The 72,089-nt window shown below is 36.0% G+C and overlaps 1 protein-coding gene across 1 annotated transcript; it reads right to left on the bottom strand.

Moving 5' to 3' along the window:
• Positions 1-17,240: 17,240 nt before the first annotated feature.
• GPM6A (glycoprotein M6A) lies at positions 17,241-58,692 on the bottom strand. The gene is made up of 7 exons (XM_009814065.2): positions 58,539-58,692; positions 57,607-57,799; positions 42,637-42,793; positions 28,211-28,364; positions 25,955-26,031; positions 24,605-24,670; positions 17,241-17,393 (listed from the first exon to the last, which is right to left on the bottom strand). The coding sequence occupies exons 1-7, from the start codon at positions 58,690-58,692 to the stop codon at positions 17,241-17,243; spliced, it is 954 nt and encodes a 317-aa protein (XP_009812367.1).
• Positions 58,693-72,089: the final 13,397 nt, after the last annotated feature.

Raw genomic sequence — 72,089 nt, 5'->3', positions numbered from 1 at the left:
AACCAAGTTAGGACTTAACCAAAATGAACAACCAGATGTTCAGTGCTTAAGTTCACCTATCACCTTAATCAGAATGTAATCCTAAGGGAAAAACATATAAACTGGCTTCCTGTGGGATGTTGTAGTTACATTTTCAGACAAGGAAGATAAGTACTTCATTGATGCACAGCTATGAGCTCGACAAAGCATCAGTGTTGGGTGCGGGGCTGGTGGCAGAGGACATTAGAAGCTTGGGGCTTAGGCTTGTAGTAATCCTCCGATGCATCAGAATATCAGTGATCTTCATTTCTTTTGGGTTTTGTTTGGGTTTTTTTATATGTAACCGTGAACACCTAGTTTTTCTTTCCTGTTTTTCTGTGATAAACTTCTAAAAACATATCTTATCTGCCTAAATTTGCAGAAAATCTGAAAGGAGCTCTGAGAGGCCTTTCTCAAACCACCATGACCAGTGATCTAGAGGGAGCCACACTCCAGTCACAAAGTGATTGCCGCTTGGCAGACAGGGAAATGCCGTTGCAACTCTTCTCTGTCTTACAGAGTTATACAGAAGCCTCTTGTTTTTATTCTTCAGTTACTAATTTTACATTTACCCTGTGAGAGATTTGCAGCCTTTTGATATCCTGCTAGGGGGAGGGAGAGATCCCTGCTTCCAACTCTTCTTGGCTGAGGAAGTATGCCATCTTCAGTCTGGTTAAAGCTGCATTGTGACAGCTGCCTTTTTTTTTTTTTTGATGATGCAGCTGTGTGCATGCTTTTATGCGGGTGTGTGAGCAAGAGATTTTAGGAATGGAAGATACATAAGCGTGTGTAGAGAAGAGACCTAAACAAACTTCCAGCTGACATTCTAGCATAGCACCTAACCCCATAAATTTTTTTCTCATGTGAGTATTTGCACAAGTAAAAGGGCAAAACAATTATCATAACATTGCCATTTTTACATCATTATTCAATTAGTCAGAAGGTTAGGGTTTGGAATCCTCTTTCAGTCTTACAAACAAAATCTGTACTTGCTTAAAAAATGTATCATATACTAAATATTTTCTCCTTGTTCAAAGACTGTTTAGAAAGCACAACGTTACAAAACAAATTCAATTCTGCGGGTAACTATTCCAACCACTCTGTGTGACAGCACCAGATGGCAGCAAGAGATCTGGTTTTAGCCTTCAGAAAAAAAAAAGTGGTTACAAAGCATTAACACAGTAGGTAAACAGTTATTTTGTACTGGAGTGACTCCTTTCATTAAAATAGTTTCTTCCAAACGAAACTGTTATTTGGTAAGATATTCTCCAAATGTTTTTGGTTGAAACTGAAATAAAATGGTTTGGTTTGGTTTAGTTCTACCTAACCTGAAGCTACCTGACATGTTTTGTTTCAAATTGATTTTAAAAATCCTAAGACATTATACTGTTTCCTTTGAATAGCACTTTGGGGAAGAAGAAACATGAGCCTTCATAGTCTCCTCAGCTAAACTCCCTAACGCTCTGAAAGCTGTGTGAACATCTGCATTATAGGCCAGCCAGCTTTGATGGCCAATTCTGCATTGCACCATGGCAGTCCTGCGAGGAGTTACTGGAGGCTTGAATTATCATTCATGCAAGGAAAAAGCAAAATAATTTAATGACCAAATAAAATATTTTCATTTCAGTATTTCTGAAATAGAATGCAATAAAAATACCTAAGGACGTGTTCAGAGAATGCAGAAGCCAATGCATTTTTAGAGTTTTTTTCTTTTTTTTTGAAAATTTTTGAAATTTAAACTATTAATTCCATTTGCACACACTGAAACAGTAACATTTCTGAATTTCACTAATTTCTTGCTACCACTTCCCTCTACCTATTTTAGTGTCCTCCAGCTAATCTGAACAGACCCTTACCAGAATAGACCAGAAACACTTGTAAGGCCCTAGGCAATATTTCATAAATTTTGTTTGTTATGTATCTAATATTTGTCATCTCTCATTTTGTCTTGTCTCTTCTTTTTCTTATCATATCCTCTTTGCCTTATTAGCAATACCCATTTACCCATTTTTCCATTGATTGCTTTGCACCTCCATCCGTTTCATTGCCTGCACCAGTTCATTGGAACGGGTTGCTCTCCTCTCTCAACACCAGCTCTGAGATAGGCATACACAAATTAGCAAAATGTTTAACAGCCTATGTGTAGCACAGGTGGCGGTCAAGGAGAGATGCTGTCATCATAAGCATAAGTACTAATATGTGGAAAATGTAGTGCACCAAATAAAATGATGAGATAAGTAGATTTTAAAACTACATGCTGACAGTCCCTTTACCTGCATTTAGCATCAGAAGGCAAGTTCCAGGACTCTTTCCAGACTGCAGAGGCTGCAGAAGTAACGAGAGGAGTGCAGGAAGATACTTCACACATTTGGGGGATGGGAGGAGGGAATGACAGCGAAGTCAGGCTTTGGCAGCTAATGTGCTTTTAAACTCTGCCAACATTTCCACTTGAGGTAGAAATTTAACTACAGATATTCTGTCTTTGAATTTGTCTAGTCACTTATTTTGGTGCCTTATTCTGGACTTAGGGACTAACTTTGCATGCAGCCAGTTTTGAATTACCTTTAAGAGAAAAGGTTTGTGAAGAAGCCGATGTCCATGTAACTTCAGAAAGGAAGTCTAGGGTTCAGGAACACAGTGAGGATCCCTTTTCATCCCAGATTCACTGGTTACCACTCTCTAGCCATTTTTTCTGCTTGCACTGTACAGATCCAAGTCCTGTATTGCAGTCCTCCTGCTCTGCTTCATATGCTCACACCTCAGCAACCTCTTTCCTCTAATAGAGTACAGAGCTTCAGCTCTTTTGCCTCTTCCTTTTCACTTGTAGCCCTTGTTTCTTTGTCATTTACTACACTTCCCTGTGCTCTGTGCTTGAAAAGCTTGTGATAGCATTTGTCTTAAGTTGTGTACATTTCATAGCGTACCTTTAATTTCACCTGTAGCCTTTAGGCTTCATTTGAAAACCTTAAAAATATAGCCCTGTCATATCTGCTAGAGAATGTCTGCCTGAGTCTGCAGGAAGGCAAAACAGGACTTGCAAGATGGAAAACAGCTCCAGGCACTTCAGTAAGAGATTACCTCTGGTATTTAGGATTTGTGTGCAGAAGGAAGCAAACAGTATATCAGACCCAGCTCTGATATCCAAGCAGATACAGCTCAGACATGGAATAATGTCTTCCTGTATATCAAACCTCAAATACAAGGAGAGATGAGACCTGTACTCCAAGCCTTCTTGGTTATTAGGTTTGTATTCTAATTAAACTAGATTGAGTTCATAAGGTTGTACTTCTTGGCCTAGATTGGGCTTATCACAAAAAACCGCTAAAGTACTTATTCCACTCCTTTATTAGTCCTGGGCTTCTGTACATTTTGATCATGTGTGTATTTCTCAAATAACACTCCTACTTCTGGAAATTTCTGAAGTATCAGGATTCTTGAACACCTGAGTTTAGGTGTTTATATGTAAGCAAAATGTGTAAGATCTCATTATAGCCAGTTTAGATCTTAGGTTCAACTCAGCCACCTGAACGCATGTAGTGCCTTCTGAGATGATGCCCTAGCGTACCTGCGATATGTGCATGGAGGTGGCAGTTGTCTTGATGGATCTGGCATAAGAATTACAGGAACACCTTTCTGTACTGCCAACTGGAGCTCAAGTGGAGTAGCCTACACCATCTCAGTAAATACCTATGGTTAGGCAATCGAATCAAGCAATATTGATAGTCAATGGAGCTTGCAGTGATACAGCAGGCAAGTTCCTGGGCATTATCTTTTGCTGGTCTGAATTGTTTTCTAGATTCCATGTGCTAGAAGAGGAGGTTAGACACTAGACTAGTTCACACACTCACCTGATGCATGGGGATGCTTCTAGTCCTCTTATTGTGGAGCTGAATCCCCCTTTATTGTCCCACTCAGTGGCAACACTCATCTGTGACCCCACATGAATCAGAGAAGGATCTTGTATCTTTTTCAGGAGCACAGCAGTCAAATCATACATTCAGCCTGCTAATACATAAAAAAAGAGAACTACAACTTCTTTTCAATCATTACTACTGAAAAATGATTCTACTGTTTTTGAGCCTGTGATGGGAACTTTCCAAGGCCACTTCTCTGAAATAAAACCATATTCCCAAGTGGTCCGAATGACTAATATTCTAAATAGTATTTTTTTTGTGTTCAAAAAACCTTTAACAAATATGCCTTTATGATTTTTCAATAATATTTACAATTACTGTTTTGTATATGATCCCTAAACAGTAATGATCCCCATGACTCCCAAAATAATCATTTTAATGTGAATACTCTTTAAGGAAGACATCTCCTCTTCTTCCTAATAATCCTTAAGAGAATGTTGTCCTTTTGGATTTTGGCAAGAAACATTTGTTAACAGGTAAGTAATTAATGTTTCAGTTGAAATCAATATTTTATACTCAAATCAAATTTTACATTAGTATACATGTCATAATAAGGTTATTCTCTATTATACTGCTGCATTAACCATCTATATTTTCATATAGTAATGGCATCAAATAGTTAATGTTAGAAATTTATATTTGGTACAGCAAGAGTTTGTATTAGCATATTAAATCTTGTTGGAAAATATAATATTAAAAGTGATAAAAATGTCAAATTCTGCATTTTCTTTAATGTTAAATAAATGAATATTTTACAGTAAAATGAAGTAATTTTCAATACCAGTCAGAGCATCTCTGGCAAGAGATTATTGACATTTTTCTCGTGTACATTAGACTGAATAAAAATTGTAGTAACAGTTACTGACCTTTCAGGATGTTGATAAATCATATGCAATACATCTCTTCTTTTTACGAATCTTAAAAAAACAAACAAATAAACAAAAAACCCTGCTCTTTGAAACAACAGTTCCCCTAAAACTCATAGAGAAGCAAGGGCTTAGCTAAAGATTTTTACAGAATACTTCATTAAAGACAAAAGTACAATATCCTAAATTAAAATAAAATTAGTCTGGCTATCTAAAAAGTCTTAATGCAGTGGGCTCTAGAAGTGGTAAATGCATATTTAGGACCAACAAGGAAGTTCTTCATGCTTGTTGTTTTAGGGGAGAAAGTAAGTTTTTCTGAGGAATATCTCCAATTCAGTTCAATCAAACAAGAAACCAACATCTAATTATGCCAGCTACTGTCATCTAGACAAGATCTATATGCAAGTAAACTTAAGTATCTTCTAAAATTAAGCTGTGACAAAGGCACATTTGCCGTACTTAAAAATATCATAATACGTTTTGACAATTGTATTTAGAATACTATTTTAGTACTCGCTTGGAAGTTTCTTCCTGGGAAGGGCCTATTTGTTGTTAAACTGAACTAAGGAAGAACTAAGAAAATTACATGTTTGGCAAGGTGTTTAGCTCAATTATTTTTTTTTCAAAGGTTTTGCTTCTCTTGCTAAAATCTTATTTTGATAATGATTTAATTCCTGATAAGGTTCCCCTCATTTGAAAAAACCACTGAATTGAAACCAGCTGAATTGAATTAATGCATTTTTAAAAATATTTTTCGTAACATTAAAATATATTTATTATTTTCCACTTCAGTCACCAAGTCAGTCTGCTTCATGAAGGCACCAGAATGTGAAGGGTTAAGGTTGTCTCATCTTCCCTAAGGCGTAATCCTTCCTGTTATTTTCCTTATTAAATCAGATCTATATTTTAATTATCTGTTAAGGGGAAATGCTATATCAAGAGCAGGGCTACATGTGTAATGCATGTACACATTGTTCCTCTGCTGGGATCCTGTGAGAGCCGGAAGAGCCACAGATGCATTTGCTGCCGTTGTCCTCTTGCCAAGGATCCCAGACCGGAGGGCTGAGCCAGAGACAGCAGCAGCAGGGTTGGCTCTACTGAATTCCCTGTACTGAGAAGCCCCAACCAAAACACTGGAGATCAAGAGATGTAAGACTCACTTACCTAAGTCTAGTAACTTAGTATCATTTTGCATGTTTTAGGGTGTTTGACACCCTTCACAGGGCTAACAGATGTGAGACATGTCATGTTTGACACCCCTTCTGGAGTAGTAGCTGAAGATCAGGAGAGATACTCCAAGGCATCTAAAATGACCTGAAGTGTCATCCAGTCTATCCCCCTTTACGTTTTAGGCTCTAGCAATAACACAACTTGTTTTTGAACAGCTGTTTGGCTAACTAGCATCAAGGCAGCTTAACATGCATCTTCCATGCCTACAGAGGTAACACCACTTACCGCAATCCTTACCAAGTTGAGTTGTCTTGTGGTTGTCTCATGATCTCATGGCTTTTGAACCAAACACAGCTCTGCTCCAAGTGAATCTAGAACTGTGCTTGTTGCTTTAATGCCAAGTAAGGTTTCGATACAGCTGGAAACTGCTGCTACTACCACTCATTAGTTTAAATAAATGTATGTTTATTCTAGAAAGCGATAAAGTATTTCTAAAAGGCTAGCAGCCCTGTTTTCCCACCAGGTAACATAAGTAAGCATCATAAATAACGTTTTTATAAATTGTACCTGTAATATAAAAAAAAAGCCCCATACTGTACAAATATTTGGGGGCGGGGGGGAGGGTATGTGTTTGATTCAGAGTATTATCTTGCAACAATAATTATATACAAATGCCATTTCTAAAGTAGGTGGTAAAAACTGCTAAAATTTTAAAAATCCTTTTAGAATAATAAGTAATGCTAAGAAGTCAGGTTCACCACTGAAAACCTTTAATTATTCACTTCCTGTCAATTTACCAATTATGACTAAGATTTAAGGGACGGATCTACCTATATATTTATATAAAGGCAGAGCGTTTGGATGTTTTTAAGCTATGTTACAGAATAATTTCTAAATATACAGAACTAGAAAAGAAACAGATTGGAATGAGCTACTGAAAGCGATTATTTAAAATCATACTCTCTCAAAGTGACTAATTAGCCGCATCTTTCTCTTTTAAGTATCTTTACCACCAGATGTCAGGATTCTACATATTTCAGTCTGAGATTTACCACAGTCTTCCTCTTCGACCATTTTCCTCATTGTCGTTAAAAGCTGCAAAACAATACCTTACACGGATAATTTCTTTGCGCTGTGTTTATTTTTTTTTCTATGTAAAGATACTTAAATGGTATGAGGAATAAGCATGAAGATCAACATGCTTTCAATTTACCCACAATAGTGTCTTATACTGCTATGATTAGAACATGTCATATGGGCTGAAGAAAAAAAATTAATTCCGTAATAGTGTCACTTCTGTTAGGGTTTTCACTGATGTTTATTTAACTGACATCAAACAGGTCTGATGGGTCTGGTCATCAAGAACAAACTGCCTGAATTTCATAGGAAGATTGTTTAACCAGCACACCACTCCACAGACTATTTGCAGCACATGCTGACATGTAACTCAGGACAGAAAAATGTGACTAATATCCAATTTCAGTGTCACCACAGCACTTTTACATGATTACATCCAGTTTTTTCGGAATCAAATCATTTAGGTAGAAGAAAGATTCACCTTGAACTTCAGAGACCTTTTGAAAATTATAATGCTTTAAAAAGAAAGGATAAGTACATTTAGTTAGTTTAGTTAGATTTCTCAGTCAGAACAAATTCCTAGAAAGAAATAGAGCTGAGAATATTGCATTTTCAAAAATTTATACAAAAATAATGTATTACAAAAATAATAAAAAATGTTTTTAAAATGACCAAAAACTTCAACATCAAACAAACAGAATGCTATTGACAAAGTCTCTCTACTTACAATACAGAAGAAATTAAATTAGATCAGCTGTAAGTATATGAAGTCAGGACTGCAGCTGCCAAAATGAAAATATAGAAAGAATAAGTAAGGGTACCTTTCTGCAAGCAAATGAGAATTTTGACACCAGATTTTCAAGGCAATGCAGTCTGTTATACTGGTTAACCATGTTCTATGCTTCGTAATGGAGAAGAAAAGAACAATCTCCATAATGTTTATCAGATTGAAGTGTAACACTAGATTATGTATTTGTTGTCCCTGTTTAGCACTGAACCAAAAACTCACAAGCAGTAGCCAAAACAATGTTGGATCAAACACAGATTTGTTTTCACTCCGAAGGCTCTCTATATTGGATAAAAGAAAACAAAACATCAGAATTAGTAGAAGGACTATGACCCTAAAAAGAGTCGCAAATTATGCAGTCTTCTCAGTTAGCCTCCTGGGAAAACCTGTGACACAGAGTTTAACTGTATTCTTCTGGAACATAGTCAAATCGGCTGCATGTCTATTCATACATACCTGTTCCACAGATCTGGCCCATATACTAGCCCAGGAACTGAGTGGATTTTGTTCTCAAGAATTTAATCCAGTTAAAGAGATTAATGCAGATAACAAACTCCTACTGCTCCCCATGGCACACAGGGAAACCTTTGGTAAGAGGAGATGACTTTCACAGTTTGACAGCTCCTTCAATGCACATGGCTCTCTATTATATTCTAATGAAATTAAATACAAATGGATATATGAATCTGTGTATTTGTCGTCAAAATGCAAAAATATCACATTGTACACAAATTACCAAAACATAAAATAGATGTTATTCCTGAATACTCTTAGCTGGTCTTGTATTTTAAATAAGGAGATTTTTAATTCTCTTTTTTAAATGAACTTTTTTCCTTGGGAAAAACAATTATCACCTCCTATAGTTCAATTAAGTATATCATAAAAATTATGATATGAACTCTCATTATTACTTCCAATGTTTTTTCATGAACTTAGTGGATTTGGGTTTTTTTATTATCAGCTGCTTTGTCCCAAATGAACACCCCTCCCCGGATTTAGGAAAATATTCTTTTGTCTAATATTATTTATGCTTTTGTTTGATTTTAGAGAAGAACAGCAATAAATCTTGAATATCAATTGAAAATCAATTGAATATCAATAGCACAAATTTGCATAGGATTTACAGTAACATGATAGGGTATGTATAAAGATTCCCCAGTTCCTGGTTTTCCCTTATTTTTACACTAAGAATATTGAAGGATGATAGAAATTTCTTTAAGGAGCTCAGATATTTCTCCTTAGTTAACACCTTCTCCATAGCCTTCACAGGGTACCTGCATTACCGCTTATTCCTCAAGTTCAGATAATCAGGCTGAGAACGTGCCAGGAGAAGCATGATGAATAACTGTGGCAGGGACTTAACTGGGAACAGCTTCACATTTGCTCAGAGTCAGGTAAGATTAATCCCAATGCCATTCTCAGCCGCCTACTGCCAGAGCAGACCTGACTTGCAGAGATGAAGGTGGAAGCTGGGCCCAGCAATGGTTTGCCCAGGGGCAGAGATGTGTTGGTGAAGGGAATTACCAGGAAAAAGGTTAGGGGAAAGCAGGCATGAAGCTACAGCACCTGCAGTTACACTCCAGAGACTGTACAGGGAGGGGAAGAACATTATTTAGCTCGTTACAGAAAGACAGGGGGAAAAATCTGCTCACACACACGCTTACACACATTAAATTCCAGGAAAAAAACCAAGTACTATGATGCTTAACATTTCTGTCAGGTTGATCAGGAAGATCTGAAGGGGGAAAAAATAACACCATGGAGGCCCAGAGGCCTGTTATTATCAAAAATCAAAACAAGCTGAATAGTCTCATAAAGAAGAGTCAAAGCTGTTATTATTTTCATAGATTATCTTATCATTTGCACAAGTATCTGATGAATATGGTAGAGTAAAATAAACTCCATTTCTTGTAAGAAAAAAAGTTCACCTAATCATTGAATTTCCTATTTTCCTTTAAGGGTGGCATTAATATTAGTGTAGCATGGAGGTTTATCCTCTGACTATACAGCTGTTACATACTTCTAAGGAGGAGGGGATGCATATGGATGTGTTCAGTATGGATGCATATGGGTGTGTTCAGTATAGAGGATGCCAACTGGATAAAGAGAAGTATTGGGACAGTAGAAGTGGCAGCTCGTCAGTGAGGAAACTGGTTGCTGCTCACCACCTACAGCAGAAACATTTTTACCCTGGGTCAAGAATGACTAAGATAAGATGAATTCAAACTAGGAATGAGGAAAAGAGGGCTGTGTGCCCCAAAAGACAGAGAAGTCTAAAACAAGCATCCGTGTAAAACACAGAAATGGCCAGATACTCTGCCTGAGAGGGACGGAGGTGTCCGTACAGAATCAGGACAAACCATCCTCAAATATGAGCTAGTCGAGAACCCAGAGTCCAAAAATTACCTTCCTTCAGTGTAGGAACTGTCTTATTTATTATCTGTTAACCAATTATTTACCTGTACAAGGACTTGCCTATGGCTGATTAGTCTTAAAATACTTTGACAAGAAACTATGTCAAAAGCCTTTTATATCTCTAAATAAATTGGAAAAGAAAGAGACTGCTGATAACCACATGGCTGCTGTCACCCTCAGAAGACTCCAGTAGGTTTGTTAATAAACTTCCATTTATAAAAGCCATGCTGTGTCTTCTCAAGTGTATTTGATTTACCCAGGTACCCATTAGTTGTATTTTTTACTGTAGATTCTAAAAAACCCCTGTTGAATAAAGATAACGGGCTTACAGGCCCACAGGACATCAGAATACTCTAAAAGTCTATAGGCTCTTAGCTGACTCTTCTTCTATAACTGGAATAGTACAATTTGAGACAACAGAGCAGTGATTAACTGTATATTTATAAAAATCTATTCTATCAGACTATATATTGTATGCGTGTGTGTGTATATTTAAAAGATATGAAAAATGCAATCACTTAAGTTTATTACATTGCAAAAAAATCCTAACATGTCTGACTTGCTTTTAAGCAAATGATACAAACACCAGATTTTCCAGACTGCTCAACCTCAAATCCTGACTTTGTTCTCTAGTGTTAGTGAAATGCAGCCTTGCTTCAGTGGGGCCAGGATTATGTCTGCAGTGGTGGTCCTCTTCTGCATCATGCCCTGAGCTGCTTTAAATGACACAAAGTCTACCTGATTGTTCCATGCAGCTGCATATGTGACACATCTGCTCTGCCATCATGTTATTCATGCTGGCAAGGGAAACTGAGAACACATGGCCAGACCACCAGTGACTTGGTCCTACTGTGACAATTAAAGGTGACTTGCAGCTACAGGTTTCTCTCAGCCATCTGCTCCTTTGAGGAGAAATAAGGCTTCAGACTGCCCCAAATCAGTATATTCCAGGCAGTATTTGCCTTTTTTACCTTATCAGAAACTCTCACTACTCCTTGAGCCCATGAGTCCTATGGGACATACCTGTATATAATTCTTTAATTGAGGTACAGGTCCTGAGCCCAGCTTATTAACTTGCAGCTAGGGCTTACTAGGAAGGTAAAATGTTACATTTCCTTGTCCCTGTCTTGCTCTTTTTCACTACTCTCATCCCTCTTTCCAGCCCTGTGGTACACCAATCAGTCGCATTGGTGAGATTTCTCCTTCTCAGTAGCAGCAAGTTTTATATTGCTTCAGTTCCACTTAAAATTACGGCACAAGGAACAGCATGTCAAGGAGAAAAATCAAATCATGAAAGAGGAACACAGACATTAATTAAATACCTTAATGAGGTATTTCTGCCTAACATGTTATTCCGTGTTTTAAAAGATGGCATTGATATGAGGCATTCAACACTGCCTTCTTGAGAAAGGTTTCAGTTTGCTTAATCAGCTCAAACCAGCCAGCTGATGAACCTGATGATTCGCCTCTGTGTCTAACCATGTGTTTTAGCTTTTTATTGCAAAAGACAGAACGTGTGAGGGTGTGGTTGTACATGCAAACTAAACTGGCTGAATTATAAAATTCCAGGAATTGATTTGCATGTTTTAACTTGGACATTAACTTTTTCAGGATAAATTTGTTCCCCAATGAGATTTGTTCTTAAATATTTATCCTTAAGAATAAATACAGATGAGTAAGCCTCTTTAAGAAAATACTAGACTTCTAGTCTCAGAGACCAAAATATTCTCCATTAACTGTAGGAAGCTGATTCATGCATAAGTATCGTTTTTCCTGAACAGCTGAGAAGAAAAAACATTTAGACACTTTGGAAAACCTAGCTCTTATCATCATTTTTCTGGCCTATGCAGCATTTCTGGCTTGAGTAACTCAACATGCAGAACCACAGGATATTCATGCAAGGCTCTTGTTAATATTTTCAAGTCTTTTTTTTAGTACGATTGGGATCTAGCAGCAAAATTTCAGTTGTTGCCATGTTATTGCTACAGCTGTGGCAGCTGCTGTGAAAGGAGCTTCTCTTTGACGTTACCTCACCACTTCTAGAGGAGATATACCTGCCCCCAGATCATCCCGTTCAGCCATGGGAAGTTCAGCAATACAAAAGAAAGCAGGCAAATCAGAACTGCCGATTTAAAGAGCAACTAAAATTATCTTCCCTGGGTGTCGCATTTATCTGGCCAGACTCCACTTGACATGCGGAAAGAGTCCACAACAGCTTGTACAACGTGGGCACAACCATTTTCTCAGGACAAATGTCTCCCTGCAGAATAGCTGCAAGTCTCCTGGCTGATGCTTGGACTACTGTAAACTGGAGGTAATCCACTTCTCTATTAGCAATCAGCTCTCTCCCTGTACCAGCAGAATCACTTACCTGTTGCCATCATTGCTAATAACTGTTAAGTACAGGGGTAACCCTCTAAAGTGTTGGGATCCTCTTCAGATATCTGAAAGAACAAGAAACTATAGTTGAAAATCTCAAAATTCAGGAACTGCTGGAGTTCCTCCCTTGTAAAAAATACAAGTCAGAAGAATACACATGGGACAGAAAGAGGTGTTAAATTTATTAAGTGCTTTGAGCTTGTTCTCTTCAATTGATACCTACCCAAAATGGAGGCAGTGCTGAAATGTGGTATCACCTGGAGACATAAATTAGTTTGCTGCCTAACAATATCTATTTGCAGGGTTTCTGCGCCACCCAATGGAAATAAAATGTTGCTTTTTTTAAGAGAGAGCTTGTATAAACACCACCTTTCCCCTCCTGAGATGAAATGCATTACAGTCTGCTCTTTTATGGCTTAGCTGAATTGAGCTGTGTTCTTCAGAAAACCAGCTATATTAATACTTGCGGTAACCCAGAACTGAGTAGTTGAAAAATACATTGGATCTTAACGATGGAAAGAACTCTATAAACTTTTGTCATTGATTATTATAGGAAGTACAGTACAGAAATGTTCTGTCCTAAAATCTACTATACCAACTGAAAGTGAATTGCAAACATGGTCATGTTCAACAAATACTTACGATCAATGCATACATATTACAATTTAAATAACTGCACTAAGTCAAGATTAATTATTGTATATATTATTAAAACCAATGAATTTATAGATATATTTCCAATTATAGTAGAAATCCTCTTGTTTTATTTTAGCTCCTGTGACAAAAATAATAATATCATTAACTATTTAGAAACATGAAATTAGCAAATCATTTCAGTGTCTCCCACTTTTAACTATACCACCCAACTGTATGATACATTGGCCTCAGGAATGAGGCTGGCTTAAAAATTCCCTTTCTCTCCACCCTTACTGTGGACACTCATCCCCACGTCTGAAGTGGACTTCACTATTACCTAAATCATGCTGATTGAATGGTTCGTGTAGTTGTGCTGAAAAGTTTAAATGCTTGTAAGAACGTTCTAAGGGATAAAATAACCTTGTACAAAAAAAAAAAAAGAGGTGATGTGGGTAGGGGAAAACAGGTGAGAAGGATTTCTAACTCAAGCAATGTTTGGATCTGTTTTGTAACATGCTGTTAGCACTGTTGATGGGGCACAGTAAACTGTGCAGAAAATGCAAAACTGAGGATCTAGGGCTGGAAATTTCTTAAATTGGAAATTTCATTTAACTACACTCTTTTGTGCAGCAAAAAAACCTGCACCAAATGGACTGATCTACAACTGATTTTCTTGTTTCTGAAAAGCACAATAGCCACAGGTTTAGACTAAGCACAGAGAGTCTATAGAAATTAATATCCATGCAACCTACCTCAGGATAAATAAGCTCAGGCTGTCAACAAACTGAGAAGAGTCTGGAATAAACCAAATATGTGCAGATTTTGAAGTGAATCAGTTATGACTGATGTGCTGTGCTGTGGGAAGCTCCTCTACTCCCTTGGCTTGTGTTACTGGTGAAAAATTGTTTGCCATTATGGCACGTGTTCTCATCTAGAGCACACAAAGAGCTATATAACAGCTAGTTAACAGAGAAACAAACATATTGTGGAACTGTATTTTAATTAATTTTGCTTAGTGATATCATGTTAATTGGCACAGCTATAGATTTTTCTTAACCATTTAAATTACTTTACATGCACATAAGTAATGTAGTACTGGTATTAATTTTGTAAAGTATCAGCTACTGTAACATCCAGGTATCAGTATCCTCAGCAACATTCAAACTGATGTCAGACCAGCTTCTGTTGAGCTGTTCCAAATGACACTGCAGTAACGTGAATCTTGCCCAGTTGTTCTCTTGACGGATATGTTAAAAATATAATATGTACGGCTCATGTTACCTTGCTTTTCCTAGATTATGAAAATCTGCTCTTAGAAATTATTTTACTCTCTTATTCTTAGGATATATCATTTCTGATACTAAATGCTGATTAAGAGACATATTTGAAGTAATCTGCGCATGGGCAATAACTGGGAGTTTTAATTCAGTGGAACAAACTACCCATAACTGAGCCACAATTTCTAGCCATGGGAAGGCTGCACACTCTACTTTTACCTATGTGTGATTTGTAAAGGTACAGGCCAGAGGGAATTGTGTCATGAAAGGGGATAAGAAGATCACTCTTCAGAGTTTGGATTTTTTTTTTTTAATTATTCATTGCAATAAGAATTTTTTGTCACAGATTTGACAAAGACATATTCTCTAATTAATGTAACATCTCCAGATTATTATTTTTAAAATTTTACTCTTTGTTCACATAATTTCTCCTAAAGGAATGATCTCCTTGAACATCTAAAAGTAGGTTGTACAAAAAATGCATAATACTGAGAACAGTCCTCCAATAGCAAGAATAATAGAAGGAACAAGCTTATTCCATTTCTGATTACAGTGATTTGTCCAGTATAGGCAAAAAAAAAACGTACGCAACACAAACAGTTAATAAGTACACAAAGTACACAAGTGTGTTTATTACATTTTTGCAAGCACTTTGTTCTACATTTCAAAAACGCCACCATCAAGCTGTTGGCACATTTATGTACAAAACAGATTAATTGTAATGCCTGCTACAAAGCATTCTTTGTGAAAATACAAACTCTAATACCAGAGAAGAGCCAAAAGCATTAACATCATTACATGAGTTTAAAAGACATAGTTTTAAAAATCAGCACAAACGTTTTAAGACACAAAACTGAAACACTACAATATAGAATCCAAAAGAGGTTCCTAATACTTTTTGCAGAACTGCAATACCGGTACTGCACATTATCAGAAAACTGTTGACCCCGTAGGACAGCCTAAGTGTAAAAAAAAGCCCAAAACCCCAAATCAAAAACACAACCAAAAAACCCCCAAAACCAGCAAAAGAAAAGAAAAAGAAAAAAAAAAAAATCAATCAACTAATACTACCTAATGCATTATCATGCCACAAGTACCTATAGTATTACCCTCTACTTACTACAAGAATTGTTAAAAATTACTGATGATGCATGACTAGTAATAGTACAAAGAAGAGTTTTACTCAAGAAGTTTTATTAGAAATGCACTTACACTGAGAGAGAATTCACAATGGTCCAATAAGTGCACAAAACTACCTAAGATTTTTAACACTGACAAAAATGTCTTGTCAGGCTACGTCACTTTAAAAGACACTTTACAGCATTCTTGTAGCATTAGAAATAGGCAAAAAAAAAAAAAAAAATCCACCAAATTTGGTCCAATAATACTGACTTTTCTTAAATAGGGTTTTTTGTTTTGTTTTTGATACAGGTAATTCTTTCAAATTAAGATGACCTATCTTTCTGATAATATTTTCCTATCAAAATAAAGGTTCAAATATATTACTACACTTTCAAATAATAAGCTCTGTAATGGTTTTTCACGTTACTTTAACGTAATACAGGTAAACCAGTATGTGTAGGAAATCTAGAAGCCAAGCTATAACATTTATGGAAGTCTCCTTTAATATATCTTTTACAGTTCAGACAGGTGCAATCCATTTAAATTTTTAAAGCAGGTAAAAAGACATCTGACTCCTAGTCACTGTATTTTTGATATATTACTTTCATAAATGTAGCTAAGCAGTAATTTCTTACATTGTCACATGAACAGCTCCAATTTAGCATAACCATCATTGAATTAAAGAGAGATCATTCTGTAAAAAACTATGGATAACTATATCACTTAATTAACAATTGTCTATATACCATAACTCTTTAACAGGTAGCCGTGATATTGAATTCCTTCAAAAGGCAAGTGGCCATGCATTGTTAGCACCACGGTCTGCATGCTCACAATACAAACAGGAATTATCACCAATGGAACTTGGAACAAGAGAATATTCTTTAAAAACATCAATAATAATACAATTTTAACAAAGATAAGAAGCACTTTTTTCTTTTTTTTCTTTTTTCTTTTTTTCTTTTTTCTCTTTTTTTTTTCTTTTTTTTTACCCACTATTACAAATTTAGAAATTGCACCTTTGATTGTTTAAAACGTTCTTAGGACCTTCATTCAAGTTGATCAGGGTCCATCTGGCAAGTTTTCCAAATATAAAGGAAAGTCATCAGAATGTTTTCTTTATATATTGTACATCATGTACAATGGTCCCTTTGAAGTATACCTGTAGTTAAAGTAGTTATTGAACTCAAAACTAAAAAGTATAAAAAGCTACTTTTTTTCCAAAAACATATAAGAAACGATGCAAAAGGTGTTATGCATAACACATACAAAGTGATTAAAAAAATCAAACACATATTTGTATTTGACAATAGTTTAGTATCCTTGATCTAGAAGAACTAATTATCTTAAAAGGATTCAGGAAAGGCTACTTAGGAGCTTTGTGGTAGAGAATGGTCACACAAAGTAAGAACTAATTAAGAAACCAAGTGCTACACAACCAAGAATTGTACATGGGTGCTATGTAAGTCACCCAAACTATCTTTTGTGAGAAGCACTTTCAATTGTTTTTAAAATGGTTGGATGGCCTTTAGTTAAACAACAAAGCATTCACATGTTAGAAAGTAAGACAAGGTTTCTTTTATGTGTAAGCATTGAGCCGCTCTTTAGAGCGAGTAGAATGAATATCATGAAGCTCTTGTTCCTCCTTTGATTTAATATCCTCATATTTTTGCATTCTGCAAGCATCTTTCACATAGGCCCAGTTGGCAGACAAGACCATGAGATAATGGACCTGGAAGAGAGGTAACATGGAGTTAGGAACCAACAGAGCTAGTCAGAATAGAGCAAGTTCAAACTTGAAAGCTATAGGATAGAGATTGGGTTTTCATCAGAAGGAAGTAAGCGTTGTTAAGTCAAGAAGTAGTACAGCAATACGATGTGAAGTTCAAGCTTGAGCTTCATTAATCCTCAGATTACTCAGCTCACAGCTGCTACTGTTACCGTGAATAGCAGTTGGTAGCAATGGTTATGAAAAAATTAAAAGAACTGAGAAATCAACACATCATCTCTGCTTTACTATTTCAGCTAGTCTGCAAATCTATGTGGAAAAATGCCTTCTGGTTATTTCTTGCAGACCTTTCCCCATTGAATCACTATTTGTTACAGTAGTTGCTTAAGATTGAAATATGCCGTAGACACATCTGCAGTCCTGCAATTACATATCTAATACAATTACAAAAAGATTTGCTTTTTTGTTCTTGTTAAAGTCAGTATTGGCTTTCCATTTAGCCATGATTTCTTTCTTTCATCTACAGCTCTAGCTATTTTGTCAAAACCAGCTAATTTGGGAAAAATTTGTCAAAAATTGAAAAATATGTTCAGCTAGGCAAAATGTGACAAACTATAGGTACAAATAAACTTGAGGTCTTAAAAGGGCACACACCTGTCACTGTTTAATTTAGTAATTTTATTTCACTGTTATATTAGTTATACCACAATTTATTTAAGTAATTCTTTAAAATGCATAGAAAAAAATATTTGTATGTTTTTTAAAAAACAACCTCTGTATACATCTTGAATGGAGCAGAACCAATGTTCATTTTCCATGTAAATTTTTGAACATGTAAAAATACATTTATTTATTTTTTTAAGAAAACAAAATTAAGAGCTTTCCAAGTATTGCATCCCAAAACAAAATAAAAAAATATCTGAAAAGAAGGGAAAAAACCCCACAGCCTGTGAGCATTATACAACTTATTGGTGAGTATTGGAGATTGGACCTGACTCACTTGCAGCCAACACGAATCACTGGATGAGCTATGATGATATACTCCCAAGACCTTCGGAGTAAATAATAAACCAAGAGCTTGGTTTATTTATGTTAGCAAATGGGGAGGACCGAATGTCTATGAATACATCTGAGGATTAAACACCAGTTAAAGAATATTGGCAAAATTGTCACATGAACAAACGTTTTCCACATGGCTTTGAATAAATTTAATCTGAATGTCAGTGAAAGGTATCTTACCAGTAGAAAAATTATATTCTGCAAATGTTTTCCATTATAAATAGAGGATGTAAAACACCCTAATTGCAGTTGAGATGGAGCTTAGTAGTTTATAAAAATCACATGGTATGGCTGCCAGTGACTGAGCTTAACAAACAGCAGATGACCAGTCTTCTGAATGGTGGCAATGAATGATCAAACAAGTGGTAAATTTTAACACAACACCAAGGAACTGCTGCCAAAAATACTTTATGCAAAACTCCTCCTTCAGGGGCAGTCACATGCTATCTGCATTCAGACCCTGTGGCCATCCACAGTGTAAAGTCTACTTCGGCTGCCTGTTAGAGAAATGAGCTGCTCTCCTGTCCACTTCAGCTTCCCAGGTCTGGGCCTTTCAGGACACTTGCAGACTTTGAAAGCTTTCCTTTCAAAGGTGGACCTCAAATGTCCTACCTTCAGTCTGCTGGATCTGCTTGCAAGGAGCCTCTGACCTTCTCAACACTTGTCCCCCTCTCATCTTAGGACGTACTCTGTTGGCTCTGTATTCAGCCAGAAAATAAAAATGTTCAGTAACGGTATTCAACTGGTTTATTCTAGGACTCTCTGGACATTTATTCCTCCCCTAGCAGGCTTTCAGATACTTTCTGATGAGAATATCTCTTACATTTATGTTAATCAACTGCCTCAGAAGCCACAGATACTTTCCTGAAATCAAAAAGATTCCACCTCTCGCTGAGAAATCCAGAAACTAAACTGGGATTCAAGTAGTGGAAAATGGAATAGAGTAATCTTAAAAACACCTTGAAATTATGCAAACTCTCCTGTTCATATTGGACTGTTGTAGATGGATGACCATCTTAGATTCATACTAAACGAACAAAACCAATGTAGTATGTTCTTTCTTTTTTGGAAATGCCAATGTTGGTTTTGTCCACAAATGTCTGGTGGCAGTTGTTGCTGATTAGTGCAGGCTAATGTACATTTCTTAATCTGGATAATTAAGATCAAGGAAAGCATTCTGAAACCCTTCAAAGGACCAAATATATTTGGTGTATCTTTTGTCCTGGTGGTTTATGGCAAGCTTTCATCCAGTTAATACCTATTTGAGGAATACAGTCTGAGCTGAAGAGCCATAAAATAAGAAGTGTTCAGAGAATCTGTCCCCTAGGAAAAAGTCTACAAATAGTAGTATTTCTACATATCTTTACGAGTTTCTTTATGTCTATAGTACATAGCAGCACAACCTGTGATGATAGGCAGCATGTACTGTATTACTCTGGGACACTTTCTGGTAATAATTTAGCACACAAGAAATAGAAACACCTTGTAACTAACTCAGCTGTTCCAAAAGCTTTCACCATGCGTAGTTTCTGGATCAGGCATTTCCAGATCAAATGAGAGACACTAATGCTGAATCGCCGTTCTGCTGAATGAAATGCCTTAAATTTCCTGCACAGTAAAACTCCCGAGAAAAATCAAAAGAAACAGGCTGGTAATCCTAATAATTCTGTCATCTCGGACAATTACAATTTGCATCCAATGAAAACACCAGTGCTGGTCCTTTGAGGGTAAGATTTTAATTAAAAAATACAATCTGAACCTCAAACAGATTGTAGACGTGAGAATCCTAGAAGTGGGGGAGTATCTGAGCAGCGTACTTACATCTTCCTGGTCTTTTAAAACACATCTGCCAGAAAACCTTGTAACTGAAGACTACATGGTGAAAATGGGACCATGTAGGTACATTTCTTATACTCACAAAATACTTGGTAATGACCAATGTAAGAGAAAAATTTAAACCCAATGTCTTGCAGTTTCACTTGGCATTTTTCTTCTACTAAAAAAAATAGACAAACTATTCTGAAGGTACCTTGGCCACAGTCTGACCTTCATTAATCTCCCATTATATACCCATCCCTTCCTTAAAAAGTTACAGAACCAAATTTCTGGAATAACTCTGAAAACTCTTGGAGTTCACATTCACTCTAAGTAGGATGACTTACCTGGAAACAACTACTTTAGCTTATGTAATGAATATAATGACTATAATCACAAATACATATCCCTGTTTTATAATGGCATATACATTTAACAGTTCCACTACCTTTGCTTTTTGTTTAACACCAAGTTCCTAGATAACATTGTCACGCTAAGGTGGTCATCTCTAAGCGGCTATCTAACTGCATTTCACACTTCCATGACCTGAATAGCCTGAAGCCAGTGGGGCCCTGTCAACGCGTATTCAAATTGAAGCAGGGTAGCTTCCACAGACTGCCTCAGGATGTTTCAATTACAGATATATGCAAGACAGCGCAGGGTCTTTCCATACTCTATGAAACATTCCTGCTTAGATTTCTTCATAAGGTGAAAGTACTCTTCAACCTTTCAAAACTGTAGAATTGCATCTAGGCTAGGAAGGGTTTTGGTTCTGTTTTGTTTTTCCTTTCGTTTTGGGACATGTCATTATCTCAGTAGGGCAGAAGTCTAAATAACTTTTTTCCTCCCCTTACATGCATCTAATATCCTGCAGAAGAGCACAATCATACTGGGGGAGAGGAACTAGACCACTTATACACTTCCCTTGTCCTTGTTTCAGAAGAATTGATTGCATCTCCATCTTACAAGACACAACTGTGAAAGTTCGGGCAGAAAGTACTGCACCCATGGTAACTTTTGAGAAGGGAAACTGTGTATCTCATAATTCAGTTTTGCTGTAGTGTTTTTTGGAAAACATCACAGGCAGGATGCTTACTAGCCTTACAATCAACCCTTTGGGATGGTAGAGTTTACACTTAAACTTCATGTCTTCTGTTTCTATCTTCTGACACAACATTGAAAACAGTAAAACTATCATGTATTACTTCAATGATCATTTCTGTATCCATTTATTATCCATTCAGACATAAGAAAGAACAGCAATGTTCAGAATCATACATAGTCCAAATTATGTATGATTCAAAATCCTGGCTATTTTTTCTGTGCTCAAGACTCACAAAAAGCATCTACAACATAAATAATTCTATCAGGTTTTTTTAATCTTGGGTTGAAGTCTAAGAATGATAAACTTTCAAAACAAACTATTTGACATTGTCCTTCTCTGCAAAAAAAAAGCTTTCCTTGACATAGACTCTAAATAAGACATGAGTTTTTCTATACATCAATCCTAACTCGTAGGCTAATTCTCTTTTTGAACCCCAAAACAACATTCTCCTTTGGAGACTAAAGAGGCAGCTAGTGAATTGCAAAAAAATTCTAACATTCATATACAAATCTGAGTCCATGAGAGACATTAAAATAGTAGATATGGGAAAATCATGACTTGTGACCAAATGGTTTTGCAAGTATTAACAAATATTTTTTGTGGGTTTTGCAATAAATGACTACATTTTTCTAAAATATATTTTTAAAATACAGATTAATGAAAAGTATCCTGGTGACAGATGGTCTTAATATTTATGAACAAGCTGATTTCTTTGGTGAATTTCATGACAAATATTGACATTAAAAGAGTTAAAGAAATCTGCACTTCTTAAATAATCTGGCTCTTGCAAAAGTCGAAAAATCCAGAAGTGAGGATACAATGGAGTATATCAATGTCATGAATTAAAATGTAATTTAAAAGTGCATATTTTACCAATTCAGTTTTTCAGCAGTCTCATTGATGAGGCACTGCTATTACTGGTTGCTAATAAATACAAAATACTACTTTAGTCAGATGGACTATTCTAGTTTAAAGTAACTATTTGCAAAAAATGTTTTAAAAGTGCAATAAGTTCATAAGCTTTCTCTTTTGTAAAGGACTGGTATTTTAATTTCATTTTTCTGTTAAGAAGTCTTGTTAAATTTCACAAACATGGAGATCTGCTGTTGTGGATATATACAAGGACTGACTTCATTAAATTGTATTTGTGATTATTCTTGCAACAGCACATATAGGGAAGGGCATTGGTTCTCCAGTCACTTAAACAGCTTCTGCACACTTTGTTCCTCACCCTAGCCCATTGCTGATACCTTACCACCTTCTACCAGTTTGAGTGTAGGATCTGGGGAAAAAAGATGCTTTCTTCTTTCTATATGAGACATTTAGGAACCAAAATTCACTTTCCCTCCCCTAAATTACTTCTTCCTTGGGAAAGCAAACTTCCCTTAAAGAAAGAGAACCTGTTAATATCTGCTTGTCCAACCACAAAATTCTGAACTTTCCCTCATGTTGTGTCCCTGGTCTCTGGGCTACTGTGTCAAGTGTGAAGTAATTGCTCAATCTATAAATGGGGTCTGGTATGTTGGTTTTAAAAATTACCATCAAAGAGTGGAATGTGCTAGTCTTCACCAGGAACCTAACATCACAATGGCAGGTTAAAACCAAACAATTTAATTACAAAATTGAAATATAGACAACACAGTTGCAAACATTTCATAAAGCACACGTTTACCAGCATTTGGACGCTATACAATTTACCAGCACTTAGATGCTTAACTTATTTTTCTGTTGAAACAGTCAGAGTGTTATCATGTGTGCTCTGCGCAGTCACAGAATCCAATAAAAAGCATACTTGGGTATGGGTAAAGCTTCAAAAATATGTGAATTAATGTGAGCCATCAAAGTGAATTCCTAGTGGATTAGTGCTTGGTGTAACACATCTATGGCATCTTTGCTATGGTACTGTGAGCTGTGAACATTTTTTTTTTAATTTCATTGAAAGTATCATGTATTTAAACGATGTGGCTCATTGTACCTACTTAATTTGCTTCCACTGAAGATGTGTTTGTTTTCACTGAAAATCTTTTGGTGTCTATTCTGATTCAAAACTGTTCTTTGAAATGCAGAATTGTTTTTGGAACAAATTAGCATTTGATAACTACTACTGAATATAATTCAAAACAATAATGCACTGGAGAACTAATGGTCTCTTGGATATATTTTCCTAACACTAATAGATATATTATAATAATTACTATTTGGTCACCATTTTTTCAGCTGGAAGCAGAAAAATCTCAGTTTGGAAAATCAATGAAATTATTAATATAAATTATATGCTACTAGTATACTTATTATTTGTCATCTTGAAACAAAAAATAAATTGAAAATGTATTTTTTTCATTTAGCTATGTCTGCTGTGTTGGCAGGGTGTCATGTAATACTAAAAAAATGGCAAAGAAAAACAAAAAAACCCACTAATGCAACAGAAATACTAGCTGCATTGAATATTCTCTGATTGTCCTTTTTTATAAATGTAATTCTAAGGAGAACAAAAAATTTATGGCCCTAGGATTCAATGAAAAATTACTAGTAGCAGTAGCAATAGTAATCACCATCTCTAACACTTTTCTTATGGAATGCACCAGGACCAAGTAACAGTCATTTTTCATTTCCCATTCCAGTGTGTATCATACAAACCTACAGTGGTACAGAATCCCCATTCTAAAAACACCTCTATGTTTAAGCAGACACAGCAGACAAAAGGCAGAAGAACAGGGCACTAGCTCAGACACATTTTTCTCAGTGGAACATTCTCATTGGCAAAATGTCATCGAACTCAAAGTAATCGTCATTATAAAAAAAGCAAAAATTAGTCCTGACAGAAAAACTGAGACATTCACATACATGCACAGAACTGACAAAAAGAGTCTGCTCCTAAAAAGCAGCATTGCAAGCCTGTGAATAGCCAGAAATTCATAAAAGGATACTACTATGGTCATGAGACAGACACGTGAGTTCAGACACTTCTCTGAACACAGTAAGAGAAGAGTAAAAATTCTTCGCTTGTACTCAAAGGTGGTTTTTTATTCAAAAAAAGTAAGCATGACATCCTACTTCAAAGGGAATCCATCAATATATTTTTTAAAAAGATAAGAGAGAGTATTGAATTAGAGAATTATATTTTAATAATAGCATTGAGTGATAGTATGGAAATTAAATAACTGATACTAAGTAACAACCAGAATGTATTAGCAATTCAGACGGCGATGGAAGTACAGAGTGTTGGGTAGCTTACCATAGCGATGACTGCTGCTCCAGCTCCAGCAAGTGCCACAATGAACAAGTGGAATGTCATGTTTAGCTGCAAAGCAGGACAAAGAAAGGGACTTTCATGGTGGTGCACTAAACAGAAACTAAACAAAAAGTCTGAATAACAGAGCAAATAACTACCTTCCTGGTGCCACCCTTCTACAAAAGTAATGATTCCAAAAGATTGATCACTACATGACATTGTACTTCTGCCTGTTTTGTTACAATACTCATATCAGGGATAAAGCATAATTCTTGTTTAAATTATAAAATATTACCCCCCCCCAATTATTTAAAAATAAACAGTCCAACACTTTTTTCTTTTTTTTTTTTTTTTTACAGTTACAATACTACCTTACTAGATCTACAAATGTTTGTGTTGGTTTCTCTAGTGGCAGAGACAGCCTAAGAAAAGCCCATTTCCCTTCATTAGCTGTAGCTTTCCATCCTCATATATTGAATTACTTCCCTCCCAAATTTGCCAATAAAATTTGTTCATAGTGATATAATATAAACCAGCTTACTTAAATAATCCAAGTTAACCACTTTCCTTACCCAACCCCAAACCAAATGTTTAGATTTGTTTTTAATTTCAGTGATCTGGTTTACACAGCAGCCACTGAGCATTGACTGCACAGCAAGGGTTGCATTTTCTTAAATGGTTTTGGTATAAAAGTAGATTGTGTACCTTCACTCTAAGATTTCTTCAAACACAGTAAAACCCAGTGAAACATTTAGCAAAGCACCCTCTGACTTCAGAGGGATCAATAGTTTAGCCTCTCTTTTTGTTTTAGATAGATGTAATTTTGTTTGTCCTGTCTTCATCCCTGATCATTTAAAAACAAAACCAAAAACCTCAGCTGCACTGGAATAGGTAGCCTTTGCCTAAGGGAAAAACTACAAAGAAAAATGTACTAGGAGTTACTATCCTAACACACTGCAAGATCTGGTCAAATCCATTTGAAATCTTTACTTTCCTGTCACAACAGTAATAATAAGATCTTCAAACAGTGATTCATTATATAGACCTATTCATTGTGCAGTAGGTGCATCAGCTTTCAAAAACATCTCATTAAAAATATACATGACAATGGAATTCTTAAAAAAAAAAGCAAGTGTATTTAGAAAACAAATGGCTGAAGAAATTGCACTGACTAAATTTGGTACATGGTAAAAGACTATGAAAAGTACTTGCTGACTGTATTTTCCACTGGAATTTTATTTCATCACCATAGCTAGAATTAGAACATTAAGAGTAACAAGAAAACACACATCAGTTACTTCCTACTATAACATATATTATGGATTTGCCAAAAATATTATCACATTTATTCACCTCATTAGAGTCACACATCTTGATGAAACTTTCTGATGTGGTGCAAACCTTCTTTTCCTCTCCAATTGTTACAATACCTGGAGCAGAATAAATATTCACAGTATTTAGTATTCCTAGTACATAGCAGCTTGCTTGATTCAGAAAAGCTAAGAAATACAAATTCTTGGCTGCTTTGCAGAACTTTTTTTAACAACTAAATCAGTTTTTATTGATGATCAGGGGCTGGAGCACCTCTCCTACGAAGGCAGGCTGAGAGAGTTGGGGTTGTTCAGCCTGGAGGAGAGAAGGCTCCAGGGAGACCTTATAGCAGCCTTCCAGTACCTGAAGGGGCCCTACAAGAAAGCTGGAGAGGGACTTTTTAGAAGGGCACGTAGTGATAGGACAAGGGGTAATGGCTTTAAGCTGAAAGAGGGTAGATTGAGATTAGATACGCTAGGAAGAAATTCTTTACCATGAGGGTGGTGAGGCACTGGAACAGGTTGCCCAGAGAAGTTGTGAATGCCCTAACCCTGGAAGTGTTCAAGGCCAGGTTGAACGGGGCTTTGAGCAACCTGGTCTAGTGGAAGGTGTCCCTGCCCATGGCAGGGGGGTTGGAACTAGATGACCTTTAAGGTCCCTTCCAACATAAACCGTTCTATGATTCTATAATAATTTCAGCCATCACAAAACTAACACATCATCTATTTAGTAAAAGTCCTGGTAGGAAACATAAAGTAATAATTTTTCAGCCATTTTTTGAAAATATCTTAATTCCAGATTTTGATCAGCACAACAATCAAAACACCAGAAAATTATTTACAACCAGTATATACACTTACCACGTTGTTCACCCACATTCTCTACCCTCATGTGGAGAAATGTGCTATATAGTGTTTTCAGACATGTTGATCTGGTACAAAGCTTCTTTCACAGGTTAAAAAAAGCATTACCCAAACGTATACTTTATTATAATAATAGTTTCTCTATCAGCAAGAATAAATAGAATCTGCTATATTGTTTCCTTTACCTAATGTTCCGATACTAAATCAAAGACTAGCTTGAAGAAAACTGCCATAACTCAGTTATCATGAAAAATGGTACTGTTCTTTCCTATTAGTAATCAGTAGTTTTTACATTGTATTTACAGGAGAGAGGTACATTCACAGAATACACATTTTATATGTTAGTGTTCTGTGCATATTTTAACTAAAATTAATAATAAAAATAGGCATGAATATTAGCAAAATAAAAGGTCATAGAAAGAAGAATGAATACTCTTGATGAGATCTTTACAGATAATTGCTTTTTCAACTCACCTGTCATGCTGGGCAGGGGGGAATCAATAAATTTAATTTTTTTTTTTTTTCCCCTCGTGAAAACAATAATGTGAAATATTTTGTTTCAGGTTAAGTGAAATGTTTAATATGAACCAAACTGTTTCATTCCGAAGCAATACAGCAATTTTTTATATCTCTAAGTAGCAATTAAAAATATACTGTGATTTTATATTAGGCCAAGACAACAAAAGAAAGATGCAAGGAAATGCCTGATGAGAGTATGATTACCCAAAGCTCTGGGGGCTGAGAAACCATCGAGGCTAGAACATCTAGATTCAAATCAGTCTTGTGGCAGGAAGGAATTGAATTATCATCACCAACATAAGAATTCTCAGATTTTTTAAGACTCCAAACCCCCTTTTGTCCAAATTTCCCATCCCCCCAAAACACACATATGTGTATATCCCCACTTTATTCTAACCTCCACAGTTCAGGCTTTAGCCCCATGCTTTCTCTGCAGCACCAGCCTCTTAGAGTGTTACTGTTTGCATTGTTGCTCTTCATCAATATTTTGCAAGCAATGAATCTTGTCCTGTCCCGATTCACCTCTAGGCTCTGCAGAGACAGACTATAACCTAGGATCTCCCATCTCCAAACCAGTGTCCTACCACAAGATTAAAGAGTTATTCTCCAGATAAATGACTAATTAAGTATTTTAGACAAGTTCCCGCAATTCTAAAAGAAGAGACAAAACAGAAGCCCCAAGCCAAATTTTCAGTACTCTGGGAAGATGGACAATGTTGATTCAATTTTGTCAGGCCTGGAAGTGCAGTGCATCTCTAATACACTGCTTTGACCAGTGGGTAAAAGGATAGAAAGAGACGATTAACAATTGTTTCAGAAACACTGCAACCGTTCATTTCAGATACACGGAAGAAAAGGAATGTGATGCTTTCTTTTGTGAAATCTTGCTTTGTATTAGTGCTCTTCATTCACATACCATACTGGCGAAGATCCAAGCAGAGATTAGCTCCATCCACTATGGTGGCATTTCGGCAAATGGTCCACAGATTGAAGTACATGTAAACAGGCAGAGAAGTGAAAGCTGTAACGCCAAGCCAGGCCAACATAAAGATGTATGTCAGCATAATAAACTGCAGTAAAAGAGGGAAAAACAAAAGCGGGGTAAGTAAGAACTTCACCGATAGATACTTCATTGCAAAAAAGGAACCACAGAGAAGTAATGAATGCATTTCTGACTGGTTTTGTCTGTTTCTGTCCTTCTTTAAAGTATGGGTTTGATCTGATAATCAGTTAATGATCAGGTCAAAGTGAGTGACAGAGCACTAACATGATGTTTCTGAAAAAAAAGTAGTTATGCTTCCAGAAGTGCAAGCTTACTCCGCATTCATATCACTCTTGGGCCTATGATTGATGCAAAGCACCACATCTGAAGTACAGACAGCTGCATGCTTTGTGAAGCATGTCTCTCCCTCTCTCCCATCACTGTTCTATAGTTAAGACAAGAGGCCACATGGTTGTTTTTTTCACTATCAATCATGATGCAAAAAATTAGAATTAAATACTATAGGCTTTGCTTGCTTTTTCTTTTAAAAATTGGGTCTTAATAAAAATGAGTCATTATCCATCGCTGACACAGAATCTTACTGGCAAATCCATTTTGCATTGAACAAATGAGACAATATATTTGTCATTTTGTTACTGTATTTAGACATATTTGGGGTCTACATACAAGGGAATTCATCATTCAAAACAAACTAGGGTGCTTACTTCTGTTAATAAGAAATGCATTAAATTACATGCTTTGCAACGTGTTCTCCAAAAGCTACGTGTTTTCTTTTTTTAGCCATGAGCCTCAATAGTAGAGCAATCTGCTTGCAGAAGGCATTGAACTCTACTTGCCTCCAGAGATGGTAGTTATGCTGGCACATTCAGCTTCTGTAAATTTGTAAGTATGCTACATTACTACTCTGCTGCTAACCTGAGACGACTAGCAGACACACTCATCAATAACAAATTACCTTTTAATTTTATGCTGTGGAAAGGACATGAAGATGCTACATGGTTAAATGTGGAAGATACGTCAACCTGTAAATGTTGACTCCAAAGATCCCCAAGATTTGATGGCTTCAGAAATGCTGAAGAATCTAAACACATTGCTGAAGCAAAAAAATTCCAGCACACTGACATTTTTGTAGCTGCTTACCACAGAAGAACATTGACTCTGAGAATAAGAAATAAGAGCTATTTTTGAAAGCTGAGTAAGGTGGTCCACAATCTGCTTAAAATTAAACTACAAAGAGTAAATAAGGGGAAAATGAAAGACATTTTCTAGTTCTTTTTTAGTGTAAGACCTCTTACATCAGGTGATAAAAGAAAAAGCTTAATATAAATACAGATTTCAGTTATGGAAACCAAATAAGGTCAGATTCAAAGGGATTGTAAATGGCAGCAAAAATTGTTAGGGGGTGGCTTGTCTGTGTGGACCTGAACAGGAAAAGCAATCCAAAACAACTGAAGGTTTGAATTTTAGGTGAGGTGGTTTTATTACTTTGAAGTTATGGGATGGACATTATCAAGCAATATTAAAGAGACCTTAATTTGATTTACTTTAACTCACTTCCAAAGAACATTAAATAGAAGTAATTTTAATTCTCAGGTAGTGTATTTACATAGGGATTTAATGTATTTTAATTAATCCAGTTTAAAATTCAGTTCAGGTTAATTTTCCTGATTGTCCCTAGGTAGATCAGTCTCTCAGCAGTAGTTTGAAATGCTGGAGAATTTATAGCACTAAAAATAATTTTCAGAAGGATGCAGGAAAGTAAAAGAGGAAGTGGAACAAAGAGTAGTAGTATTCTGTTTATACTTTGGGTATCTGCTTTCTATCATTTTCTTCATTTAGTACTCAACACTTCAGATTTACCTGCCAGTTTGTAAGGTATGAAATATTTTAATTTTTCCCTTAATATCAAACTAGTTTAAAAGGGAAACTGATGTGTCTAATTTATGTTTAAAGACTTTGAAAATGTATTCGTGCAGATAATGGCTGTCTTCCTTTCCAACTTTTCCCAAAAATACACCTACTAGAAAACCAACTGATAAAATAGAGAAGGTAATAGCAAAGTCTATAATAAATATACACCCTTGAATGTTACAGTAGACTTATCTGAGTGTCAGTTGCTTTAGATAATGGAAATTCTATTCCATCTGTTGCAGAGAAAATAGTCAATACAAGTAAATACTGTTCTGTACACACTCCTATTTATTTTTCATTATTGCTCCTTTATTGTTTTCCTTTTTTTTTCTCTCCATATTACAGCATTAAAGCTAATGAGACAACAGCTGGTTCAACCCAAGGTACTCATTTACAAATAATTACTTGGAAAATTACTTGGAAATGCAGATTCACTTCAGGGCTATGAATTCCCAACTAAAATGCTATGTCTGATCTTAATTTATTATCAAGCTAAAGAGTTGTACTCAATTTTTCTAAAGCAGGAGCAAGAAATAAGAAAGAAGGCTCTCTGTGGGTTCTCAGAACAGCCTTTAAATGCTCAGTTTACTATATTCTAGAAATATTTTAAAGGTAAAACCAACCTCCTAGCTTATATTCTGTGAATTTACCAAAAACAGGTAAGTCTGAGGCCTTATTTTTCAGCCTCCTTCTAGAATTTCTGAACTAAATAATATTTCATAAATTTAGTACATCTGTCAGTGTGGTACATGCATAATAATTCAATGGAGAACTAAATCTTTGATATTAGTTATATTACTGAACTGTAGTAACTGTTTTTAAGAGTGGGCTCCACACAGATTTGGGAATCTTCCTATTCTGTGATTACCACCAAATGGAGGAAAAAGATCAGCCTTACTATGAGCATTACAGTTCCTATTTAATACCTTTTTATTTTCTGATCTGTATTAGGGATTAAACTCTCTGTAGCCTTGCTTGCTTAAGAAGCTCACTTAAAAGTCTCTACTGAGATAATATAAAGCATTGGTATAGCAACGAGGGAAAAAAACAGCTTATTAGCCTCTAAAAAAATCTGCCTTGGGCATAGAATAAGAGCAGGAGAAATGTGTCAGATGATGGCTGCTGGAAGTCATAAGAGCTGCCTTCTTAGAGAGAATTGCCTGCATGCTTATGGAAGGGATTCTCTTGTAAAAACATGAATCTGTTTGGTTGAGTATCTCAGAAAAAGTGAATCAAATACTGATTTCATTTTAAAAACTTATTTTAGAAAAGGAAAAACTTTATTTTTCCTCTTTCAGTCACTTTCAACTGAAGAGCCAGTGGCCAATGATATGCCCAAATTAATGTCATAACATCAAGAAGACGGGGGAAAAATAGAGACATTTCCTTTGTTTCATGTAAGAATAACTGAAATACAAAACTTCACATTAAATCACTTGGTAGCTATGAGTTATCCCTAGAAGTTGCTATTGCTGATATCAGTGAAGCAAACCACAAAAATGTGATCTGGGCAATAACACACTTTCCGCTGTAAGGGCAGTAAAAAGCAAAAGGTTAACCTTGCACAACAAGTTATTAGTTTCTAGCAATAGGAGGTGTTAGCTTAAAAATTCTTGTTATAATAGAATGAAATTGAGAATGTATTTTTTTTTAAACCACAGGTGAAGGACTAAAGTATTTTTTTAGATAATTTTCTCTGCTATTAAAATCTTCCATCTTTGCTCTAGAGACCTTACAAGAAATGCTTAAGGAGCCTGTTCACTCCAGGAATTAAATTCAGAACTCAATCTCCTGAGATTCAAAGGGATCTTTCTTCTTTGAAGTAGCATTCTGCTACGTGACAAGCCAAAGATTTATGAAATAGCAGTACAGCTTCTTAAAGAGGTACCACAGTTTGTTCTTTAGTGTGCAATGTATTGTGTTGGTAGCGAAAAATACTTTCTCTGATCAGTTCAGTTTTCACTGCAAGAAGCCAAACACAAAAACCCAAAACAAACTGGAAGAGATAGTGAAATTCATCTACCAAATCATGAAGATAAACCTTCACTAACTGATACTCAGTTCACTTTGAGAAAGAATAGCTAAAGTAGATAATTATTTGAACAAAACAAATCTTTAACCTTTGTAGCAGTTAATTTCTTGTGCCAACACCATGGCTGGTAAAACCCCCTTGCCAGATTTTATAAGCTTTTCACTGCCAGTAATGGCTTTCCTGAATCATAAATTATCTAAGTAAGCAAATCATCAATGCTTCTGGAAAGGTATTTTTATGAAATCTGCGGCACAGATCAATGTCAGGAAGCAGAGATTTCAGAGCACATTCTGAAATGGTATGTATACAGCACAACAGCTTTCATGGTGGTCATAGCTGGTTGAAATCCTGTTTCCACAGAAACCATTACCCAAATCCTATCTATTTTAATAAGATCAAGATTTCAGCTACTGCTTTCTTTTTAGAATTTATGGGTACTGGTCCCATGAAAAGCACATTCATTGAATTTCAAACACTGTTCTTGTTTTAGATTTGTTATAAATATTTTAATACCCCTGAGGAAACTTTGTATGATTGCTTCAGTGACCCTAGGGACAGAGACAGTGAAATCATATCTAAAAGGTACTGTTACTACAGAGAGATGGATTGAAATGGAAACAAAGTAAACTCCAGTTGTTTTATTTTATGAGGACACTGCTGGTTACTACAAAAAATAGTATAGAAACATAGCAACAAATTCAGAAGTGCCTGAATAAAACTTAACTCCAGAAACCTCATGTTGCCATGTAATTTTATCTTTGTTCCAAATCACTCAGTACCTACATTTACATTTCCTCTCAATTTCATCATATCCTTATTTTATATGAACACCCTGACATGAGCTCTCAACCCAGAGAGTTGTAAGAAGACGTACACCTTGCTGTGTTTATATCTCATTTAGATTTATCATCCTATGACACACATACAAAACTTCATTGTTTACTTTCAGCTTGACAGTCTAAGAGGTTCTTTCCAAACCTCTTCACAGGCTTAGTAATTCTCATTGGCAGTTTTTGCCAGAGATCAAAACTGCATCTACAGAGATCACATACCTGCATCCTGCCAAAAGCCTATTATGCTTCACTATAAAACCCTGCCAGTGCAGAACGTCACCTGAAGATGAGCCCAGGGTTAGCCTGGCTGCCTCTAACTGTAATACTGGGAGGCACCTGACCCCCGCACTGCATTGTATAGTCCTGGTTCTGGGTGCAGTTTCCCAATTGCATGTCAGAAGAAGGCCCTGTGTGTCATTTGATGGACAACTCAGAAGCATGAACAGGAAGACCTTTTCAATTTCTTCCTGAATTGCCCTGTTTCTCTAATGTCACATTCACTTTCAATTGTCTATAGATTTGATTTCAATACTAATAAAAAGATATTTAGTTTTAGCACTTTGCCGAGCTTTAAATTAATAAATGTCCTTTGGCTTTCAGCCTTCTGCCTCAGTCTTGTCCTTTTTTCCTAGGAGAAATTCCTCTGAGTTAATGCTACTCTCTCCTTACCCCGTGCACATTCTGCATAAACACATTTACATACTCTTTTTAAATTATTCATTGCAATTGCCATATATTTTCTCAAATGCTGAACTTGATGAAGTTGTACTGACAAAGTGCATGATTCTTTCTGCGGTTTACAAGAAGTCAGACTTAAAAGTGTTCCTACCTCAGACATATTGTTTATTTGCATTCAATTTTCTACAATGCAGGGTTCTGCCCACCCCTTTACATCTACAGTCCAGACTCAGTAACCTCCTTTGATCAATAAACTTTTAGCATAGATTAGTGTAAATATTAGATATTTTGTTCCTATTCACAATCTGTATTCTTATACTATAGGTGTTTAGTCCTTTTTACTTTTGTGAGGTTCAGAATTCATCCAACAGAATTTTGCAATTTTTGCACTTTTACAGAAGAATCTCTACATAAGTACTTCAACCTCTTCCCAATGTTTTTTGCAACAGTATCTTAAATGTATAGTTCCCCATATGCAAATACTAGAGAAAGCAAGTGGAAAACTCTCTGGTTTCCTCTGGAAAGGATTTTAACATTGCAGAAGCTAAAACAGCCTTTGCTGCTTAATTAAAAATGTTAGGTTGTCTAGAACCAGCAATACTATTCTTATTTATTTAAATCTAAATAAATCCTAATGTTTTCTTAAGTTGTCAAATGAGAAATTGAAAAAATTATACAGATGTCTTTAAACTCATGATATATCAATGCTTAATGTGTTACACATCACCCTTTGCCACCCTAGCCAACCTCTCCTGGTATTCATACACCCTCTTCTTATACACAGTATGAAATCTAAATATGTTTAAGAAGGACTGTTAACTAGCTTACAACCAAATGGCCTCCTCTAACATTCTTGTTTCTGTGCTAACTAGCATGTCCTACATTCATGCCTCAGTCCTGAACAGAAGTAAAAGATGAAGCAAAAGTATTTTAACTTACCTCATTTTACATATAATGCTGCTGGAAGAAAGAAACTGATGTTCTGATATTACCACGAAATGCACTATGAATCACAGAAAATGCACACTTACAAAGTCTTTTCTGCTTGGTCTAAAATATCACTCTCATTGCTAACAATCATGTGTTGGACATTTATTATTGCCTCTACAAAACATGCTCATTCTATCTCTCTCTCTGACATACTATATTCCTAGGCACAGCTCCAAGAGTCTTGTTGAAACATGGATACATTTCATGCTATGCTATTACTGTCATGTGGTTGATTCTTCTTGGTTTGCATTCAAGTCAACAGCTTCAAGAAAAAAAAAAAAAAAAAAAGCCAATATTGGTCCAAATTTCTCTTCATAGCAGGACAGACTTCTCAGGTTTGCCTAGTTGCAATTCATCCATATAATAAATACTAGTTAATGTGACATTCCTTAGATTGTTAAAATCTATTACCAGAAAATTATTAAATCCCTGAAATTTTAAATTTTGAAGCATCCATTTTACGGAACTGTTTTGTTTGGGTTTTTTTATACTTTTTTTTTCTACAGACATTTCAGATGGATGAAAAACTGATTTATACAAAATTAAAAGCAATTCTCACTGTAATTTCTGCTTTTCATCTGCACATACATTTTTCCAAAATCTCCTTTAAATATATATTTCAAGGTTGAAATATTCTACGCTTGATGTCTATTGCTTTGTACCTATTTAGTTGCCTATAAAAAGCTGGTTTACTTTCTGATTTACTCTGAATTGATTTACTGGTAGCAGTGCGGGAGGAGATTTCACAGCTATATCAGAAATGCAAAAAGAAGATTCTCTAACAAATTGATTCATTTTTTGAAACTTTGCTTTGTAAACTAATCCACTAACTATCAGAACATACTCAATTTGAAGAAGGTGGTTTTGTGTTGATGCAAGACTAGGTTTTCCCTGAAGATTTTGTAAGTTATCTTTTCAGTGCTTCTTTATAAACCAGTTATACTAAATTTTTTTTATTTCTGAATCTTCTTTAGAATGTTGATGGGTTTGTAGCATTGCGGTGCTTAAAGTTGTTAGCATTAGTTGTTTTGTATGTCCTTCAGGCAAGACTATCATTGTTGTAGCCCAACAGGCTTCTGAAGTCCTATGGACAGCATTGGATCTTATCTGCTATTTAACAGCAGCAGAATTTCCTATTTAATTTTACATTCTTATAGATAGGAAGTACTTTTTCTCAAAATGTGTATGTTTGTACTTTCACATTCTCAAAGTTTTCCTCCTCCTTTTGTTTTTCTTTTCTGTGGTATTTCTAACACTTTGATATACTCTCTGGGAATATAGCTAAGCTATTGGTTTTGTATTTAAATGTGATTAGAGTTAAATAATGTGGTTTTAAAACTGCTTTTTAAAAAAATGGAGTCGGTATCTTGATTAAATACTGCTGCTTCATGGGTTCTTCAGACTATTCAATTCAAAGACATAAAATATGAAAAACAATCAATTCCATCATGACCCACTCCCTGCCAATGTAGGCAGGTATTTTGCTTCCAAATTTCTGATAACCTATTTGTAAAAAACCTGATCCATACTCCAAGGGTTTTCACTAATGAAAAGTTTTCTATACACAGAAAAAGATAACACCCAGCTGGGAAAAGTCTGCACTATACAGATTGTTTACATTTTTCGTATTGCCAAGACTGCGATTTTTGTTCAGGAAGTTTGCATGGTCTATACTTGGGAACAAGACAGTGAAGCTTAAACTAGAAAGCAGAAATAATACTCTCATAACTTCTCCAAACAGATGTGTCACTCAAAGTGAATGCTTGGATGTCAAAAATAAGAACATATGTTCTTTCCTGATTTGTTCTTAACGGGGCTAAGAGAAGCCTAAGAGAGAATCAAGGGGTAGGGACCTTCCTTTCTCATTTGCTGTCTTGCTAAGCAGTGAAAGTCAATAACACAGCTTTTAATCAATCAGGGGATTCTAAAAATGTGACCTTAAATGTTAAAGCTCTTCAGCTGAAAGAATTATTGATAAAAATACTCTGGTTTGCTAAGTTTAACCAGCTTAACTTGAATGCTAATCATTATGCATGAATAAAAGGATACAAGCAGTGAGGGGATAAATCCCTTCTTCCTGGGAAGCAATACTAAAAAACATTTACAATAGTAACTATGAATTTATAAGACATCAATAGGAAGATGCAGTTGATATGAAGAACAAAAAGCTGTATATGGTTTCTGTGGATTTTGGGGAGAACAGAAAAACAAGCAGGCTAGAAAACATTGGGAGTTGATAAAAGACACATCTTTGACCATAAAATTGTGAATTTATGACAATGCCACTGACATTCACAGGTTTAAATAACTATAAAAAGAGTAAGATGTCTAGATACAGTGAAAAAGAATAAGGCAGCCAGGTGAGAACAAGATTCAGGGAAAACTGTGATCATCTGATGAAGCATTCAGGTTAAAACTGAGAAGGATTATCTGAACCTGGGGGAAATAAAGCTATCATCCTGAACAATTTATCATGGTTCAGAACAGAAAGGTAAAGCCCATGGAGAAAGTGTAATGGCTCCCACATTCATACACACTTTGGAAATGTATGACAGCACATTTTCAGAAAACAGTTTCATTAAAAAACCTACTTATTGACTGAGCTTACATGCCAAGGAAAAATTCTCTCCTTGATGTGTAAGAAACACTTACAGCACAATCTGAAGCAAAAAATTTTGTCCAGTTTATTAACAACAATAAAAATTGTGTCAGTGAGCAGCGAGACCAAGAGAAGCTGAGAAGCTGCTAGCAAGGCATATTACAGTGTCTGGCACACTCCACTATTAAAAGAAGCAATGAACACTGCAGTCAACAAAAAGGCAGTGTATAGAACACATGGAAAATTATGTGGGAAAAGGAATGATCAGGCAAAACAATAATTTTATAACGTGATATCCCTGAGTGAGAAAATCTGGAAGTGTAAAATAAAGAAAAATAAAACAACCTAGCCAAATTACAGAAATAAGACAGACAAAAAATACAGTCAGCATCTAGAAGTAACAAAATAATTTTTGAGCTCACTACAAAAGATTTCTAAAAGTATAACAAATGTAGAAAAAAAATAACTTGCATTCTTTTTTTTTTTAAGAAACCGTACGTATATTAACAATGTAGTTGGGAGAGTAGTGGCATAAAGATGAGAGATTCTCGACCACTCAACTGAGTTCTGAAGTATTGCTAGGGCTTGTCCTTCCTATTTCAAGAACAAGCACAGAAGATTACAATGAACACAGTCCTCTCAAAAAATTCCAACACTGGTCTAGTATCCAGAAACCTATAAAATCATTACTATGTTTTATTTTATTTACTAACTCCAGCAGTGTTTACATAGCAAATGTTATTCACCTAAACTCCAATTAAAGGTGGCCAAGCAGGATACATCCTACTAAATTTAGATAGTTGACTAAAGTGTTTACTATAAAATACCTAACTTAAAAGACTTGAGGGTTATTGTCTTTGCAGAAAACAGGACAGTCACTTGCAGAAAAATTCAGCTCATCTGAGGAAGTCTCTCTGACCCTCTCTCTCCCTTAACTACTGAAGGAGCGCAGGCCCTTCCATTAGCAACCTTAGTGACATTGCTAGTTAGGTGGGATACATCTGTGTCACAATATATTCCCTCTGAAATTAACTTCTCCATCAGCTTCTGGGTCATATGTGGCAATAATTCATGATTCTGGATTTTAACTACGCAGTCTGAAAGATCAGACCACCACATGAATCTCACCTTCCCCAATTCCCATGTCAGTGTCTGAAACTACTTTCGGCATTTGCTACTTACATGTATAGGGACAAGAGTTTTGTTAGATGTTTTCCTTATTTAAGATTGGATTAAGGGATTCTAAACCCATAAGTACAGCTGCTGTCTTGGAGAGAAGGCTCTTTACTTCTCATAAATAAAGAAGCAGTGGTATGAAGCATTCTGCATTCCTCAGACACAGCAGTATTCAATCAGAAGGAAGGCCTCTCTGTCTGTCAGCTCAGCATTTTGCCACCAGAATATCCAGATATGGTATCTGATTTTCAGAAATGAGAGCTTCATTTCTAGCATTCAGAAATTATGCATTTGTTCTGGGTGGGAAAGCCATCTGAGCCTGCACTGAACTCTGTTCATTTTGTTACACAAAGAATTAAATGTCAATATGATGCAGTTTCACTGCCTTTAGAATAGTTGGTCTGGTAAGGGCAAAATGAAGCCACAAGTTCACATCCCTTACAGATGTTTTTTCAAAACATTCACAAGGCTTCCATGGTTTTTCTTGCAAAATAAAATCTGGAAATATTTTGGAAAGTTCAAGTTTTCGTTTAAGCACTCAAGGAGCATGGGTCAAATAGCACATAGGTATTCAGGTAGCCAAAATAATTTTCGAAGGCAGAAAAATCCCTTTCACTAATTAAAATAAAAGGTTCCTACATAATAAAGATAGAGAAGATACATTAGTCAGTGCAACTTAGAATATAAAACATCTTTCTCTAGAGCCTTAACATATTTCTTTTAAAAGGTAAGATACAAAGAAATAGAAATACAACTGCCAGGATGAAATCTTTATCCAAAGTTTTCTGATGAAATAAAAAGAACTTTTTTCCCATTTCATATTAAAATTTTCATCAGAGTAAAACTTTTCAAGGAAAAAAGCCTCTTTTGTGTGTGTTTCTTCATTTTTTATGTACTCTGAAGCAGACATTCTAAAACAAGGTGTAAATGAGGCTTTCCGTGATCAAGCTAGCTGAATATAAGTAGGAAAGGTATTAAATAGCAAATATACAAACAGTGTCACAGTTGGCTTCAGGCCTGTCTCCCATTGTTCACTAATCATACTGCAGCACAATTATAGATAACTGTTTATATAATTCTCTAAAAGCATATTCAGGCATTGAAAAATGAAGTCTAAAAACTCAGCCATCCATCCTCGAATGTGACTGGCATTGTTATACTGCTTTTATTTCACTTCTCACAGCAAATTAATTCTGAAAACATTGCCAGTGAGACTCTATTGTCACTTTCACAGGCCCTCTCTCAGATCTGAGAGCGTACACTCTACAGCAGCACTGGCATGACTTGGATGCTAAGCCTCTGAATGCTCATATAGGCTGATTAATCAACTATACAATCACTGGAAAGGTTAGATTGAGCTACTTCTTTTTCCGTTACTTCAGGAGAAAAACATTCCTTTTGCCCATGTAGAGCTAGAAAGTGAGCTAGTCACAGTGAAGGAGGGAGGTCAGGAAGGGCACATGAAAAGTTGATTTTTTCCCCTCCTTTTTCCTAATAGGTTTAGTCACAGACTTAATAAATATGCTCATGCAAAATATTAGTGAGAATTAATTGGTGACAATGGTAAAGCAGGACGACTTCATTTTCAGACTTCAACATGCTAAACAGATATTTAGAAAGACATTAGCAAATTTAATGTGAAATCATAATCACAATTGGATTTTTACAAAGATATATTTGATGTGGATCCATTTTTGTTATTTTTTTTCTTCAAAACAACAAATATCTTTTGTGTACATTTCTGTTAGTGTTAAGGTATTGCTAAAAGAAATGGTTTAGTCTTTGACAGCTTAGAATTTAATATTTACAAAATTACTATCTCAAAATTTTATACAAAGAAGCTTTCTCGCAACATGTAGTATCTGCCAATCCTCTTCAATAGCATTGTCTCATTTTGGCAACTATACATGACAAAATTTATTACAGCAAATTTGCATAGCAATAGAACAATCTGGGCTGGACACACAAGGGTACTGATTAGGTTTGATTTACCTCTCCAGTTATCTTTTTGTTGTTCTTAGAACTTACTTCTTCATATCATTGCATGATTTAAGGAACTGAGTAAATTAGAAACATATCACTGCTGGACTGAAATATTTTCTAATTCCAAATTATTTTTTTTAAATGTAAACTGTTATTCGTCCCTTAAGAATTTTAAATATGAGATAATAAAAAAAAACCTAGTCACAAAGGGTATAAAGTTTTAATTGACAAAAATGGTGTATATGCTGTCTTACTCTCAAACATCCTGAGCACAGAAGCAAAAGCCAGAATAATAACCCAAAATAGCTACAGACATTTGTATAGCAATCTTACTGTTGTATCATCAGAATAAGAGAAGCAATCAAATTGCAGGTTTTTTTCTAAGAGAAGCAATCAAACTGCAGATTTTTTTCTTTTCCAGGAAAAAGAAATAACTTCCATTAACTTCAAGAATAATAACAACAATGTATTTAACTCAAAATAATTGACGGTTTATTTTAATTCTGATCATAAACAGTATACAGCCTTAACCTTAGCTGCACAATGTATATCAACGCAAGGTTTCTTAAAGTAAACCACAAATATGACAAATTACTGATGAGGAAAGTAAAGTGCTGAAGGAATTAATTTAATGATTCTTTAATAATAACAGTGATATTAACCGTAGAATAGATGCTTAACTGTTAATTTCTTCTAGACATGTGCTACAGAATTACAGTTTATACTGCAAGGTCATCAAAACTGTGAGAAGATGTAGTATTGCTCTGCTGCAATACTGAGGACAGGCAATTATGGGAGCTGTGAAGAAAAAATAGTGTTCTGAAAAATTTGCTACTCTCTACAGAATTTGAACTAGCTTAGTAGGTTAATGTAGGTTAATGTAGATTAAAGATTTCTTTCCAGGAGATGAAAGCAGTGTTGGTATAAGCAATGATTGTTCTTTATTTAAAATGTTCCCAGTCTTTATTTATATATTTATTTACAAGCTTTAAAAATATTCTTAGTCCAAGTGCCAAAATCATACAATGACATTTGACAGGAACAAAAGAAAAAAAGATGAAAACCCAGCATTACTGTGGAGCGTGTTATATCCATGTAGGGATGGCATACATGCCATATTGCCATATTCCCCAATTTCCAATGTGTAGATTATCTGTGTTCAGATATGTACCTTAAATGTCAGGATATCCAAAATACTAGTTTTGATAGTCTTCAGTGTGACTGGAAGATATTGTCTATTGCTGATATTTGTTCTTAGTCTGTATTGCAGTTTAATAAATGTTGATATTCGTAGGAGGGTGCAATGGGAAACCCTCCTCTGGCTATTATTATATATATCAGTTATTGTAAATATAGTATAACATTAAGTGTACCTTAATGCCCAGATCTACCTGTCTGTATTTAATAATTTATTTTTCATCAGAAAATATCGTTTGTTGATACTGATGGTGTTTACAGAAATATCCAACTCCAACAGCTACCAAGTGTCCAGGCCTCTTAACTTAGATGCAGAAGAGTCAAATACCAAAAAAGTTACTTACCTGATATTGAACAGAGATCTTAAAATAATCCCAGTTCAAATAGTCAGCAATTTTAGTATGAGAAACCTCCATTTAAGTCCCAGTCCAAATCAGAATTTTTTGAATCTAGGTTTTCCAGGGTCATAAGTGAATGGTCTCTCCAAATCAGAGATAATGTAGGAATAAATAATGGGCTGTTTGGCATTTAAAAACAAAACAAAACGTCATGACAGGTCTCAGCTTGTCCCAAAGAGGAATAGGCAAGATTTCTAAAATAACAATGAAAATATTGGTAAGAAAATTATTTCTTGCCCAGTACAGCTGAAGGCATTACACACTTTTAGTCCTGTCCCAAACAGCTTATGTTGCTGAGAAAAGCTTTCCCATTCAACTGGTGGATTTTATTGCTCCTAAGTAGCAAGAATTACTTAGTGACTAACCAATATAGAGAATATTTCTGACACTCCATTCTCCTTTGCTATGGTTTTTAACCACTAAACTGAAGTATCAGAAAATAGTAAAGAAACCAAAAACAAAAAATAGACATCACAAGACACTAAAAATATACAAAACATGCTGAAATTGTCTTAAGTGCAAAAGCTTTCTTAACAACTTACCCAGGCACTGACACATCTGCCACAAGTGGTGATTTTGAAATCCCCATAGAGATCCTTGATGGCACCAGTTGTAAAGAATCCCTCCACCATCAGCAAAATGCCATATACAAAGAATGCAGCTGCTACACCATATATCACATACTTGAAGATGTCAATCCTGTATAGGAACAGAAAAAATTATTTATCAGCATAAATATTTAAAGCTGACTGAAATTTCAGGGTGAGATAATCAGACACGCTAAGCCTCAAAGTTTCTACACTGGAGTCAGCTCAAGTGCTGATGTGCTGTAATGACAGCTGAAGCTGAGGACAGGAGTGAACTTTGGAATAAAATAGCATTGATAAAAGAAACGCTAGGCCATTTAACTTAATAAAATGTGAAAATGAATCTGTGTAGGTAAGACAGCAAAATTTGTCAGGATAATTTAAAAGTCAGTCGATTTTAATTTTATTTTTTCCTCTAAATGAAATGGCAAAGGAAAAAGAAAAAGTAAATAAGAATCTGACACATCTCCTGAGTAACACAGTGTATCCAGCACTTAGGTTATAGAAAAGATATTTTGTCACAATCTTCAATAAATCTTTCTAAATGTACAAGCAGTTCTCAAGCTGCAATGCCAATCTGTGCTACCTTCTCCTTATTATTTTTCCACTTATTCTCCAGTGGACAAAGTGTCTGACACAGAATAATAAAGTCATCAAGAGAGATTCCTAACTTCAAACCAGAAACACCTTATTACAAAAGTAATAAGGTCAGATCATCTGGTGTTCTTCTGTAATGGGGCTTTAAAAACATAATTTCACAGACCCAAAGATCAAGAAATGGAAGAATGGCTTATAGTGCAACATGCAGAGCCCTAGAAGGCTCAGTTTATTCCAAAGAAGATCACTTGGGTTGTTGTGTGGTTGTCCTGCCCAGCACTGTCTAGAAGACCAACAGTGGCTAACAGAGACTCTGCCTCTTAAATGCTCTCATGACCAGGGTTTGTGAAAAGATGTTTGAAAACACCTCTCTGCTCTAAGTGTTTTGTCTAAACTTGGAAACATTCCTAACAACCATTGCCTTGGATCAGCAGGTTTCAGTGTTTCCTACCTGGACTTCTCTAAAAAACTAGCCACGGTAAGCTTCCAGTTCATCAATATGATACAGCAGGAGTTATGCAACTCTTTAGAAAATTGTAATATGCAGGTTTAAGATGTTAGTAAGTTCCAGTCATATTGTTCAGGTCAAGATAGCAACAGCCCATAACAAAGTAGGACAAAAAATAAGCCAGAGACCCATTAGGATCTGCAAGATGAATTTTGACAACTACCCAAACTAGATGTTTCTCAAGACATAAAGATTAATGTTTTTATTGTTATGAAAATAAATATTTAATGATAACATTTCTTTAGGATCACACTTTTCATCATCACCCAAAAGACAACTCTCAATAAATGTTTTACCTGTACAATACAATAACAAAACTCAAAACCCCATTAACATATCTTTGAGTTCGGATGGTTTTCAAGAGATTCAAAGTCAGATTCACAGTTCACAGTCAGTTCACAGCTGATATTTCATATGTATGGCTATGTCTACAACTTCACTGAATGTATCTTAAGCTTGCATTAGTCTCATAAAAAAGCAATTAAACTTATGACCTGATTGGGGATGGGAGAAATATTATAAATTAATACTTTTGGCACCTATTGTAGCATTTTTCAGAAGGCGATAACTGAAGGCTTCTGGGAATGAGACATGATATGTTTTTCCCTAGCATTCTAATAACAAAGCCCTCTCAGCTTTTTTCTACATCACTTTTTCTTTCATACTCAAGTGAAAACTAGGGTAAGCGGATATCTGTATGGAACAGATACACGAACCATTCAAAATGGTGAAACAAATTTAACACTATAGACAGTATTAGATGATGCAAAGATGAAATTTATTTTATACATACAATTGCTGATTGCACTGTAAAAATCCCATTTCCCTAATTTTATGGTAATTCAGCCAGTGTAACACTGTTTTAACAGGAAAATGGTGCTTTGAGCCTATCTTGTCATTATTGATGAAAATAAACTTACAAGAGACAAACAGCAACTTTGTGACTATTCCATAAGATCTCTTCCAATTCCTACATTATACACCTTATAAAATTGTGACCTCCACCAGTGACTGAAGTGTGGGAGTTCTGCCATCAGCAGCTCCTCACAGACCTCAGTGTGCTCAGTGCTGTAGAAATTACAAACTATCATTGCCCTAAAGAGATTAAGGCTTTTGGGAAGTCCAAAGACTATTTCAGTCCTTGCAACAGCCCATTAAACCATCTGTGCTGAGCCTCCCACTGAGCTGCTTGTGTCAAAAAGCATACTAAAAGATCTCTGCTTTTTCCTCAGCCTTATGTATAACTAAAGGAATAACTTTAACTTAAGCCTTCTACAAGGAGAAAATATATATAGCTATACATTAGCCAAATATAGAAATCAGTTTCTTCCTCATACACTCTCTACAGAGAGAAGTAGTAAAATCTCTACTCATCAGGCTACATGCGTTGAAATAGCCAGACTTACTCCAAGGAGAACGGATCTTGTACAATGCAAAGAGTAAAAATATAAACAAAAATTGTGAAACAATCATTCAACTATCTCTTTAAAAGTCAGATAGAATTGTCTTGCAATATAACTACATTTAGTGTGTGCTGTATTTAAAGAAAACGTATTACAATAGTAACATTTTTATATATATATACTTTTGAAGATAGTGTTGGTATTAAATTATTCTGCAGCACCTAATAAATTTTACATAAACTTTGATTTTCCAATGGAATTTTAATAGATAATAAAATACAGGCCTTGTAAAATGGAGATTGCCTTTCTTCAAAATAAAATTTGATTCTTTATGGATGAACTCAGGGAGATTAATTGCCATCTGTGTTTCAGCAGAGTCTCAAATGCTGCAGGCAGAGCACGAGAGCAACCAGCGAGGTAGAGGGCAATGGCAGAAGGGGTGATGAACATGAGCCAATGTGCAAAGTGGGTAAGGACAAAGAAGAAGGACAAGCAGGGATTACACTTGTGTAGGTTGAATGGAAGGAAAGAGGTGGGTAAGGAGTAAAGGAAGAAGAGACAAAATTATGAAGATAAATCTTGTAGTCCTGACAGGATTGGAAAGATATACACTAGATGAAGACTAAAGCTACACTACATGAGAAGAGCAAAAAGAAATCTTGAATATTTATTCACTAAATGCAGGAGTCCTATGAATATTATATAGTGATACAATTAAAGTCATGAAACATTTCTATTAAAAGGCAATCAATGAAGATTGTGAAGATAAACCTGATTTTAACAAATTCACATTGATCATGCAATCTTCACATATTAACCTAGGTTGCTGGGTAGAATAAGCTTAATGATTATCTAAATGTAAATTAATCACGAAAAACATCTTGAAATTAGAAGCCTTTTTTTAATAGAATAATCTAAAACATATTTTGCATACTGTCTTAATCCTGTAGAGGCTCTATGATCTGATTTTCCTCGCATCACTATGTTCAGCAGTGTTAAAAACACAAACATCACTGGTTTTAATTTGTGATTTAAATCAAGATGATCTTTCAATTTTTAGTTCTTTTTCTGCTGCTTGGTCATTAATTATTCCAATTTAAGCAGAATTCCTAATTCATTAATCTGAATCTGGATTCTATCCAACAAGATGAATATTAAAATAGCTCCAGAGAAAACACTTTCTTCCTCTGACAGAAGTTATTGATGGAAGCCATCAATGCTAACATCTTAATGAACAGGTTGTAGCTGAGTGCAGAGTAGACTATCCCAGCAGAGACAAGTCAGAGGTGAGTGAAAACATTCTCAGTGAGTCAGATCAATGTTGCAGATTTCCTACTGTGTATTTTCATGGTGCTTTGGCAAATTCAAGGATTAAAAAATAAAATAAATCAGCAAGCGATAAGATTAATTGTTGAATGATCATGTCTATATGTAGCAGGCTTTTGTGAAAAGTGTATTATAACAAATTAGTTATTATTTTGTTGTTGAGACTCCTTCAATCAACTGAGTCATAATTATTACATCCTGTTTCAAAAGTATTTAAATATTCATAATTAGCTTCTGTTAACTGTGTCTAGAAGTAATAATGTTTTGGGCTTGAGGAACTAGTTGCTTCACTGGAGTAAATAATAAACGGGTTTACTACCCCAACAGATAAACCAAGACAAATTGTTAACATTGACCCTTTATATTTTACTGTGTCCTAAAAGGAATTGCAAATTGTAGGAACGCTGAAGAATATACACTATTCAGTCTAATCATGGTACACTTTCTACCCTCAGTGTTGAAGGTTGGTACACAGATAACGCATACCGATATATATTTTTCTATCAAAATTACTTAGTATTTCTTTGGAACAATCTACATACTAGCTAGGGATATTTTTTCTTTAATTTGGTTAATATAGGAATGCATTGCAGACATTTGTTTGCAATTAACAGCAACAAAAAAACTACATTAGTTTTCTCTGTGACACATGATTCTCATGATGCCCAGAAAACCTTTTTATTCAAATAAAGTATGTGTACACTTCAGCCTGAACAAGAGATAAAAGCCTAATATTACAGAGGTTTTGGCTGGCCTAGCCCACCAGAGTACTAGGTATTGCTGTGGAACTAATTTTCCAGAATTTGTAATTCTGCCTCACATTTCTCTTCCTGAATTTATAACATAACTTCTCCCAATACAGATAATGACATTCAGATAGTACAGGTGCTGAATAGCACATAATTGCCAGCAAACTGTACCTATACTCTCTGAATGCAAGTAGACAATTATACCTATTTCCAAGCTAAGAAAACACAATAAGGAAAATAAAATACCAAAGCTATCAAAGTACTGAAAAGTTAGTTAAATTATCATAGTACAATTCCTAATTAAAAATTGCCCTTTTTTATAGCTGGCATAGACAATTTAGAAAGATGAGAAATGCGTGTAATCCTATTGGGGTAGGTCAGTTTTGCTGGTTGTTAGGGTTTGGGGTTTTTTCATTTATTTATTTTTTTTCAATTGCAAGGAACTTTGAATAGTTGATGTTCACACCTAGAATGCACAATAATCTCTGTTACTCTGTAAAACAGCAATGCTGGCTTTCATGCTGATCCTCTTGCCCTCTGAAGGACTGATCCTAAGAGGCTGTTAAGAGACTGAGATAGCAGCCTGCCCCCTCAAGCTATCTCAAGCTTGTAGAAAGAGTTTTGCAAACGTGTTTTTTGAAGAGCGACAAGATATAAGATGATATTTGCAAGCAAGAAGGTCTGTTTAGGTTTTGTAGAAGCCATGGCCCATGGAAGTTTTTAAAAGAGATGCTCAGCTGCAAAGCAGCTGGGAACAATTTCTTGGTGTAAGTTCATTACATTATTCACTTAAACAGTTTGAGCAAAGTAGATAGTAGGTACCATGAAGCATAGAAGAATTGTTAGCAAAGGGTGGAGACAAGCAAAGGCAAATTTCAGAAGGAAAACATACAGCCAGCAGGAAGAAAGAAGGATTTGTTAATAATCATGTACTACCTGCAAAGTAAGACCAAAAAACTGCAAGTAACAATATAAATGAGGTAAAAGAAACTGAAATATCCTCGCTGTGGAGAAGAGAAACATAGAACTAGGAAGAAAATGTCAGCATAGGTCCATGAGGGATTTTTCTGAGATTAGGTTAATACAGAGTCTAAACTTCTAAATTTCAGACGGAAAGAAAACAAAACTGGAGTACAGAATGCTCAATTAAAGCTTGTCAGGAAATTATAAAAGGAGAAAGGATTAACAGTAGATAAAGGGTAAGAGCAACAAAGACCTTAAAGTATTTTTTATTAAAGTGGAAATGAAACATAATAAAAAGAAAACAGAAACTTCTGATTCTGTATTTCTGGAAGAAATTTTGTATGTAATCATACAAATCATTTGCTCAAAACTGAAGCCAGATTGTTCGGATTATATAAACTATAATATACAAGTTACACTCACATTCTGCAAGGGCCAGATTTTGTTATTCTACTCTGAACAGTGAACTACTCTGAACATGTGACATAAGATCCAATTGATTTTAACAGATTAATTTGTGGCGTACAGCTCTCTACAGGTATGAAGAATACAACCCTAAATCATCATCCTCTAAAAGTTTGATGGTTGCTTTCTTCCTAGGAATGGGACAGTTGAGCCGAGATTTTGTGGAGCACCTCAAAAAGCAGTAGAGAATTCACAAGCTAATGCAAGAGGAGCAATCGCAGTGCAAACCACATTTCTGCCCTATGAATCAGTAACTTTCTTGGAACAGGAAAGGATCCAACAAGATTTTAAATAATCATGAAATGTTTGAGTCCAAAACACAAAATTCTGACTATGACATATGGATGAGGCTGCTTCTCAAAGTTGTTTCTGACAATCTAGGCTTGTTCTGTCTGCTCACCTCTAGCAAAACTACTTTCTAGAAACATTTTTAAAGATGCCAATTACAGAAGAAATCTGGAACCCTCTTTGCTTGAAGGTAGCCAAAAAAAAAGAATGGAATTAGTGCACAGTAATGTGCAGACTTCTGGCAGAATTACATGATGGTGTTGTGCATTATGGATACTGAATTCAGGCAACTTTCCATAGCAATAAACTGTAAAAAGATGTGGCAAAAGCATATCACAGGATTTTTGAGTATCTCATTATTATAAATGTAAAGTTGGGAGTCACACACAGTAACTACTGATAGTTTAAGACTGACAACTTGATACTAAAACTCCAGATTAGGATGGTAATAGTTAATTTTACCCTTTTCAGTTCTCCTGTGGAAAGGCCAGTTAATCTTATTTTTCCATGGAACATGAAACAAGATTTAGCAATATGTATATTACATAGGAATATATGCTTTCCTTTTTACATGTTTATAAAGTAAACTAAGACTAAAAGGAAACAAAGGCACTTAAAAGTGAAAAAGATATTTCCTATGAAGATAAACCATGTGCTGAGAAAGGCCAAATGCAAATACTTCAAGTCACAGGCATGCAGTGATCATAGCTGACCTAAAATTTCAGACAACCAGGAAAGAGAGCTGCTTAACACAGTATTAAATAATACAGCTGTCTGCCTAAAAGTAGTGGACTGTGTTTGCACAGGTGAGGACCAAAAAATTCTTTATGTAAGGTCATTCTGCTGTTATTCACATGCACTGCTATGAATGTCCTTGCTCAATTACTTCATAAAACGAGGACCACGTTTTTGCAGGTACCTCCCAAATCCTAAATTTTACTTACATAGATTCTTTCTGGTTTTGCTTTTAACAGAATACAGAACACTAGGCTACAAAATATAGCTGAGTAGGATGTAAATATGACTTTTCAGCACTGTATAATCCTGCAAAGGTCATATTCTCAGGTGCTAGCATGTTTTGTCAGATTTGGTGCATCTACCAAATGATACGAGATCTAAAATGCTATGTTCTGCATCTAATCTTTAACATGCTATATTTGTCCAGTGTTACTTTTTACGTGTGACTGAACCATTCCAGTGAAATAGAAACTGTTCTCCTTAAGCAAACAGCATTTTTTTTAAAATGAAAAATGCATCCTTCAATGACATTGTGCTCTCTCTGGTGGTTCCGATCAAATTATAATACAGGAACAAGACACATAGGCCAAAGTTAGGGCTTCCTTGCAGAGATAACATCATTCTTCTACACACAGCCAGAATCCAGGTACAAGGACTGAGAGTGCTATTAGTGGGAACTCTCATTAGCCTAGTTAGAAGTCTTCTTAACACTGAGCTCAGTGACTAAACCTTTAACTTTACAGCAGTAGGGATTATGGGTACATTCTCATTAGTGTTTTGGCTCAGGGATGGATTATTATTTTTTTTTAAGCAAGTCCTGCAGTTGTCCCCACTTATTGAGATATGGTTTGCATCATGTTTTTCAGAGTGCGCAACATGGATTCCTTTCCAACTAACCTAAATGGGAAGTATGCTCCAGGAGTGCTCCTACTGCACTCCAGCCACTAGTGGATGTTCAGTCCATTGTATCAGACAAGACTGAGTCCAAAATAAATCCCCGAAATAAACACTGTATGAACAGCAAGTTATTAGCACCAAGTATTTAGGTCTATCGATAAGTTTCTATTGCACTAACACTGCTTTCTAATGTATATGTAGCCATATGACTCCTTTGCTTAACTCTGGACTACATCCTCAGAGCTTACACGTCAAAATTACCAAGAGAGCAAATTATCTGTAGATTTCAAAAGAGGGTTTGAATAAGGCGGTTCTCAGCCCACTGTTGTCCATTTTTCATAGTGCAAGATGATTATCAGCTTATGCAGCATACACAGTAGACACACAGTATTACATAGCAAGCTAGGATTTCTACAATACTTAGGTGAAATAAGATTAATTGAAAATTATTTGCTGTCACAGAAGACACTACACTTCACATGTATCAATGTAGTAATATTTAGGGATTTTAAGGATAGTTTCCAAGCAATGCACTTGCAAAATATTTTGTAATAAAATATTTTTGCTGATATTTATATCTTTTTTCAGATACATAACAACTGTTTTTCAGACACTTTTAGCGGTATCGAATTGACCTCATGCAACAATAAAATCTTTTATCTAAAACCAAACATACTTATAGGAAGGCATACTTGAAAAATAATTTTTTTTTATATAAAACTATCATTTTATAACAGCCTTTCAATGCTAATTTTACAGATATGAAGCTAAAAACTTTAGATCATACTCCCTAGATAATATATTAATTTGATATATAAAGGAAAAGTAAACTATTTTTTAAATAACTATTTGGATACTATCACATAATCAGGAGTGTGAAAACAATCCTTACCAAAAGGCAGTATACCGCTCCAAAAAGGCGGTATACATCTTAAATAAATGACTGTACAAGCCTGGATGGACTTCAGTCACAGGCAGTCATCCTACTAGTTTGGTATATGGAAACCGTGTACATCTCCACTTCTTTCCTGTCTTTTCTTCCTGTTCATAGGCTCAGATAGCTGAATTAGTGTGCAGATGAATATTCTCCTTGCAGAACCACTGGGGTCATCTGCCAGGGCTCTTTAGGATGGTTGCTGTTTCCAGACATACTATGACACAGCCCTGCATAAGTTAGCAATTGCTTGCAGAGCCTTACATGTTTTGCTTCCCATAATACAAATAGTGTTTAAAACATAGTTTAAGTTCAAATTTAAAGAATGCCAAGCTTTCATAACAGAACAAATGTATAGGGAAAACCAAATTAGTACTATTGTGTACTAAGTAGATGACTTAAACAGAACCATCACATTGTCTAATGCAAATATTTATAAATATCATATTTCATATCAGCTAGCCTTTACTACAGGTCTCATTGTAATACCTTTCACATTATTCCATTAATTTTAGTGTAATAATATTAATGATAACAATAATATTTTTAGTAGTACCAATATTTAACTTGTGATAGCTGCAAACCCAACAAAAACAAAGAACAGCAGATCAGAATAACATCCATTTATATACCTCTCAAAACACTGGTTTCAAACACTAAAAGGGGGCATATAAAAACTTCTACACATGCTCTTTTGTTTTTCCTCAAAAGAAAACAGTTGCACATACATATGTACATTACTAAATAATATCCTTTTAATAAACAATGACTATACACTAACTAACAGATTATCACTAAGCATCAAACTTGGACACGACAGCATCTGAAACACAGGCTTTCACATTTTGAAAGGAAGGAAATTTTTAGCTGTCAGAAGGTGGCTCCAGTAGAGTGTCTGTGACACTTCCAACAGAGGAGATAGTGACAACAGTTTTACAGATTGTAACTTCATTTAGTTTACTATTTGGTTTCACACCTTTGAAAGGAAGTGAATTTACAACGACCTGAATTAACTCTGACTGTAGTAGAAAAATGTTGTCAATGTTTCTATCAGGACGTTTTCTTCGTTTTCCACTTAAGAGCATGATTCCCTTGTTTCATGGCCTATATATCACAACCATGTGACAGATGGCACTAACTGGCCTTGCATACTAAAGAGAAAGAACTGTGAAAAGATGCTGTTGTGAGATATACCAAACGTATCTTGTGCTGATGATTTCCTAAAAAACATCTTCTGGAATTTGTGCCAAACACCAGAAAAATATAAAAATCCAGCTCATATAATGCTTGTTTGATAATCCTACCTCTATTTCTGCTGACACCGGAATCTTGTCAAAATCAGTGATTAAGTAAGCGAACCTAGTTATACCCAGTAATTTGCAGATATAGTGTTCACTGGAGTTTATTAAGTTATTAGAGTAATGATTATTAGAGGAATACCACATCTACCTCAAGCAGATTACTCAGTTTCAGTGAAGTCTACAGAGCTGTTAAACTGACAAAGCGGGCAACATAAACCATTCACCTCTAATAGCTAAAATATCATAAAGGCAGTTTTCAGGATAATTTAAACCACCATATTTATTTTCTTACGATCCCTTTGAATCACAAGGAACTAAAATAACTACTCTACATCCACTGAAGGCATCCACATCGCAAACAACAGCTTATGACTTCTGTACGTTAAATCCCCAAACAGGCATTTCTTCACTTGGGGGTGTGGGGGGGGGTGGGGGAAGTAGCTACTGTTAGAGCAGTGATAATGTTGATAGTGAAGAAGTCCGGGACTATGGGGAATGGAGTTTCACAAAAGCGATTCAGAAGGCAATATAATTAGCAGTTAGTCCCAATGAAAAGTTCACTCATTGATAACTCCAAATTAAAGGTTCATGGATTTAGAAATGACTGTGTAAAGGGAGAAGAGTCTACCTCATCCAGTTTCGTGATTTTTGAAGATATGCCCTTTCCATAAGGAGTACCTGTCTGTACGATGTGTGTTCTCATGAATTTGAATACATTTGATTTATTTTAGTTTTCAAGAGTTTAGACTATCTGTTTTACCTGCATCACCCTGAAGAAATTCAAGTCAGGCTGTAATCCAGTACTTTGAGGCAAAATGCTTTTAAAAAAAAAAAAAGTTATTTTTTAGAAACTATTGCTTTTAGCACCCTATTACAGGCCAAATTTGGTTTTGGGTTTTTTTCCCCCCTCAAAACAAGCAAGCAAAAGAGCATTCTTTACTGTAAACCTTTGTTATAAAAGCACTATCTCTATCCCACCCAGCATCTCTCCAAGATGTCTCCAATACCTCAAAATTATTGAGCATGATCATTCCATATTTTAACTTGGAAAGAAAATCATAAATTTGAGAAAATTTATTTAAATGCCTGGCATTTAAGGAATTTTAAAACCAGCTGCAAAACTTGCTCTTCATTTTAAAAAAAAATAAAATTATTAGTATTATATATTAGTATTATTAGTATTTCCAAGGCAGATATGAACTGCAGCTGGTGTATATTATTTTAACTCAGAGAAGAGTCTGGGGAGCTGGAATCAGGGACCACGTTCACTCTGCAGGGCCAGCACTCAGACTGCCTCTTCTGTCCCATGGGGCTGCTGCTCTTGTCTGAACCCCCAAGGGCAGAGCCCTCCCAGGGGACTCTGAGGCCTGTTGCAAGTTCTTAATTAATTCACCTCTCCCCAAGCATCAGGGAACCACGTGGGATGAGGGCTCCCCATGGGGCAGCCAGGGTCCATCCCAGCACCCCAACCAGGGAGCAGGGCAGCCAGGGGGCAACCAGGGCAGCCAGGGTAGCCCCAGCCCCATGGCCAGGTGACTCCGTGGTGAGGGACTGAGAGACCCCGGCTGGGCTGAAATGGGGTCCTGGACCATGGACAGGCTGAGGGGATGCCCCAGGGGAGGCCAGACAGGGACAGTCAGGGCTGTTGGAGCCTTCAGGGACATTGACATGGACATTTCTGAATGGCTTTGTTGGATTTAGGTACTTTGGCTTTTATTTTAGGCACTTAAAGCATGTTTCAGATCTTGTTTATGCCCTCGTTATGCCCTGATTTCTCTACAGGGGTCTGCTGCTTCTTTTAAATTGCACTGAGTAGCTATATTGACAAAGATGAAAGATACAGGGTGGCTTGTAAGTTGAGTTATTTGAGTTCAGAACAAACACAGTTGTGGGCACAGTTAAAAAAGCCCTTATCTCTTACCAACCACATAAATAGCTCTCAGATAGGGATCGATTTTTATTCTGAATGACATTTGAAATCTACTGTGCTAATAAAAATACAGACAGAAACCACAAGAATGGTTGAACAGAATCTAACACACTTCACTCCATTGCAACATTTGCCTAGCACATTTATCACAGAAGGATGGACTCCAGGTCAGCCCCAGACACTTCACAGCACTAGAAGCATTAAGAGCCAAAATGTCTTAAATAACCTTAAAAAAGGTTATTAGTAGTACTATAATTTAGTAGGGCACACTGCTAGATTTTTTTTTTTAGTTCTTATTATTGCTAATCAGAACAATAAACAACTAGGTTTTATTTCCATTTCAATATGTATAGTTTTAAGAATGTAGGCACTGCACTGTTTGTTTCTACTTACATATTTTTTTCTTTCTGCTTTTTGGCCTTTCAAAGCAATATAATTACCATAGGGCTTTTTTTACAGCCAACTGTTAATCAATAGTTGTGACATTTCTTCTGCCTGCAAAATTATTTCAAAAAACAGAGTAATATCGACTTAAGCGGGTAGAAAATGAATGTGTGCAAATTTCTTTGAGAATCACACAGTTTATCCAGTTAAAAGCAACGGCTCATCGGCTTTTAGTGAAAATATTTGCTCCTCCTGCCTTTAAGACATAACTTTAGAGACATCTTTCACAACTGAATAAACTGAAATTTCGATTCCAGTAGGTCTGCCAAGGAAAGAATTGGGTTTAGTATATCTTTAAGAAAACAAAAACCCAAACAAATCAAAAAGCTCCTAGCTAGGCCAAACAATTAAATGCCAAGAAAAAAAAAAATCACCTTTACAGTTCCTTAATCATTTCCAGTGAATGATATGCATTTGAACTATGGCTCCTGACTGATATTTTCACTTAAGTATTTGACAGAGGGAAGCTGGAAAACTTGGTATGAAAAGAAAGCATCAATTTGTGGCTGTTCTGCACTAACGGCTTCCTGGGGACTAATAAAATAAGTTAGAGCCTAATAAAATGACTGATCTTTCATTCAGGATAACAATGAACCTTAGCCACCAAGTCAAGTCAGACCCATTATTCTAAATGACAAGCCGAAAAAGGCAAAGCAGAGGTCACATACTTCCCATCAACCCAATATGTTATTATACAAGAACATCTAAATTCCTCAGTCCTAAGAAGAAATTTGGATATGGTATAGCAGTGACATACTTACTTGGTACATTCTCCCTTCTCGCTACTGATTCCACAAACAGTAGAGCAAACATTCACACAGAAGCTTTGGAAAGGATGTTGATAATATAGCACTACACAAGTTAAGAGATTTAAGATTCTGTTTCTAGCTATCATGAAAACAGTGGTACCAGGTCAGATCAAATACATATCTTGTTCGTTTTCCCATCTCAAACAATGACTATAAAAAAGTAAGAGCAGGCAAGTCAATAGGATAACCCCCAACGTCATTCTAGCCTCTGGGACTTCCTGAGCTGGGTAAGTCTGTATGCCATTAGAAACCATCAAGGGATTTGTTTTCCAAGATTATCTAGTCTGCCCTTGAACCCATATAAGGTTTTGGCATCCATGATACACAGCTAGCTTCACAGGTCTGCTATATAACAATTGATGAACCAACATTTTTTCCTTCTGAACCTGGTGCCTACTAGTTTCCTGTGATACCTCAAACTTCTTGTACTGGAAGAGAAAGACAGACTAACCTTAAGCACCTTATTCATAACATTGTAAATTTACAGACCTCTAGCCCAACAGTATTTAATAACTCTCTTTCTAGATTGAAGAGGGAGAAATACTCAATGTAGTAGAGAGAAATTGGAGTAGAGAGAATACTGAATTGAAGAGAGAAATACACAATTTTTAACCATATAGCCTCTGTTCTGTAACTCTAATCATTCTTTTTTGCCTTCTTTGGGGCACCAATGTTGTACACAGTATTAATGATATGAATGAAAGATGGATTTATACAATGGCATAAGTATATTCTCTGTTTGTCTATGATTTTCCCAGTAGTTCCTGGTACTTGGTATGCTTTTTGACCACTGATAAGCACTGGGCTGCCATTATCATGGAACTATCCATCATAAGAGGTCAATGTTTTGTTGGATGATCAAAACACTTCTCACAAAAACATTCATGAAAGAGAAGGCTTACAAATTTGAGGACAGAATTCTTCAGCTTTATTTATGACCATTAGCAGACAGATAAGAATTTGGATTTCAAATATGTAAGAAAATCATGTTTTAAAGAGACAACAAGATTAGAAAATACGTCATTTAATTTCAGGTTACAGTAAACTACTTTGTTAAATGTAATTAATTTACCAAAGGGAAGGAGACACTCAACAAAACAAAAGCCTTCCAGAAATAGATTTTCAGGAGTAGCAAAGCATGAAACCTTCAAAACAGATGAATTCTAGGAAAACCAGAGGCAATAGAGTTTTGACATTTCAAGTCTCAGGGTTCTGCACAACTCTTCAGGTTTGGCGTTTTGGTTTTTTGGGGTTCTTTTTACACATTTCAGCAAAGAAATTATCACAGGATGAAAAGGATAAAAGCAAGCAAGTATGGAACAGATTCATCAATGTTATATGAAGTAATGTTTAGTAATAAATTAAATTATAAATATGGGATATTAAATAGTATTACAAATTGCTTGTAAATAGTAAAAATATCAGCTCTGTCAAAACGTCACCTGCTGAAATTATCCAAATCATTCTTTTTATGATTTTCATTACAACATATTTTCTTGAGTCAAATTTATATGCCCTGTGGAATTTTTCAGCAGTTTTAAACAGAAACAATTAAAATAATCTAGTAACTTACATGGTAAAGACATCAATAACATCTCCTGCAGCTCTTGTCATCTCAAAGTAGGTTTGCAGAATGTTGACGGTTCCTGAAAGTGCTTCATGTCCACAACCACAGAACAGCGCGACTCCAGCATACAGCAGGATGGTAGCAATCAAAGATGCATAGGGAATACCTCCCAGGCATTTGATGCAACACTCAAAGCACCCTACGAGAAAAGAAATTAATGTGTTAATATATTACATCAAGAAAGCAAAAAGAAAGCTTTTACTCTTGAGAAACACTTTTGAAAATTGAAGACTGCATGCCAAAGAGAAATTAGGTAAAGTATAACAACCCATAATATCAGAAAATCTGTGAAAGGATACAGGTTAATTCAACTCCTGAGTTTTCTCAGTTGCTACTTGACCTATTAAATGGAGACATGCCAGCTGATTAACATGAAATGTTAAACAGTTAGTTCCTTGTACAGTTTCATGTTTTTATTGAGAGCAGGTTACAATGTCAGTCCTAGGTTATATCTATATTCACAATTCCTGTTGCTCACCTATCGGATTACTGAGGAGAATTCTCAATACTAGGAAAATCACAGAAAGAGGATATCCAGTTCAATTCTTTCTATCACCATAGGTTTATTCCATTTTTTATCTGTACAGTGCTGACAAGAGAATTGCTCCCGCCCACAACACCAATTCTTTGTGCATCACTCAAATACCTCACAAGGATAAATGAAGATATCCACTAAAAAGGCACAGAATTAGAAACAATTACAGAAGCTGAATTTTCTCTCAATATATTTTACCCTGTGCAATGTTTCCTAAGTGAGGGTAATTGCTCCTGAGTTATACAAGGCCAACCTTTTGTCCAGCCATCAGAGTGTCTAAACTCACGCCTGGTTCCACAACAAATCCTTTCCCCAGGAAAGGTACTCAAGTTTCTGGAACTACCTTGCCTAGTTTGTCCAGCAGTTTTGTGAATGCAGCATCTCGGACTCTCCCACACCTCACCACTCCCACAATGACTTATATCCTGTAAAGCCCTGCTTATTGCCTTCTGGAAGGACAGAAAAGGCAGGAGGACTGGTTGTGGGAAGTCAACCATGCATTGACTCAGTAGCCAAGAGTTTTATTTTCTCCTAAGCATTACCAGTTTATACCACAAAGGATTTGGATAGAAAACAAGGTGAGGCCTATAAAATTTAATGCTTATACAGACAATAGCCAATTAAAAATTACTTATAAGATGTTCAAAGGTGTGAGTCAATATATTTTAACATGCTCCAAAAGCTTTAGGCTATGATAAACCATGGGAATACCAGAGATACATTAAAAGAAAAAAAAAAAAAGGCACAAAAAAGCCATTCTTTAAAGAAAGCATGTCTACTTTACACAAAGTGCTTGTAGCCTCTACACGTAATTTCGTATTTTGTCGTGTAAGTTCCTAAGTTCTTATTTCCTTTAGCCTGGACAACCAAAGTAGTAATTTCCTCTATCTGTTCAAACATTAATTTTCTTTATTTAATGAACAAATATCAATCTGTCACATATATATGTTTAGCAGCTAATTATACACAAGATTGTTGAAGAGAACAGTTTAAGCCATTTTCAAATGTACACATTTCAGTTAAATAGAAACCTCTATCAGTATTTTGTAAATATAGGTACTATGAAAGGCAGTATTTAAACTGCTGATTAATTCCTGTAAGAAAACTATAAAAGAATATACTAAACATGTAAAAGAAAAACAGACTTCAAAAATTGGGGTAATTCCCAACTATGTATGCTGGTTGTATGAAAATAGAAAGAAAGATATAGCTTGACACTACTTTCATTTAAGGGCAAATTATGGTATCACAGCCAACTGTTAAATACCAAATGTAAAATGTACAAATTCATATACTTAAACTGCTGCCAAAGCCTTACTAAGTAACCTGTTGTACAAGTCACCCACCTCCAGCAGCCATCACACATCAGCATGGGTGTAACACCTTCTATCCTTCCAACACTTTGGTAACAGCATTCCATTTTTTTTTCCTCTCTGAGCCCATACAACCCTGGTTGAAGGACATATCCTTCTTGCAATTCATGTCATCCTACTGTGCTGACAGTAGGTAGCTTTCCTGTTCAGCAGTACAGGGCTTTGAATGTCCAGTGATCACTTTGTGTCTTTCTTCAGTGATTGTTAGACTATGGGGGTTTATACCCAGGAAGTCTGTGGGCTTTCCACCAGTGGAAGGTCTTAGGAACAGACTGGGAAACATATAAATGCTTTTGGAGTAACTAATTCTGCATGCAGATAAATATAGGAAATCTCTTAAAATTCCTTCAGTCCTGTTTTCTAAGATTACCCTTAACAATAACTGTAATTAATTCTTCAGTGTTTAAAAGCCTACACAAATACTAGAAAAGGATCCTTCACTGAATAATCTACTGTCTAAAAGGCACAAAAATAAGAAATATGTATTGAAAATATATATATTGAACAAGGACTCCAGGGAAATACATAGTTGCCTGATACCAGTTTATCACAAAATGACCATTGCCATTTTCAGCACAGAATAACAGCAGAAAAAGCCTGAGCAAACTAGTAACACTGTACACCTGTCATCATTATAAGAAAAAGTAAAAGGAGGGAGACAGATGACAGTAGAGTGATAATGGGAGTGATGTATGAGGTGCTGTAAATGTAAGGTAGTTCTAAATATTTACAAGGACACATGGACTGTAGGGACAGTGTTTCTTAATATTGCAACAGTTTGGGGCAGAGAGGTGAAAGAGAAATTTTGTAAAAATTTTCTTTTTCAACTTCCTAGAAAGGCAAAGTAGAAGAGAGAAAGTTAAAGAAATGACAACATAGGAACAAAAATAGCTAATAGTTTGAACTAGAATAAATTTCATTAAGGTCACACTCACATACAACTGCTGTATTTCATAGTGTAAGTATTGTTATCAGGAACCATGGCTGTGCATTACCTCCTGAAGCTGCTGCACCTCACCCACTAGGTCCAGTGAGAGTTGAGCACACACTGAGATGTCACAAACTACAGCAAAATCCAGGGTCAGTAATATTATTTTAGCTTTCTTATAGTGAAACTGTGTGTATCAAGTTTGCGTGGCAAAGTTTTGGTAGCAGGAGGCTACAGGGGTGGCTTCTGTGAGAAGCTGCTAGAAGCTTCCACTATGTCTGATAGAGCCAATGCCAGCCGGCTCCAAGGCAGACCCACCACTGGCCAAGGCTGAGCCAGTCAGTGATGGTGGTAGTGCCTCTGGGAGAACATATTTAAGAAGGAGGAAAAAACAACTGGCAGCTGGAGAAGAGAGGAGTGAGAATGTGTGAGAGAAACAACACTGCAGACACCAAGGTCAGTGAAGAAGGAGGGGGAGGAGGTTCTCCAGGCGCTGGAGCAGAGATTCCCCTGCAGCCCCTGGTGAAGACCATGGTGAGGCAGGCTCTACCCCTGCAGCCCATGGAGGTTAGCGGTGGAGCAGATATCCACCTGCAGCCCATGGAGGACCCCACACTGGAGCAGGTGGGTGCCTGAAGGAGGCTGTGATCCCCTGGGGAACCCACGCTGGAGTAGGCTGCTGGCAGGACCTGTGGAGAGAGGAGCCCATGCTGGAGCAGGTTTGCAGGCAGGACATGTGACCCTGTGGGAGCAGTCAGTTCCTAAAGGACTACATCCTGGGGAAAGGACCCACAATGGAACAGTTTGTGAAGAACTGTAGGCCATGGGAAGGACTCACATTGGAGAAGTTCATGGAGGACTATCTCCCGTGGGAGGGACCCCATGCTGGAGCAGGGGCAGAGTCTGAGGAGTCCTCCCCCTGAGGAGGAAGGAGCAGCAGAAACAACGTGTGATGAACTGACCGCAACTCATATTCCTCATCCCCCTGTGTCACTGGAGGGGAGGAGGTAGAGAAAATTGGAGCGAAGTTAAGCCCAGGAAGAAGGGAGGGGTGGGGGGAAGGTGGTTTTAAGATTTGGTTTTATTTCTCATGATCCTACTCTGATTTGATTGAGCACAAGCCTTATGAGGAGCGGTTGAGAGAGATGGGGTTGTTAAGTCTGGAGAAAAGGAGGCTGAGGGGAGACCTTATGACTCTCTACAACCACCTGAAAGGAGGTTGCAGAGAGGTGGGTGTTGGTCTCTTCTCCCAGGTGACAAGTGATAGGACAAGAGAAAATGGCCACAAGTTGCACCAGGGGAGGTTTAGACTGGATATTAGGAAAAATTTCTTCACAGAAAGGGTTGTCAGACATTGGACCAGGCTGCCCAGCGAAGTGGTTGAGTCACCATCCCTGGAGTTTTTTAAAGGATGTGTGGATGAGGTGCTTAGGGCCATGGTTTAGTGGTGGACTTAGCAGGGTTAGGTTTATAGTTGGACTTGATGATCTTAAAGGTCTTTTCCAACCTAAATGATTCTATGATTCTATGATTCTATGATAATAAATTAAACTGATTTCCCCAAGTCAAGTCTATTTTGCCCATGACGGTAATTGCTGAGTGATCTTTCCCTGTCCTTATCTCAACCCACGAGCCTTTCATTATATTTTCTCTCCCCTGTCCAGTTGAGAAAGGGGAGTGATAGAGCAACTTTGGTGTGCACCTGGCATCCAGCCAGGGTCAACCCACTACACAGTGTAATAGAGTAAAATAGCATAACAGTGTAAAACCAGTATAATACAATAAAGTGATAACAGATGTAATAAAGTGCAATCCAGTGAAAATAAATAAAGTGCAATCCAGTGAAAAATTTCATCAGAAACAAATCCCTTTTTTTTCCATTGTTTTCAGAATTTGAAAAATAACTGAAACAGATTTATAGTTTGTGAGGAAAAAGCGCCCCTGTTCCTGTCTCACATTAAAACTGTTCATGCTTATAAGCCTTTGAGGGAAGCTTTTAATAGTAGTAATAGACCAATTCAAGTCTTTGTAACTCATAGAAAAATTATTGGAAAAAAATTCCTCCAACCGCACGAAATTTTAAATAATCAGGTATTCTCAAGGTCTTGCTCATTTATTCAGCTCTTCCATAGGCCTACTACCTTTCCAACTACTTACTTCATGAGTAACTAGGGTTTTCAGTGTCATCAAATCAACTCAAAACTAAAGAAAATCAGTGAATCAGGACTAAGATTTTAAAATGGATATCACACATCATTCATACACCACAGAAGGTAATGTGCTGTAGGTAACATTTGCTCCAATTCTTTTCTTTCAACTGTTCAGAATGTGAAAATAGCTGTTTAATAACAGAACAATAGAAATGCTATTTTAACTTGCACAATGACATTGAACCACCGGTACAGAATGTGACTCAGCTGTACAATGTGTATACACATCTATGAGGCAGGTAGTCATTCACAACTCTGAACACCATCTTCACAAGGTAGCTAAAACATACAGTCACAGAAATAATTACTAGGAAAAATAAAAAAGATCGTATGCTCCTTTGATGTTTGTTTTCATCTGCAAATACAGGTTTCAGCACTTTTCAAATAGTTCATTCTGCACAATAAGCCCACACAATAACCTTGTGCAATACAATTCAGCATTTACTGTTCTTATTTTGCTTATATTTGTCAATATTTTCCTCAGGTAAAAATCTAGATCTACTGGGACCACATATTTTTACATACACCATAGGAAGTAATCCAAAACACTATTCTTCTTTGGAGCTTTCAACATGAAGAACTGTACTGTTCTTTTTTTTAATTTTATTATAAATAATTCCACAGAGAAAATGTAATAATGAAATACACAGAAGGTGACAAGACAAGGAATTTTACTTTACATGGATAAAATAAAACTCCAAATACTGGCTACATTCAGCTATTGAAATAGTGCACATCAACATTACATTATATACATCCACTTTCCATTCAGCAAAGATCTTGTAGACAACTACCTCTGCTCCTGTTAGTACAATTACTACTGTCTATATCAGAAAGACTCTTGATATAAGTATATAAACTTCTGCTTTAAAAGCTTTGTAAAGTGTTCCTTATACAGGCAAATCAGTGCACACCTCTTCTAGTTTATGCTGCTTTTTGGGTGCAAGTTTCCTAACATATCTCCATGTGCACCAGCCAAACATAAGCTGACCTTGTCTGTTTATATGATCTCTTCTTTATATAATCTCTTCTTTACATTAAGAGGGTAAAAGATTTAGATCTTGAGCAGAAGCAGAAATTGTCCTTGTGATTTACATGCTAATTATTCACACATATTGCACTGCCACAATCATTCCTTTATTTGTGTGTGTTAGTGATATGTGAACTCTTTTTCCTCAGTGCAGTTCAGGACATATAACTGACAAATAAAACACGCAATGCGTTTCTGGCCTGTGCAAATTAAAAAAAAAAAAAAAAAAAGAGATTCAGGACCTACGTCCATCAAAACTCATAGTACTGAACAAAAAGCAATATATTTTACTCAGATCTAGTACGAAAAAAACTCCAAATTATTCAACATGTGGCATGACTTCCTGATCTGAAACTGTTCTCCAAGGCATCACAGCAGAGCAACAGGCAGAAGCAATCCAGCTCCCTTGATATTGTCCCAAGTACAGAAGACAGACAAGACATTTGAGATGTAGTTTAACAAAGCTGCAAATAAGTGGAACATTTGGTAATTAATCAGCAAAGATCATCCTTGCACTGTGATCTGGAAAACCTGTTCAAGAAGTGCTGCATACACATCCCACATGATAGCCCTCTAACTGCCTCCCAGGGTCATTCATGGGATACATCCCCACTCTGTTCCCACCCTCTACCGTTATACAAGATTTACTGGAATTTAGAAGAAAACTTTATCACCTTGCTATATCAAACACTAACATCTAAAGTACCTTTCTTAGTCTTGTTCAGGAGATGAATTCTCCTTTAAATTAGCCTTCTATGAGACCGTTTACTATTACAGAATTACTTATCAAGCAACAAAAATGGCTTTTACCACAAAATTGATTCTCAGATCCTGGCTGCTAAGACTACAGTGAAAAAATAAATAAATAACACAGTATTTTGATTAAACTGTTATAAGCAACATGATATGTAGAAGAGCAAGAATAATGCCCGCAGAAAATCTCAAAAGGGTTTTCAGGAAAAAGGCCAACTAACTGCAAGGAAACACAAAACAAATATGCAGGTATCATCTTACACATTAAATTCTGTATCATTACTGGATCTACTTTGACTTGTTAGTTTCTTAGTGTGACTGGATGTTAGCTAATCAGAAATCAGCTAATACCAAAATCAAAATTTTATACTGTAGGCCTTTACAGTCATTCTGCACTTAATAATTGCATCAGTTGCTGCACTCAGACTGGGATCAAGGCTAAGAGGAAATGCAAAAAGACTTTTGCATATTTTAGATGCAGAATTTCTCAAAGTAAACTAAAATACCTAAGACTGTGCTTTTTCACAACTACTGTAATGCATGTTTGCTAGTAAGAATCCTACTGGCACATATGACAACTTTAAGCAGTGGGAATACAGTCTAGTTATTGTGGATCTTGAAGGCAGCTCCCACAAATCCATCGCTTCATCATATGGCTGCCTTTATATTATCTTGCATAAAAAAATTCCCAGAAACCACCTTGTGCACTGGTTAGGATAAGTTTGTTACCCAGGGGAATTACATGAAGGATCAACATCTTAGCAACTTGCAACCAGAAGCTGCTCTGTAAGGTCTCAGGCCTCCAAAATGCTCCCTTTGTAGAAGTATAACTTCACACAACTCATCCAATAAGAAAAAAGAAGCAAAAGATTTACCTTTGCAACACCCATCCCAACTGACTGTGCCCTGATTCTCTACTTATAGAAAGCTTCAGTCATCAAAAGAATATGACTTAAGTTATTTGAGTGATATTGGGATTATCTCACCATGGACATGAAAAGTCCCCACATAGATAGCCCCACCCACAAGTCAACAATAATGATGATAGTACTGCAACATAAGAATCCACAATTTTCCATTCTATTTACTACTGCATTTTGTCTTCAGGTTATACACAGAACTTTCAGCAAATAAAAAAAATTATAAAACCCTGAAAATGTGTTTCAAAATAAAAATGAAATAAAAAATGATGTAAGTATAATGAAGTGGTCTGAAAAGGGAGCCTTAGGAGACTGCACAAACTGAATGTATATGTGAGGAATCCTCTAGTGACAGAAGATGCACAATTTTATTGCCATCTTTAAGAGCTGAAGTTTTCTTACATGGCTAAATGTTGAAATAGTTGAAATTGAAGCAGCAATGGTGAAATATTTGGTCCTTCAGCATAATTGGAATTCCAGAAAATATTTGGAAACTTGTCTGCAGTCATTAAAGCAAAAGGAATAGAGTGGTTGAAAGGTAAGCAACCTAGCTTAGTTCAGCTCAGTTCTATCTAGCATTTTTTTCTTAACAGGCTCACAGAAATAAAATTGAAATAGTCAACTGCTTATTTACTCTATCCAAGATCAATATAAGATTGCTCTGCACTTGTACTAGGAAGTTACAGACTTACAGATACATTGTTGTAAAAAGCCTTCCAAATTAACTTAAGTCAATTCTTTGAGAAATGTTAGTTAGACATTTTAAAAATATAAGACCAGCTAAGGTCAGTAATCTAATGTGAATTCAAATGTCTCATGGAATGCAAGTTTTTTTTCTTTTAAGTTTGCAAAACCTCCTTGTAGCAGCACCAATATTTGTTAAAATAGGAAATTGCACAGTAAAGCATTTTTTTCAATGGGAAACTACGATGACCTTCAAAGACCTGCTTTACAAATCCATTTACGAATACCTTTTTTATTCTGAGTGCATATACAAATTGTAAAGTTCTTTCTGTTTGTTATTATTTTCATTCGAAGTATGGGGATCTGTAGATTACAGCGCATTTTAATAAAATATTAAGACATAAAATCCCTTCCTCCCTTACTCATATTGATACTCTCTTGTTCTGAGTAACGGATAACAATAACAATTAAACCTGAACAAGGGCAACAGAACTTGTAATTTTTGCACACTGTTTAAAATTAGCTATAATTTCATCCAGAACGGTTTTTATTAAGCACTCAAAACTCCAGTTCAAATTGTAATGTTTAAAAAACTGCATTCACTAGAGAAAAAACTTAATTCAGCAAGATCACTAATAATCCATCATGGTACCTTCTATATCATAAATATAATTTAGATTTGCATTTTCATCATATGCCTTAAACACATTTGTTCAGTTATATTCAAGGTAACTAAATCTCAAATGGATTGCTTAAATGGGTTCCAAATAATTCAAAGTTTTAATGCAGTGTGGTAGTAATATGAAATATGCTACTTAGTCAAAGAGAAGAAATATTATTTCAAGAAGCCTGCAATCAAATAACACTGAGCTATTCAAACAACCGTATTTAGCAAATCATATTTCAGCAATAATCAATGGTGGGAGTACAAAAATTCATATTCTGTCATACTGGTCTGTACTCTTTTATCAATGATCAAATAGCTTGTTGACTTCCTCTGTTGCACCAAAGTATTCTGCCAAATTATTTGCTGAACTTGGATAACTTTCTAATGAACTATGAGAATTGCTAAATACCATACATTAACAAAACAGTACTGTGAAGCAATCCACCTGATTAGGACCTTTTGGCAGAACGCTGATCTAACCTATTGCGACAGCAGAGAATCAGTGGCTTTACAGTAGTCTCATCATGAGTCGTGATCAAAGGCCTAGACTTCACGTAGTGAAGGTACGGTCCAGGCTTTAGCAGAGGCTGCACAACATCCCAAAGAGCTACTCTGAATCTCTTTTCTACTCCATAACTCTTGACAACACAGGGGAGCTATCTTGGATTGACTGGAACTACTTTTTTAAAGCAAAATGCCTCATTCTCTTTGCCAGTCAGACAGGAAACTAGCCTTTCTTTTAATCACTTTATATTTTTTCTTCTTTGTCTTTGATGGACAGGTAAATAATCATCCTGCATGCTGTATGCTTCCTTTAAGGTATCAGTGTCACCTTTCCCAACCCTGTCAATTGTAATTCTAACAAAGAACTAATTTATGCAAAAGCTCCTGGCTGCACATCTCACAGCTTGTCAAAGAAATTGGCTCAGTTACTATTCAGGTGCCTACACAAGGCTCCATTTAAAGCAGTTATTGAGCATATGCTTGACTACAAACACGTGACTTGTCTCATGAACTTAAAATCAAATTAAGACTGTAACTTCAATAAAATACACAGAATATGAGGCAGATAGCCAGAACTAGGTGACATCACATCACAATTATTTCCAAGTAGTACAGCCTCACCCTATACCAGAATTCATTGTTTTCTTGGGTAAGCACCTATGGAAACATTTAAATATTTAACTTCCACTAATATAACTGAGAGGAAACAGTAGTAGTTTAGGGATGTTTTTAGGCCATTATCTTTTCTTTTTTAATTGTTTTTACTACTTGGTGTGTCAAGACCCTTATGAAACACTTCCCATCTCCTTGCCCTTTTATCCCTGACAGGCACCATCTTTGCTGTTGTTCCTTAAGCCTGGTTATATTGTTTGACAATTGTAGAAGTAGCTGTAAAACATAATAAGAATCAGACCCTAGCTGTCTGTACTATATAAGGAACAATTATAAAAGTGGACACAATCTGTCTTGGACTTTTCTTACCAAATTTTAGACAAACGCACCTTCATTGTTTCACATTTGTATAAAAAACTTTACATATGTGATATATATGAATGCCCATGCTGGTTTTGTTTATCTGTGTCCAAGTGGGTAATGCTTCTGGTGAGAGAGGAACTGATTATTAATTGAAAACATTGGAAGGGGGATCTGTACATGCTTGAGAAGTTTCTCTCTTTTTACAAGTACTGTTATAGTTTGCAATGTAAACTAATGCAACTTTTCCAGCAAAGTATTAATTAAAATATTTTACGTATATACATGCAAAAACTTACACATTCACACCTTTGAAAGAAACTACAAACACAAACAAATAGTCATATTTGTGGGACATTGATGATTATGACAATGTACAGAAAACTGTGTTGATTAGCTGTTATATACTCTTCTGTACATTAGGTTTATTGCTGTTTAATGAGACAAATGTTAATCTAGCAGTTAATAAGTAGTAAAGTTACTGACACAGAGCAGTCGCTGCCTGAAATACAAATCAGTCAGGCATAACACAGTCAATCCTTGTAATCTTAAAAAAACCTGCTGGCTGATTTAACACTGGCAATATCTGTCATCTTCAAAATCACTCTAGAAGCTAAATAACAGGAATAAAACAAACTAGCTACACAAACATGATACAAATAAAGAAGAATTTGGTCAATTCAAATGGTTTGCCCATTACCTGTACTTTATATATCATGTAGCTAAGATTTGTACATTAAATAAATTAACAATTCATTATTATTAATAAATAGGTTATAAACATGTTATATGTATCAATAATGTATAGATGATGATTGAAACTATTATAGTTATTTCAAATTGTGGTTTTGATCTGCTGGAAAAAATAACAGTTTGTAAGAACACTAATTCTATGCAACATTTAGTAGTCTCATTATAAAGCAAATTACAATGTTGTGGATCATAAAACTAGAAAATAGAAAATAGAAAACTCTCACCTAGAGTTCATAGAATCAATCCCTCAATCCTTCTCCTCAGCCTTGAACAGAGCTATTTCTCCCAAATGGAAAACTACTATGAAGCATGTACTGAAACGTAATTCTGCAGTAATTTTTTCTCATTCACAAATAGGCTGAGCTACCCTGGGCTTTAAGCCACATCTTTTTTCTTTTTTTAGTGCATTATCCAAATCTTGCAAACTCAGAGACAATTTCTCCATTAATCTTCTGTGCACTCATCTGTTTAACTGGAATGCTCTAGAAACCTCTTACATATTTAAAAGGTATTTACAGTTTTAAACATCCTCATTTTAGATAAGGTAGCATTCTCCTTTTTTCAGGTGGTGGAACAGAGGAACAAACAGGTTATTTGCCAAGTGACTTTTCAGTCATGTCTTCATTCTGGCTACTCTTATTCCCTTGAACTGAGAATCTATTTGCCTAAGAAACAACCAAAGCAGATACACTTGCTCACTCTCTTCAGAGCTGGGAGAGAGCAAGCTCATCTGCTCTGGGGGTAAGCAGTGGTAACACAGTATTGCCTCCCTTTTCTCCCCCACTCTTGTTCTAGCTGCCTAATTCAACCACCCGTCTCCAAGGCACTGAGGTACTCCCCAATGAAACACATGCGCACATGTTGTCATATGCATTTATTACCCAAAAGGGTAGAGTAATTTCAACTAAAGTAGGAGAAAAAAGAATTATAGAAAGCTTCAGTCTGAAATTTTACATATTCTGAATATTTCCTTCTGGAAATAAAACCATAATTTGTTAATGGAAGCATTAGATTACTTTATATAAGACTGTCATTTCAACACCTCAGAAAGAAAAATAGATGAAGAAATAGATGATGATGAGGCAGACAATTGTCATCATTCAGGATGATCTGAATAATCCAGTCATGACTTGACGAGTTATGAGGAAGACTGTTCAATGAAACTAATAAATGCCACCTTGTATATTTTTCCAAATTTGTATGTAAATATGTATAAAACTTTAAAATGTACTATTTAGACTTCTCTATATAGTAATTAACCCCTTAATCCCATTTAAAAACACAAACCTATGAATCTATCAATAAGCAGTTTTGCAGACATAAATAAAACAAAACCAGAAGTGTTTGTTAATGAACTTAGAATAGACAATTTAAAGGTATCATTTACTCAGTCAGTGCAACTTTATACATTCACTTTTTTCATTGACAACAACTTTAAACATACAGGTCATAAGCAAAATCTCTGTGGACCACTATGTTACATACTTTCTCAAGCCTACAACTAATAGTCTTAATGACATAAAACTGAAAATTTTTTACTGGAACTGAGTCACTACCCTTCATTCTACCAAGATCTCAAGTTAAGCTGTGTATTTCTTTTGAACAGAAACATCTGTAGTAGCCAACTTCTATTGGCTTCAAAAAGACCATATATTTAAAACTTAAGCCATCGCCCACTAGCATTAAACAGCATTTATTACTGACTCCAGCAGGAACAGATATCTCAGCAAGTATTCAGTGAAGTAACAATTTTTAGAGTAAAGGAATGAATAACTGTATCAAGGAAAATTACTCTCAACCAGACAGATTAGAATTTAGTGAAAGATCAATCTGCATTAAGCATGCATTTCATTTTCACTCTACATGAAGTGGCAAAAGCATTTATTCTTGTGTATTAAAATACTAAAAGACATTTGCAAGCAGCATGGGGAATAAACAGGAAGAATTAGAGATCTGTGTGCGGTCACAGGGCCATGATCTCATTGCAATCACTAAGACATGGTGGGATAGCTCACAGGACTGGAACGCTGTCATGGATGGCTATGTTCTTTTTAGGAAACATAGGCCAGCAAGGCGAGGTGGTGGAGTTGCTCTTTATGTGAGAGAGCAACTGGAATGTATCGAGCTCTCCCTGGGGCCGGATGAAGAGCAAGTTGAGAGCTTGTGGGTAAGGATTAAGGGGCAGGCTAATATGAGAGACACTGTTGTGGATGTTTATTAACAGGCCACCTGATCAGGATAGGGAAGCTGATGAGGCCTTCTACAGACAGCTTAGGGTCACTTCACAATCACAGGTCTTGGTTCTCACGGGGGACTTCAATCACCCTGATATCTGCTGGGAAGGCTACACAGCCAGGCATGTACAGTCCAGGAGGTTCCTCCAGTGTATTGATGATAACTTTTTGACTCAGGTGGTGGAGGAGCCAACAAGGAGAGTTGTACTACTGGACCTAGTACTGACCAACAAAGAGGGCCTGGTGGAGGACATCAAGGTTGGGGGCAGCCTTGGCTGTAGCGATCATGAAAAGATAGAGTTTAGGATCATGTGCAGTATACAAAAAACCAAGTAGGATTGCAGCCTTGGACTTCAGGAGGGCTAACTTTGATCTCCTCAAGAAACTGCTTGGAGAAATCCCATGGGTTAGGGCTCTAGAGGGTAGGGGGACTCAAGAGAGCTGGGTGATATTCAAGTCCCACTTCCTCCAAGCTCAAGATCAGTGCATCCCTAGGAGCAAGAAATCAGGCAAGGGAAGCAGGAGACCTGCATGGCTGAGCAAGGAGCTTCTGAAAAAGCTCAAGTGGAAGAAGGACGTTTACAGTTCGTGGAAGAAGGGACTGACCACTTGGGAATATTACAAGAATGCTGTTAGAGTATGCAGGGATGAAACGAGGAAAGTCCAGGCCTCCTTGGAATTAAACCTGCCAAGGGATGTCAAGGTCAACAGGAAGGGTTTCTTCAAGTACATCAGAGGCAAAAGGAAAACTAGAGAAAAATGTGGGCCTGCTGTTGAATGAGACAGGTGCCATGGTGACAGGCGATGCAGAGAAGGCAGAGTTACTGAATGCCTTCTTTGCTTCAGTCTTTACTGCTCTGGCCAGC

Source organism: Gavia stellata, chromosome 5 (genome assembly GCF_030936135.1).
Source record: "Gavia stellata isolate bGavSte3 chromosome 5, bGavSte3.hap2, whole genome shotgun sequence".
In the NCBI taxonomy this organism is placed as follows: domain Eukaryota; kingdom Metazoa; phylum Chordata; class Aves; order Gaviiformes; family Gaviidae; genus Gavia; species Gavia stellata.
The sequence above is the reverse complement of the archived record's forward strand: the minus strand, read 5'-3'. Positions and strand labels throughout refer to the sequence as shown.

Bases quoted from the DNA above. Each gene is read 5' to 3' on its own strand.
- GPM6A (XM_009814065.2), bottom strand. From the start codon at position 58,692: ATGGTTGACTTCCCACAACCAGTCCTCCTGCCTTTTCTGTCCTTCCAG. The intron at 26,032-28,210 runs GTATGTGAATGA...ATTCTGCTCCAG, and splicing joins CTTGGATCTTCGCCAGTATG to GTATTGTAACAATTGGAGAG. The intron at 24,671-25,954 runs GTGAATAAATGT...CCTGCTTTGCAG, and splicing joins AGATGTGTGACTCTAATGAG to CTAAACATGACATTCCACTT.